The following is a 72,089-nucleotide window of genomic DNA, read 5'->3' as shown; positions in this document are numbered from 1 at the left end:
GGCTCCGGTGGTGTCCACCTCCAGGGAGCAACTCGCTCGGTGGTGACCACGCTCCCGGCACGGCAGGGTCCACTGCTGGAGGAGAATTCCCCTCCCTCACCCCGTTCCGGGAGGGGAGGGCAGGGGGTCAGGGGTCGTATGAACTATAATCAATTTATTTATGTTTCCAAGTAAGGCCCACTGAACTATGAAGCTATTTTTTCAGATGATAGCTTCACGAAGTGGCTTAACATGAAAAGGTGTGTCCATTGTACAGTGTTGACAGATTCTGACCCATACATTAATTATGGTTAGGACTCCTTATCATTTGGAAATTCATAGCAGCCAAAACGGGAGGACCCAGAGAAAAATCCACGCAACCACGGGGAGAGAGACATGCAAACTCCAAATATACAGCAGGCGTCACGACTTCCTGTATACCAGGCGAGGTAGTTAACATCTCCCCACCGTGCTGAGATTTATAATGATCACGGTGGCATCGTAGCGTGATTTGCGTAGGCCCCGGTCTAAAGAATGAAATGAGTCCCCTCCTGTCCACTGCCTGCTGATGTCTTCCCTGCCTTCTTCATAGCCTGGCACCTGGGTTCATCCAGCACTATGCACCCAGGTGTTGTTGCACTGCACAACACACTCAATAGTTAAGTCGCCAACATAAAGTAACTTTGTGCGATATCTGTTATAGTGTAAATAATGATGCTGATCTGTTATGGCGATCCTTTGAACCCATTGTGGAAATTCCACATCCCTATGGTAAGTGTGAGTCTATTCAGAAGAAAACCACTGTTTACTTCCCACAAAGTGGTCGTGAGTTGTTGATGATGGTCTGAATGAACACACGACCTTCAAATTGCACATACGTCGAGAGCTCTGGCACAATATAATCTGGCAATATATGACGAGACGGATCACGAGGGCTGGAGTTATTTGTCAAAACCTGTATCTTGTGAATTATGATATTCGCACTTGCTGCTGCTGCTGGTGCGACCGTCGATTGAGGATGGCGAGGAGAGACAGGGCGCACACGCCAGCCAGGGCCACCGTACACCCAGCCAGCACCACGGCGCACGCGGCGACTCGGGGGCATTGCCAGCCAATGGGCTGCAGAAGGACACCGTCGGCGTCATCAGTACCAATGTCATTCCCGTTTTACCACGGTCACGGAGTCCAACATTTTACCCGCATGTTACTCAATTGGGATGATTACATAGCAATTCCCCCCTTGCCCTCTTACCAGCAGACAAACGCGCGTTGTATAACACTATGTTTTACTCTTCATTTGAAGCTTTCGTGACTGCAAGAATCCATACTCTTTGGTTCTTTCGGTAAAGTCACGTAGGTAGAAAATTAAATAAATGACGACGTGTCGGGCGCAACACAAGCAGGTGTTAAGATGTTAAAACACCAAACAGAATCCTTTTTCAAGGAATACTGTCTGCATTAACCACACGTACTTGTGGTGAACATGCAAACCAAAAACATGCTCTGATAATCCTGTATGCATTGTCTTTGAAACTGATTGGTCCACACTAGAGAGCACCCGGCCGCCCGTTGTGTTCCATTGTGCCAAGGAATAGCTGCCACTGGGGGTGCCCTTTCAAATATGTTTGGATGTGCTGTAAAGGCCTCTGGAACGCGTAGAGGAGAGTAATCGATGTGAAGAAAAAAACCGTCATTCATGCTGTCATCATCACCATAACGACTGCATCGTATTAGCATTGCCACCACTCCCACCATAATTGGAATAATTATAATTGTCATGAGCTTATTACTAAATTACCAAGAATGCGCCCAATCTCATCAGATCTTGGAAGCAGGTTTGAGCCTAGATAGTCGGTGGATAGAAAACTACCATGCACAAACAGGTTGGTAAAGGCTGCGGGACTGACTATATAGTAGGCAGCAGAGGGTAGTGCAGCAAGATGCATTGTTGTACTATACTACAATGATCCCCATGTCTAAGCTGCTCGCCTTCATCACCAAGCACTAACCCGATTGTTAAAGTATGGTCAACAAACTCCCAAGACCCACACTGTTTGGGTAGGCCCTTATCCACCAGTGAATTTACAAAAGGGCTGTAAATGTGTTTTATCATATGGGACCTCTCTTGCCAGTATTAAAATATAACAATAGGTTTTACCCTTTCTGGCAATAAAACAGATGTCAAGATGTTAAAACACCAAACAGAATCCTTATTCAAGGAATCCTGTCTACTTGTGGTGAGCATGCAAATAAAAAACATGCTCTGATAATATATTGGCATTGTCTTTGAAACTGGTTGGTTTGCATGTTGACCACAAGTACATGTGGCTAATGCAGACAGGATTCCTTGAATAAGGATTCTGTTTGGTGTTTTAACATCTTGACACGTGTTTTATTGATGTCAAGATATATGTTTTATCATCATCATCATTACATCTTCAATCAGTATTACCTATTTTTCCATTATCATTACTACAACTACTACCATTATCATACTAGGATTATAAAATAATGTATGCCTCGAGTGTCCTGGCTGCCTGCTGGCTTGGCTCCTCTCCACCCAAACAATAATTATATTGTGAGTGGCTGCTGCGGGCCGCTACGACTGAAACTAGCTGGGTAACTGGCTACACGGGTTATTCAGTGTAAGAAACGCACATCGAAATGGATTAAAAGGGTGGAAAAAATTCGAAAGACATACTCATCGATAGCAACACTGCAGATGTGGGACTAACGAATACAGAAGACTAACCACGGTTCATTTTCCAAATTGTGCTTCTGTTAATGCAACTATTCCTCCAGAATATTCACTAAAGCATTGACAACATATTCAAAAACCTCGCAATACTTAATATCTTGGCATTGTGTTATCACATACAAAAGCTAATTACATGTATTGCTCTGAGTACAGGAGATTGTGTGAAAAGCATGAGTATGGACAGCTTTCTCTTATTTCATTTCAGAGCAACGGGTTCTCTACGAGTAATTATTACAACAATTACCACTATTACCATTATTATTACTACAACTATCATAAAAAAACTTACTTCACCACGACCACAAATAGCACATCATCATCCCCCCCCCCACTACATTGATGATCATCACCACTGATTAAAATTGCCATCAGCACCACTAATATCCTCATCATCATCGTTGCGGGTTCCTTCACAAGACAAAGCCAAAGATGCCCCATATAATCCTTGCAGACTGTTGAGGACAGTGCTGTTAGCCAGCAACTTTTAAAGCCGACTACTACGGCAACCACAATCATCTTTTGGAAACACCTGGCACCCACCACGGGAATGTGGAATTTCCACCACTGGCTCAGGGGTGCCACATAGGATGAGCAATCGCACTCTGCGTTTGGCTTTGATTAAATTGTAGAGTAATGCATGGACACAGCATAATTGGTATATTCAAGCACGGAAATAATATAACGGTTCACTTGCCAATATATTTGCGGTCACGTGAACACCGAGTCACTGACCCGTCGACAAGTGAGGAGCAGCTCATGTTCTTCTCACAAGCACGTCGAATCCGCAACGCCGGATAACCGTGAAGTGAACCGCATGTTCTCGCGACGTGCGGGAACTCACGTGCGACGACGATGAATGTTCCCCGTCTCGGCCTGGCTGCATCTCCACTGACCCAGGTCCCAACTCATTCTTACTTCCCTCCATCGGCGATCCTGGTCCCCCTGTCCGGGACCCGTCCAGTTCCTGCATTCGGCCCACGGGGTCCCGTAGCGGTCCCGCACCAAATCCTGTAATACAGAGACTCTCCAAGACGGCGTTGACCGATCACGAGAAGATGGAAGCTACGTTAGACCACTCTGACCTGCAGGTGCAGCAGTGTGGTGACGCCGCTGTAAGGAGGTATTTGGACTTCTTGCGACACGGCAGCTCGCTCAAAATTTAATAATTTCTTCTCGCATTCTCGCAGTGCACGAGAGGGTTGAGGGGCACCGTCTCCCAAAGGGTCCGTCCGTGTCTCCTTACCTGCTGGCATGTTTGGCGCTGTGCCCGCGTGTTGGTGCCGCGCCATTTGCCACGTGTATTGGGTTTTAGAGGCCCCTTTGTGGCCATTTTCTGTGAATAATGACTCCTGGATATATAGATAGATTGTTCGAGTCAAAAGACAAAGGGCCTTCTCGAGCCAATGAGCGTTTTGGGCTGGATGCACATTTCCATCGGTGGGTCAGAGGCTGTGGTGGAGGTTCCACATTCCCCATAGCGGCGAGTTTCTCTCTCTCCGATAGACGACCGCATGGGATTAGAAGGAATAGCGGGAATGATAGGGATTTGTAGTCATGAGTCGCTTAGACGCTACGGAATCTTAAAAATAAACAAGTTACAAACACACGGGGAATAGGAAAACACATTGGCGTAATAGAGAAGAAAAAAGTCACTAATTATAACTGACTAACGATTAAATTTTGATTTAAAGCTTTCGTGACTGCAGGGATTCATATTCTTGGTTCTTTCGGTAAAGTCACGTATTTTATTGTTTTATATTTTTATTTTATTGTTTCCCTTCTACATGACTTTACCGAAAGAACCAAGAATATGACTAACGATTGTTCATTTTACCAGGTAAGGTCCACAGAGCTCTTTTGCTCTTCTTCAGAAGCGACCTGGCCACAAACGATAGACCAACGAAGTGGCTTATCATGTGGACATTTATAGCAGCCAAATATTCTAAACGCGTGTTTTTAAAATGTTGAGGGAAAAAAACGGAGGAGCCGGATAAAATGTCACGCGACCACGGCGAGAGAGACACGCAAACTCCATTCATACAGGCGTCAGGGTCGGGATCGGGATCGGGATCGAACTCACAACCCCCTACTGTGTATACACAGGCGAGGTGGTTAGCATCTCGTCACCGTGGAGTATGCGCACGGGGAAACCAGCTCAGGATCACCTTCAGCCACGAGGCCGCAGCAGCTGCGTTGCGAACAACGAAACATTGCCCCCCACACCCAATCACCTCTCGAGCTCCAACCCCTCTAATAAATACATACACAAGCCTGTCCGTCCGTGTTTACAAATATAAACCTCTTTTAACAATAGTTTTTTTTTTACAATTTCTGGTAATAAAATAGGTGTTAAGATTTTGATTTCAAGCTTTCGTGACTGCAGGGATTCATATTCTTGGTTCTTTCGGTAAAGTCACGTAGAAGGGAAACAATAAAATAATAAAAACAATAAAATAATAAAAAATATATTTTTATTATTTTATTGTTTCCCTTCTACGTGACTTTAGCGAAATATATATTTTTATTTATTTTTATTGTTTCCCTTCTACGTGACTTTACCAAAAGAACCAATAATATAGGTGTTAAGATGTTAAAATACCAAACAGAATCCTTATTCAAGGAATCCTGTCTGCATTAACCACACGTACGTGTGGTGAGCATGGAAACAACAAAACATACTCTGATCATATATGCATTGTCCTTGAAACTCATTGGTCCACACCATTATATATCCCCTTGTCCACGATGGAGGTGCCAGCCGAGCCAAGGGTGTGTGATGCATTCCAGGCGGCCCATCCACAAAACGTGCGTGGGACGCAGCCCAAGACATCGTCTTGGAGTCGAGCCAGGGTGACTTTAAGGCAGTTGCCCGGGTGTGGTTGTTGATAGACTTTGAGCATTTACATCACTTAATGACCACTCAGCGATTGATGAGAGGGGGAGCTTCCTGCTAATCCTCAAGGAGCTTAGTGCCGTTAGCGTGCACCTATAGAGGCCGGAACGGCACACATGCTGATCTGGCCAGCACCACGCCCGGCTGCCGTTGTTTCCCCAATACTGATGTTTACACTTCGGGGTGACACATGTCCTGCTTTAAAGAATCGTTGCCGGTATTGGCCGTTGAGTGGTCATTGCCAGTTTGCAGCTTAGTGTGCGAACCACGCCGCCACCATTCCCCCATTACACTCCTCTTCCCAGAGTGCGCTAACCACTACACTATCGCAACACACACACTTAATCAAAACACCAGTGTCTGCACTGCCGCCGCTGGCTCTGTAAGCTGCAATATTATATGCAAACACGGTTACGTTTTTTGCAATAGAAGTCACCGAGCCTCAATGGGGCCTGTTGTGACCACTGGGAGGCCCCATTACCAACACGTTGGATCGAGTTTCAGTGCGGTCCTTTGAGGGCCACAGCGACACACATATATCTCGGGCACACAAGAAAGGCCCTGTCAGCCCAACAGTGATGGGGTTACAAGTCAGTGGGTGGTAGAGGCACAATTCAATCTCCATTCATTGGTCCCAACGTTTCATTGCCATTTTAAAGATGTCTTGTGCATGGAAGTAAAAAAGAAAAAGTTACGGAGAGATAAGATGACTCTTTATTTTTTGGGGGGCAGATAATTTTGTGGAATTATTTGAGTGTGAATTGGGATAATTCCACAGTCTCTGATGTCTGCTTTTATAAGGCTTACGCTGGCATCAACGGGCAATGCAGCTAAATCCATTGTTGTCCTGTACTATGCTACAACATTCTATGCCTCCCCTGCCTTTGACTACCTGCACAGACAATCGTAGTGAAGTGTTGTCATTTAACCTGCACAGGTCCTCATCCAGCGATGGCTCGTGGGATTCTGGGATTCATCCAGCCTTGTATTATTTGACTGTTAATTTTACTCTTCATTGTTGTTGCCAAAAATAATAATTTTGCAATTTAACAAATTCTTCCGTGTGCTATTATATCCACAGTATACTTTTATGAGCTCCACATTACAAAGCCCTCACTGAAATGTCACGTGCAATGTTTAGCCCGTTTGTCAATCCACTGCAAGGGCGAAGGCTGCCTGCTTCGTGTCAATCGTAGGGTTTTATTTGACCATACTTCACCACGCTGGTCGTCAGTAGGTGGGGGTGACTTGCTGGAGGAACGTCGTGGAATTTAGTTGCACCGCCCTCTGCTGCCCACAAAGCCTTTAGCTTTTTTCTTGTCGCTTTGGTGGGTCGCCCGCCCGTTCAAGCACAGTCTGAGTTCAACTCGGCTTCAGCTTCCGAGGTCTAAAGCAGAGTGATATTGTGAACACGGGCATTAAAGTGTCACGCGAATGGCAATGTATCAGGGCTATTAACGTGACAACATCGCAGATGGTGATTGAAGTGTCTTTATTGCGCGTGAATGCTGCACGTACATTGAAAAAGACGGGACGACTGTCTCGTCTGCCATCTCGTGGCCCAGAGAGAGAATGTGGTCCATTCATAATAATAATAAAGGCGGTTTTAAAGGGGGGTAGGTCACGTAAATGTATCGTTAACCCATCACCACCCGTCACATCCAACTAGTAAGGTGTGTCACGTAAACAACACGTGCCAATTCAGAATCTAAATATTTATTCATACTGAAGGACTCACTTTTTACAGATCTCCAGCAGGGGCGGGTAAGAACGTTACAACAAACAATACTAAAACACGACAGGAGTGCAAAGTACAAGAAATGTAAACAAATCACATAAAATTTTGATTTAAAGCTTTCGTGACTCCAGGGATTCATATTCTTGGTTCTTTCGGTAAAGTCACGTAGAAGGGAAACAATACAATAATCTAAATCACACAAACACAAACAAATACAACACTAAACCATCCCCATGCTACCAGACAAAGCCCCCTGAGGTATTAACTTATTTTTCAGAAGCGACCTGGCCACAAATGCTAGCTCAACAACGTGTCTTATCATTTTGACATTTATTGCAGCAAAATAATTAAATGCATTCGTTACGACTTCAGCACACCGGTGTGTTGGAGAGTAAAATCCACATCATTTATAATTTGAGTACGGCGTTTTCCCGATTACAACCAGCTTCATCAATGGCAAATTACCTAAAGCACATTAATTATCACTTATTTCTAAGGCGCCTTCCACTAATTTCTCACGGCGCCTTGTAAGATATAAGGATAAGGAAAGGCCAAGAGAGACAAAGAAGTTAAATAGAATAAACTGACTTAAGAAGATGTTTTAATGCGAGACTTAAAAGTATTCACATTATCCACATTATGTTTGGGTTTTACTCTCCAACACACCGGTGTGCTGAAGTATAATAGATAATTGGCATATTTTGTTTACGTGACAAACCTTACTAATTGGCTGTGTCGGGTGGTGGTGGGTTAACGATACATTTATATTTACGCGATCTAACCTAAAAAAATAACACATTTTATTACGAATTATAGTGGTTTGCGAAAGCCTACGTGGAAAATGTGGTTCGTGAAGATCATTAAAAAAGACATGAGAACAATTTGCGTACAGTGCCCTGTGTCGTGACCTTGTGGGTGTGGGGAGGGGAGGAAAGAAAGCCAAGTTCATTACCCCGAAGGGCCAGAGGCACGTGATCCGAATTCTGTGCAATTCGTTTGAATGCCGCGTGCGAGTCATTCGATTTCATTGTGCAACCGATTTGACAACGTGTTCTCCATTCAAAATAGATGTTGTCCACTTGTGTTGAAACGGATTCAGTTTTAGTTTTTTTTTTTTTAAAAAGAGAAACGAAGGAATATGTCGCAGATACATTGTCGGCTTTTTAATTTAAATCAGAAAAATGATAATTTTGCTCAACCCCCCCCCCCCCCTCAATGTTATGCAGTGCAATTAATTAAAATGCTGGGTGACTAAAATCCAATATGTGGCGCGTGAATCTTTTGAAAACGGTGTGGTGGAGTGTACGGTGAAACAACCCCCCCCCCCCCGCATTACCGATACGACCTTTGAGGAGGCGTTCATCGTGCGGTGGGGGATGGACAAGTGGGGTGGACTTTACATGATAAGCGCCCGTTGAGATGAGTGGAGAGTTAGAATGCAATTCCTCAAGTGAACCTAATGGTGGTACCCCGGGGTTCCGTATTACCCCGGCTCTTGCATAATGTCCGTGATGCAGTCATTTTTAGTCTGTTGATGGTCGGCGATGCGGCAATCGACTCATCTCGACGAGCTGTACACGGTGCACTATTCAAAGTTGAAATTTTGCTAATGTTTGGCGTTTCGACATCGCGGAGTAGCACTGATATCGGATTGATTGGTACTCCAGTCGCGGAGTTTAAGTAACAATCCTGGAAAAAAAAAGTGTCCCAGAAATAAAATATTTAATTGCCTCGGGCATTTTGTATTATTTGGTACCCCGGGGTACCGCCATACGGATCACGTGATAATTTTCCCATTGTTCTCGCTTGATCCACATTGTAGACTTTGGGAAATGATCCCTTGAAATATGTATGGCCAGAGAAAGCTACAGCACGACCATCACGGTAAACCAAAAGCATGTTCAGCATAGGGTACTATATATATTTTTAACGCACAAGGTTTTAAAAAACTGTATTAAAGGACTCACCATTTGTTTGAAAAAATCCTTATTTGGTCCATATTTTAAAGCACACAGCACGATAATATAATCACTTCCCATAGGTCCGCGTAATGCACTACTGGATTAGCACAAAATATTGTTTTAGCCCTGCAAACAAAGCAAACGGTCGTTGGACTTTTGGTGGCTGTGTCCACACAACATCCGTGCTTTAATAGGGCATGAAAACAAACCAGAAACTCTGATATTTGAATCCAAAGTATAACTCTGAGTACAGTAGGTGAAATCTGAATCACACATCTATTTCCCACTATATTAGCATAAGGTATGTTTTTACACTAAATAGAATAAGATTGTATATATATGTATATACTGTATTAAACAACGATTGTGTAACAAATTCCCGAAATGTGCATTATCAAAGCAACATTTGCTCCTCAGTATACATCATAGTTCACAGTCCATATGCGTGTTTTGTGAAGTTTTTGGTACCGTATTTAAATACTTTCTTATTGCGTGATTAAAGTACTCAACCTTGGCAGTGTCACAGCCCAAGAAAACACGAGCGCCGTTATGGAGAACATAAGTAACACGTTCATTAAGCGGACCATTTGCCTCGTTAATGCACATATCTGTCCCTTCTCGTATCATAAAAAAACATATTTTTGTTACACACTTTTTGTTTTTTTCGGTAAAGTAACGTAGGTATAAAATAAAATAAATTAAATCACGTTTCAGGCGCAACACAAGCGTCCGTCATCAGGTGGGACAACCACAGCAATAAACAATTGCTGAAGTTTCTTGCTGTGGTTAATTTATTTTATTTTGATACCTACGTGACTTTACCGAAAGAACCAAAGAGTATGGATCCCTGCAGTCACGAAAACTTCAAATCTATATATTTTTGTTACACATCACATCAGCCACACTGCCTTCTGGGAGCGCATCATTTCAACACAAGCAACCCTCCCCCCCCCCCCCCCGGACCGATTTCGGCATTCAGTGTCTCATCGACAGTCAAGACAACGATGATTGCACCCCAAGGGATAACAACTGACAATGCAGTCCCGTTGGATACAAAAAGAAAACTCAGAGCCAGGAAAATATTCCACCCCACCCGTCTCCCCTTAATAATAATGGCACCCTGATCAAAGCAGTCCACCTCGATGGACATGCGCCTGTAAAGGGCCCAAGTAAACGTGGAATGTTGGGCCATTGTAGGGCCAACGTTGGTTCAAAGGGTCCCAACCACATGCCAATATTAGCTCAACGTTGGCAGATTTACTGGTAGGTTCGTGCTGTTAGTAGCCACGCTGTAATCAAAAATGAAAACCAGAGACAGGTATTACACAATCAACATTCCAACGTTGGCCCAACGTTGGCATGTGGTTGGAACCATAGGTCCATTGTGGTCCAAAGGTTTCATATTCACCCAATATAGAGAGTATATATCTCTTCTTTTAAGGCCACGGTTTTAATGACATGGAATGTATTGTGGAGGGGTTTTTGTTGCTCCACAAAATAATTTGTGTTTGTACACCACTGCCAACGAAGCAGCAGCAGCAGCAGCGGCAACATCAAGGCTCTCAATGGGTTAGCCCCGTAATAAATTTTGATTTAAAGCTTTCGTGACTGCAGTAATTCATATTCTTAGCTCTTTCGGTAAAGTCACGTTGAAGGGAAACAATAAAATTAAAATATATATTAAAAAAAATTCTCACGACGTTTCGACCATAACACAAACGGTCGTCATCAGGTGTGTCGGTTTGCATAAATTTATTTATTAGTAAACGGTGTATTTATTTATTTATAAAAAACGTCAGCGCCACGCGCAGCGATTTGACAGTTTATTTAGAAGGACTAGTCCATCTATGTTCTGAAAAGAGGAGGGGGGAGACGAAAAATTAATGTATGCTGTCTGAAAGCCACCATAAGCGTGAACAATCAATTAAGACCTGAAATGGTTTATCAAATCTTTCCAATGATTGCTAAGCCAGAATCCATCTTCTCGGTTGAAATTGTCTCTGTGCTTGTATATGTGGATAGCCTCATGAACGAATCTCTCATGGTAGCCAGATGGCTTACAAAGAACCTCTGTCTTGGAAAAGTCAATGTCATGTGAGCCTACTGAATTATAACAGTGATCTGCCACGGCCGAGGTGTTGGTCCTACCGTGTTTAATGTCTGCTTTGTGTTCACGAATGCGGTCCGAGACATGGCGTTTGGTTTCTCCAATGTAACTACTACCACAGAGGCAACTTAGTTTGTAGACACCAGGGTACTGTATGTCCGGAATCACATCTTTTACAGACGGAACCAGATCACGGATTTTATGTAATGTGTTGAAACGGACCTGGAACTGATCCATCCTTAATCTCCAACGTGGTCCCTGAGATCTCCAGATCACCCTCTTCTAAGTACTCCGAGGAGTACGTCTAAGCACTACTTGGGTGATCGGGATTTGCCACTTAGCAGCTCCCAAGCTTTAGAACGCTGTGCCTTTACTAATAAGACAATCATAATCGTTAGAGAGATATTCAAGTCTGTCTTGTGGATGAGTCGGTGAGTGATCAGATTTTTCCCAGTGCTGCTCCCAAGCTTTGTAACGCTTTGCTAATAAGACAATCAGTGATTAGTTATATGTAAGTCTGTCTTGAAAACTCACATTTTTAAACTGGCCTTTGTCCCCCACCTAGTTCTGGCTGTTTACTCAGCTGGTTCTGAGCGAGGGGGAGAGTGAGCGGGGTGAGTGAATTGGTGAGTGGATGAGTGAGCGAGCGAGTGGGTGAGAGAGTGGGTGGTTAAATTGGTGAGTGGGTGAGTAAGTGAGCGAGTGAGTGCGTGAGTGGGTGGGTAAATTGGTGAGTGAGCAAGTGAGTGGGTGATTGAGCGAACGAGTGGGTGAGTGAGCGAGTGGGTGAGCGAGTGCGTGGGTAAATTGTTGAGTAAGCGAGTGCGTGAGTGAGTGAGCGAGTGAGTGGGTCGGTAAATTGGTGAGTGGGTGAGCGAGTGGGTGGGTGGGTGGGTGAGCGAGTGAGTGAGCGAGTGGGTGAGTGGGTGAGTAAATTGGTGAGTGGGTGAGCGAGTGAGTGGGTGATTGAGTGAGTGGGTGATTGAGTTAGTGGGTGATTGAGTGAGTGCGTGGGTAAATTGGTGAGTGAGTGAGTGGGTGAGTGAGAGTGGGTGAGTGAGTGGGTGGGTAAATTGGTGAGTGGGTGAGTGAGTGAGTGAGCGAGCGAGTCGGTGAGTGGGTGAGTGAGTGGGTGATTGAGTGAGTGGGTGAGTGAGCGCGTGGGTAAATTGGTGAGTGGGTGAGTGGGTGAGTGGGTGGGTAAATTGGTGAGTGAGCGAGCACGTGAGTGGGTGGGTAAATTGGTGAGTGGGTGAGCGAGTGAGTGGGTGATTGAGTGAGTGGGTGAGTGAGTGCGTGGGTAAATTGGTGAGTGGGTGAGCGAGTGAGTGGGTGATTGAGTGAGTGGGCGAGTGAGTGCGTGGGTAAATTGGTGAGTGGGTGAGCGAGTGAGTGAGTGGGTGAGCGAGTGGGTGAGTGGGTGAGTGAGTGGGTGGGTAAATTGGTGAGTGGGTGAGTGAGTGAGTGAGCGAGCGAGTCGGTGAGTAGGTGAGTGAGTGGGTGATTGAGTGAGTGGGTGAGTGAGCGCGTGGGTAAATTGGTGAGTGGGTGAGTGGGTGAGTGGGTGGGTAAATTGGTGAGTGAGCGAGCACGTGAGTGGGTGGGTAAATTGGTGAGTGGGTGAGCGAGTGAGTGGGTGATTGAGTGAGTGGGTGAGTGAGTGCGTGGGTAAATTGGTGAGTGGGTGAGCGAGTGAGTGGGTGATTGAGTGAGTGGGCGAGTGAGTGCGTGGGTAAATTGGTGAGTGGGTGAGCGAGTGAGTGAGTGGGTGAATGAGTGCGTGGGTAAATTGGTGAGTGAGTGAGTGGGTGAGTGAGTGGCGGTACTCCGGGGTACCAAATAATACAAAATGGACGAGGCAATTAAATATTTTATTTCTGGGACACTATTTTTTCCAGGGGTGTCCTTAATCTTGATTTGTATTTAACTCCGCGACTGGGGTACCAATCAATCCGAAATCAGTGCTACGCCACGATGTCGAAACGTCAAACATTAGCATATTGGTTTTATTAACAACAAAAAAACGATTTTGTCTAAAAAACAAACAAACATGGTTTTAATCCGGCAAATCGAGTTGTCGTCAAACGGCACCAGATTAATCGGATTCGCTGTCCTCTTCGATCATCTCAACCGCGCCGTCGAAGAAGGTGTGTGAATGTTGCTCTCGATGAAGGCGACGACGACCTTCTCCACCGACTTCACGCTTGGGCTGCTCCTCCTCAACTCGGAGTGAACGAAGGCCGTGGTGGTGGAGAAGAAGTTCCTCTCCGATGCGGCTCTCACTGCCATGGGACAGCCAAACACTCCACCGGCGTATTGCGACCTTTGACCATCATCCTGTAGCGGAACGTGTTGTGTTTGTCTTCTCTTTGGTGGGGGCTATCATTTTCGGGATTAACGGGACAATAAATCCGAATAAAACCGGATATTTGGCCATCTGAGATGATCGTTTTTTTTTTATTAAAACCATGAAAAAACCCCGATGGAAAAAAACCCCGATGCTTCCAGCCTCGTTATGATAATTATCATCGCAGTAACCAACAGCGTCGAGAGGTTTGTTAAAAAAAACGCCACTTTTTTCAAAATTTTCTTGCTGTGGTTTTCACACCTGATGATGACTGCTTGTGTTGCAGTCGAAACGTCGTGGGAATTTAATTGTTTTATTATTTTATTGTTTCCCTCCTACGTGACTTTACCGAAAGAAACAATAATATATAGGTTTATAATTCAGTAGGCTCACATGACATTGACTTCTCCAAGACAGAGGTTCTTTGTAAGCCAACTGGCTACCATGAGAGATTCGTTCATGAGGCTATCCACATATACAAACACAGAGACAATTTCAACCGAGAAGATGGATTCTGGCTTAGCAATCATTGGAAGGATTTGATAAACAATTTTTGGTCTTAATTGATTGTTCACGCTTACGGTGGCTTGCAGACCGCATACATTATTTTCGTCTCCCCCCTCCTCTTTTCCGAACATAGATGGACTCGTCCATCTGAACTGTCAAATCGCTGTTCGTGGTGCTAACGTTAAAAATAACCTGCCACTTTTTTTCTAATTATCTTGCTGTGGTTTTCACACCTGATGATGATTGCTTGTGTTGCAGTCGAAACGTCGTGAGAATTTGTATTGTTTTATATTTTTATTATTTTACTCTTTCCCTTCGACGTGACTTTACCGAAAGAACCAAGAATATGAATATAGGTTTTATATATATTATTTTTATTGTTTTCCTTTCAACGTGACTTTACCGAAAGAACCAAGAATATGAATAGGTTTTATATATATTATTATTTTATTGTTTTCCCTTCAACGTGACTTTACCGAAAGAACCAAGAATATGAATAGGTTATATATTATATTCTTAGTTTTTTCGGTAAAGTCACGTTGAAGAGAAACAACAAAATATATATAAAACAATAAAAAATTCTCACGACGTTTCGACCATAACTCAAACGGTCATCATCAGGTGTGTCGGTTTGCATAAATTTATTTTGAAAACGGCATATTTATTTATATATATAAAAATAACGTTTGCGTCACGCGCAACGATGGCAGTTTGCCAGGACTAGTCCATCTATTTTTTGAAAAGAGGAGGGGGGAGACGAAATTTGTTTTTATGTATGCTGTCTGAAAGGCACTGTAAGCGTGAACAATCAATCAAGAACTGAAATGATTTATCAAATCTTTCCAATGATTGCTAAGATAGAATCCATCTTCTCGGTTGAAATTGTCTCTGTGTTTGTATATGTGGATAGCCTCATGAACGAATCTCTCATGGAAGCCAGATGGCTTACAAAGAACCTCCGTCTTGGAAAAGTCAATGGCATGTGAGCCTACTGAATTAGAACAATGATCTGCTACGGCCGAGGTGTTGGTCCTACCGTGTTTAAGGTCTGCTTTATGTTCACGAATGCGGTCCGAGATATGGCGTTTGGTTTCTCCAATGTAACTACTACCACAGAGGCAACTTAGTTTGTAGACACCAGGGTATTGTATGTCCGGAATCACATCTTTTACAGACGGAACCAGATCACGGATTTTATGTAATGTGTTGAAACGGACCTGGATCTTGTGTTTATTCAAGATTTTGGAGATCTTTTTTGTGATCCCAGCAATGTAGGGTAAAGTGATGGTTTTGAAAGGCTCCTCAAGAGGGTTCTTCTTCATGGTTTGAGTGATAGCTTTGCGGATTGTATAGTCGGAGTAACCATTAGCCCTAAGAGTTTGGTGTACGTGCTTGAGTTCACTGCTTATGTGTTCCTGGTCGGATATGCATTGGGCTCTATGATACAGAGTCTTGATGAGAGAATTCTTCTGTGATGGATGGTGGTGGGAATCCGGTTTCAGATAAGCATCCGTATGGGTAGCTTTCCTGTAGACAGAGTGGCTCATTGAACCATCAGGTCTCTTTTTAATTAGGACATCCAAAAAAGGTATCTTGCCATCTATTTCGACTTCCATGGTAAATCTGATGGCTGGGTGTATGGAATTGATGTGGTCGAAGAATTTGTCTAGAGCAGGCCGGCCATGTGGCCAGATGACAAAAGTGTCATCCACGTACCTCTTCCATAAGGTTGGGCGCAGAGTGGCAGTCTGGATGGCGTCAGTCTCAAATTTCTCCATGAAAATGTTAGCTATAACTGGAGAAAGGGGGGAGCCCATTGGGGTGCCCTCAGTTTGTTTGTAGAAAGTTCCATTCCAAGTGAAATATGTATTGGTTAAACAGTGTCTCACCAGGGGGGGTACCTCAGTGTTTAGTCCTTGATGAACCAAGTCTTCAATGATTGCAATGGTGTCAGGTACAGGAACCTTGGTGAATAAGGAAACTACATCAAAACTGACAAGCAGGTCGTCTGGGGACAGGGAAATACCCTTGATTGTTGATACCAGGTGAGTAGAATTTTGTACCGCAGAGGTGGTCTTTCCAGTGAAAGGACGCAGGATTTCAGACAAAAAACGAGCTAGTTTGTAGGTGGGGGAGCTGATAGTAGAGACTATGGGACGAAGAGGTGTATCAACTTTATGTATTTTTGGTAAGCCGTATAATCTTGGTGGCCTGGCAGCAGAAGGTTTCAACGAAAACTGTTTAGATTGATCAATTAATGCGGTTGAATCAGAAATTATTTTGTTGGTTTGTGTGACGAGGCTGTTGGTGGGATCTCTTTTTATTTTTGTATAACTACCATCGTCGAGTAATTCTTTAATTTTGTTGTTGTATTCTATTTTATCCATGATAACAGTAGCATTGCCTTTGTCAGCTGAGAGAACTACAATATCATTCCTCTTTTTTAATTTATATAATTCAAAACGCTCATCTTTGCTGAGGTTGCTAGCTGGCATCTTAGCGTTTTTGAGGGTTGCAGCGATTTCAGATCTTGCTACGTCTGCAGCGATGTGACCCAGGCCCCTGAGAGCAACGTCTACTTGGGCAATTATATCATTAACTGGTATGTGTTTAGGTGTGACTGCAAAGTTTAGACCTTTAGCTAAAACGGATTTCAGACCATCGGAAATAGAACTGTTACTGCGATTAATTACGACTTTATTAACGTCTAACTTTTTGGTGTGTGGGTCCGGTCTTTTGTTTAAGAGGAGGTTAAATTTGGAAATCAGGTTTTCCTTACATTTGGTCGACATAGTAGCAGCTGAAGAGGCAGTCATATTGTCTACATGTTCCCAATCCGATGTGGACATTATTGCCGTCAATGATAAGTGTGATTTGTAGAGTGTCTTGTCTAACTGATCTAGTTCTGTGCGTATAAGTCTGATTTTTTCTGAGATAAGAGCTAAGCTAGTTTTGAAAAGAATTCGTTTCGCATTAGAAGAAGTTACAGTAGCAGAGGTGAGTGTAAATGCGATTGGTATTACCCCAGAGTCGCGGCATCTCTTCAGGAAGGTGAGAGACTCGATCAGCTGAGCTTTCTTATCCCGGAGTTTGTTGAAAGATCTTAAAGTTATGTGAAAACCCTCCCCGTAGAGGCGATTAAATTTTGATTTAAAGCTTTCGTGACTGCAGTAATTCATATTCTTAGTTTTTTCGGTAAAGTCACGTTGAAGAGAAACAACAAAATATATATAAAACAATAAAAAATTCTCACGACGTTTCGACCATAACTCAAACGGTCATCATCAGGTGTGTCGGTTTGCATAAATTTATTTTGAAAACGGCATATTTATTTATATATATAAAAATAACGTTTGCGTCACGCGCAACGATGGCAGTTTGCCAGGACTAGTCCATCTATTTTTTGAAAAGAGGAGGGGGGAGACGAAATTTGTTTTTATGTATGCTGTCTGAAAGGCACTGTAAGCGTGAACAATCAATCAAGAACTGAAATGATTTATCAAATCTTTCCAATGATTGCTAAGATAGAATCCATCTTCTCGGTTGAAATTGTCTCTGTGTTTGTATATGTGGATAGCCTCATGAACGAATCTCTCATGGAAGCCAGATGGCTTACAAAGAACCTCCGTCTTGGAAAAGTCAATGGCATGTGAGCCTACTGAATTAGAACAATGATCTGCTACGGCCGAGGTGTTGGTCCTACCGTGTTTAAGGTCTGCTTTATGTTCACGAATGCGGTCCGAGATATGGCGTTTGGTTTCTCCAATGTAACTACTACCACAGAGGCAACTTAGTTTGTAGACACCAGGGTATTGTATGTCCGGAATCACATCTTTTACAGACGGAACCAGATCACGGATTTTATGTAATGTGTTGAAACGGACCTGGATCTTGTGTTTATTCAAGATTTTGGAGATCTTTTTTGTGATCCCAGCAATGTAGGGTAAAGTGATGGTTTTGAAAGGCTCCTCAAGAGGGTTCTTCTTCATGGTTTGAGTGATAGCTTTGCGGATTGTATAGTCGGAGTAACCATTAGCCCTAAGAGCTTGGTGTACGTGCTTGAGTTCACTGCTTATGTGTTCCTGGTCGGATATGCATTGGGCTCTATGATACAGAGTCTTGATGAGAGAATTCTTCTGTGATGGATGGTGGTGGGAATCCGGTTTCAGATAAGCATCCGTATGGGTAGCTTTCCTGTAGACAGAGTGGCTCATTGAACCATCAGGTCTCTTTTTAATTAGGACATCCAAAAAAGGTATCTTGCCATCTATTTCGACTTCCATGGTAAATCTGATGGCTGGGTGTATGGAATTGATGTGGTCGAAGAATTTGTCTAGAGCAGGCCGGCCATGTGGCCAGATGACAAAAGTGTCATCCACGTACCTCTTCCATAAGGTTGGGCGCAGAGTGGCAGTCTGGATGGCGTCAGTCTCAAATTTCTCCATGAAAATGTTAGCTATAACTGGAGAAAGGGGGGAGCCCATTGGGGTGCCCTCAGTTTGTTTGTAGAAAGTTCCATTCCAAGTGAAATATGTATTGGTTAAACAGTGTCTCACCAGGGGGGGTACCTCAGTGTTTAGTCCTTGATGAACCAAGTCTTCAATGATTGCAATGGTGTCAGGTACAGGAACCTTGGTGAATAAGGAAACTACATCAAAACTGACAAGCAGGTCGTCTGGGGACAGGGAAATACCCTTGATTGTTGATACCAGGTGAGTAGAATTTTGTACCGCAGAGGTGGTCTTTCCAGTGAAAGGACGCAGGATTTCAGACAAAAAACGAGCTAGTTTGTAGGTGGGGGAGCTGATAGTAGAGACTATGGGACGAAGAGGTGTATCAACTTTATGTATTTTTGGTAAGCCGTATAATCTTGGTGGCCTGGCAGCAGAAGGTTTCAACGAAAACTGTTTAGATTGATCAATTAATGCGGTTGAATCAGAAATTATTTTGTTGGTTTGTGTGACGAGGCTGTTGGTGGGATCTCTTTTTATTTTTGTATAACTACCATCGTCGAGTAATTCTTTAATTTTGTTGTTGTATTCTATTTTATCCATGATAACAGTAGCATTGCCTTTGTCAGCTGAGAGAACTACAATATCATTCCTCTTTTTTAATTTATATAATTCAAAACGCTCATCTTTGCTGAGGTTGCTAGCTGGCATCTTAGCGTTTTTGAGGGTTGCAGCGATTTCAGATCTTGCTACGTCTGCAGCGATGTGACCCAGGCCCCTGAGAGCAACGTCTACTTGGGCAATTATATCATTAACTGGTATGTGTTTAGGTGTGACTGCAAAGTTTAGACCTTTAGCTAAAACGGATTTCAGACCATCGGAAATAGAACTGTTACTGCGATTAATTACGACTTTATTAACGTCTAACTTTTTGGTGTGTGGGTCCGGTCTTTTGTTTAAGAGGAGGTTAAATTTGGAAATCAGGTTTTCCTTACATTTGGTCGACATAGTAGCAGCTGAAGAGGCAGTCATATTGTCTACATGTTCCCAATCCGATGTGGACATTATTGCCGTCAATGATAAGTGTGATTTGTAGAGTGTCTTGTCTAACTGATCTAGTTCTGTGCGTATAAGTCTGATTTTTTCTGAGATAAGAGCTAAGCTAGTTTTGAAAAGAATTCGTTTCGCATTAGAAGAAGTTACAGTAGCAGAGGTGAGTGTAAATGCGATTGGTATTACCCCAGAGTCGCGGCATCTCTTCAGGAAGGTGAGAGACTCGATCAGCTGAGCTTTCTTATCCCGGAGTTTGTTGAAAGATCTTAAAGTTATGTGAAAACCCTCCCCGTAGAGGCGATTAAATTTTGATTTAAAGCTTTCGTGACTGCAGTAATTCATATTCTTAGTTTTTTCGGTAAAGTCACGTTGAAGAGAAACAACAAAATATATATAAAACAATAAAAAATTCTCACGACGTTTCGACCATAACTCAAACGGTCATCATCAGGTGTGTCGGTTTGCATAAATTTATTTTGAAAACGGCATATTTATTTATATATATAAAAATAACGTTTGCGTCACGCGCAACGATGGCAGTTTGCCAGGACTAGTCCATCTATTTTTTGAAAAGAGGAGGGGGGAGACGAAATTTGTTTTTATGTATGCTGTCTGAAAGGCACTGTAAGCGTGAACAATCAATCAAGAACTGAAATGATTTATCAAATCTTTCCAATGATTGCTAAGATAGAATCCATCTTCTCGGTTGAAATTGTCTCTGTGTTTGTATATGTGGATAGCCTCATGAACGAATCTCTCATGGAAGCCAGATGGCTTACAAAGAACCTCCGTCTTGGAAAAGTCAATGGCATGTGAGCCTACTGAATTAGAACAATGATCTGCTACGGCCGAGGTGTTGGTCCTACCGTGTTTAAGGTCTGCTTTATGTTCACGAATGCGGTCCGAGATATGGCGTTTGGTTTCTCCAATGTAACTACTACCACAGAGGCAACTTAGTTTGTAGACACCAGGGTATTGTATGTCCGGAATCACATCTTTTACAGACGGAACCAGATCACGGATTTTATGTAATGTGTTGAAACGGACCTGGATCTTGTGTTTATTCAAGATTTTGGAGATCTTTTTTTTTTTTTTTTTGTGATCCCAGCAATGTAGGGTAAAGTGATGGTTTTGAAAGGCTCCTCAAGAGGGTTCTTCTTCATGGTTTGAGTGATAGCTTTGCGGATTGTATAGTCGGAGTAACCATTAGCCCTAAGAGCTTGGTGTACGTGCTTGAGTTCACTGCTTATGTGTTCCTGGTCGGATATGCATTGGGCTCTATGATACAGAGTCTTGATGAGAGAATTCTTCTGTGATGGATGGTGGTGGGAATCCGGTTTCAGATAAGCATCCGTATGGGTAGCTTTCCTGTAGACAGAGTGGCTCATTGAACCATCAGGTCTCTTTTTAATTAGGACATCCAAAAAAGGTATCTTGCCATCTATTTCGACTTCCATGGTAAATCTGATGGCTGGGTGTATGGAATTGATGTGGTCGAAGAATTTGTCTAGAGCAGGCCGGCCATGTGGCCAGATGACAAAAGTGTCATCCACGTACCTCTTCCATAAGGTTGGGCGCAGAGTGGCAGTCTGGATGGCGTCAGTCTCAAATTTCTCCATGAAAATGTTAGCTATAACTGGAGAAAGGGGGGAGCCCATTGGGGTGCCCTCAGTTTGTTTGTAGAAAGTTCCATTCCAAGTGAAATATGTATTGGTTAAACAGTGTCTCACCAGGGGGGGTACCTCAGTGTTTAGTCCTTGATGAACCAAGTCTTCAATGATTGCAATGGTGTCAGGTACAGGAACCTTGGTGAATAAGGAAACTACATCAAAACTGACAAGCAGGTCGTCTGGGGACAGGGAAATACCCTTGATTGTTGATACCAGGTGAGTAGAATTTTGTACCGCAGAGGTGGTCTTTCCAGTGAAAGGACGCAGGATTTCAGACAAAAAACGAGCTAGTTTGTAGGTGGGGGAGCTGATAGTAGAGACTATGGGACGAAGAGGTGTATCAACTTTATGTATTTTTGGTAAGCCGTATAATCTTGGTGGCCTGGCAGCAGAAGGTTTCAACGAAAACTGTTTAGATTGATCAATTAATGCGGTTGAATCAGAAATTATTTTGTTGGTTTGTGTGACGAGGCTGTTGGTGGGATCTCTTTTTATTTTTGTATAACTACCATCGTCGAGTAATTCTTTAATTTTGTTGTTGTATTCTATTTTATCCATGATAACAGTAGCATTGCCTTTGTCAGCTGAGAGAACTACAATATCATTCCTCTTTTTTAATTTATATAATTCAAAACGCTCATCTTTGCTGAGGTTGCTAGCTGGCATCTTAGCGTTTTTGAGGGTTGCAGCGATTTCAGATCTTGCTACGTCTGCAGCGATGTGACCCAGGCCCCTGAGAGCAACGTCTACTTGGGCAATTATATCATTAAAAAACGCTAAGATGCCAGCTAGCAACCTCAGCAAAGATGAGCGTTTTGAATTATATAAATTAAAAAAGAGGAATGATATTGTAGTTCTCTCAGCTGACAAAGGCAATGCTACTGTTATCATGGATAAAATAGAATACAACAACAAAATTAAAGAATTACTCGACGATGGTAGTTATACAAAAATAAAAAGAGATCCCACCAACAGCCTCGTCACACAAACCAACAAAATAATTTCTGATTCAACCGCATTAATTGATCAATCTAAACAGTTTTCGTTGAAACCTTCTGCTGCCAGGCCACCAAGATTATACGGCTTACCAAAAATACATAAAGTTGATACACCTCTTCGTCCCATAGTCTCTACTATCAGCTCCCCCACCTACAAACTAGCTCGTTTTTTGTCTGAAATCATGCGTCCTTTCACTGGAAAGACCACCTCTGCGGTACAAAATTCTACTCACCTGGTATCAACAATCAAGGGTATTTCCCTGTCCCCAGACGACCTGCTTGTCAGTTTTGATGTAGTTTCCTTATTCACCAAGGTTCCTGTACCTGACACCATTGCAATCATTGAAGACTTGGTTCATCAAGGACTAAACACTGAGGTACCCCCCCTGGTGAGACACTGTTTAACCAATACATATTTCACTTGGAATGGAACTTTCTACAAACAAACTGAGGGCACCCCAATGGGCTCCCCCCTTTCTCCAGTTATAGCTAACATTTTCATGGAGAAATTTGAGACTGACGCCATCCAGACTGCCACTCTGCGCCCAACCTTATGGAAGAGGTACGTGGATGACACTTTTGTCATCTGGCCACATGGCCGGCCTGCTCTAGACAAATTCTTCGACCACATCAATTCCATACACCCAGCCATCAGATTTACCATGGAAGTCGAAATAGATGGCAAGATACCTTTTTTGGATGTCCTAATTAAAAAGAGACCTGATGGTTCAATGAGCCACTCTGTCTACAGGAAAGCTACCCATACGGATGCTTATCTGAAACCGGATTCCCACCACCATCCATCACAGAAGAATTCTCTCATCAAGACTCTGTATCATAGAGCCCAATGCATATCCGACCAGGAACACATAAGCAGTGAACTCAAGCACGTACACCAAGCTCTTAGGGCTAATGGTTACTCCGACTATACAATCCGCAAAGCTATCACTCAAACCATGAAGAAGAACCCTCTTGAGGAGCCTTTCAAAACCATCACTTTACCCTACATTGCTGGGATCACAAAAAAGATCTCCAAAATCTTGAATAAACACAAGATCCAGGTCCGTTTCAACACATTACATAAAATCCGTGATCTGGTTCCGTCTGTAAAAGATGTGATTCCGGACATACAATACCCTGGTGTCTACAAACTAAGTTGCCTCTGTGGTAGTAGTTACATTGGAGAAACCAAACGCCATATCTCGGACCGCATTCGTGAACATAAAGCAGACCTTAAACACGGTAGGACCAACACCTCGGCCGTAGCAGATCATTGTTCTAATTCAGTAGGCTCACATGCCATTGACTTTTCCAAGACGGAGGTTCTTTGTAAGCCATCTGGCTTCCATGAGAGATTCGTTCATGAGGCTATCCACATATACAAACACAGAGACAATTTCAACCGAGAAGATGGATTCTATCTTAGCAATCATTGGAAAGATTTGATAAATCATTTCAGTTCTTGATTGATTGTTCACGCTTACAGTGCCTTTCAGACAGCATACATAAAAACAAATTTCGTCTCCCCCCTCCTCTTTTCAAAAAATAGATGGACTAGTCCTGGCAAACTGCCATCGTTGCGCGTGACGCAAACGTTATTTTTATATATATAAATAAATATGCCGTTTTCAAAATAAATTTATGCAAACCGACACACCTGATGATGACCGTTTGAGTTATGGTCGAAACGTCGTGAGAATTTTTTATTGTTTTATATATATTTTGTTGTTTCTCTTCAACGTGACTTTACCGAAAAAACTAAGAATATGAATTACTGCAGTCACGAAAGCTTTAAATCAAAATTTAATCGCCTCTACGGGGAGGGTTTTCACATAACTTTAAGATCTTTCAACAAACTCCGGGATAAGAAAGCTCAGCTGATCGAGTCTCTCACCTTCCTGAAGAGATGCCGCGACTCTGGGGTAATACCAATCGCATTTACACTCACCTCTGCTACTGTAACTTCTTCTAATGCGAAACGAATTCTTTTCAAAACTAGCTTAGCTCTTATCTCAGAAAAAATCAGACTTATACGCACAGAACTAGATCAGTTAGACAAGACACTCTACAAATCACACTTATCATTGACGGCAATAATGTCCACATCGGATTGGGAACATGTAGACAATATGACTGCCTCTTCAGCTGCTACTATGTCGACCAAATGTAAGGAAAACCTGATTTCCAAATTTAACCTCCTCTTAAACAAAAGACCGGACCCACACACCAAAAAGTTAGACGTTAATAAAGTCGTAATTAATCGCAGTAACAGTTCTATTTCCGATGGTCTGAAATCCGTTTTAGCTAAAGGTCTAAACTTTGCAGTCACACCTAAACACATACCAGTTAATGATATAATTGCCCAAGTAGACGTTGCTCTCAGGGGCCTGGGTCACATCGCTGCAGACGTAGCAAGATCTGAAATCGCTGCAACCCTCAAAAACGCTAAGATGCCAGCTAGCAACCTCAGCAAAGATGAGCGTTTTGAATTATATAAATTAAAAAAGAGGAATGATATTGTAGTTCTCTCAGCTGACAAAGGCAATGCTACTGTTATCATGGATAAAATAGAATACAACAACAAAATTAAAGAATTACTCGACGATGGTAGTTATACAAAAATAAAAAGAGATCCCACCAACAGCCTCGTCACACAAACCAACAAAATAATTTCTGATTCAACCGCATTAATTGATCAATCTAAACAGTTTTCGTTGAAACCTTCTGCTGCCAGGCCACCAAGATTATACGGCTTACCAAAAATACATAAAGTTGATACACCTCTTCGTCCCATAGTCTCTACTATCAGCTCCCCCACCTACAAACTAGCTCGTTTTTTGTCTGAAATCCTGCGTCCTTTCACTGGAAAGACCACCTCTGCGGTACAAAATTCTACTCACCTGGTATCAACAATCAAGGGTATTTCCCTGTCCCCAGACGACCTGCTTGTCAGTTTTGATGTAGTTTCCTTATTCACCAAGGTTCCTGTACCTGACACCATTGCAATCATTGAAGACTTGGTTCATCAAGGACTAAACACTGAGGTACCCCCCCTGGTGAGACACTGTTTAACCAATACATATTTCACTTGGAATGGAACTTTCTACAAACAAACTGAGGGCACCCCAATGGGCTCCCCCCTTTCTCCAGTTATAGCTAACATTTTCATGGAGAAATTTGAGACTGACGCCATCCAGACTGCCACTCTGCGCCCAACCTTATGGAAGAGGTACGTGGATGACACTTTTGTCATCTGGCCACATGGCCGGCCTGCTCTAGACAAATTCTTCGACCACATCAATTCCATACACCCAGCCATCAGATTTACCATGGAAGTCGAAATAGATGGCAAGATACCTTTTTTTTGGATGTCCTAATTAAAAAGAGACCTGATGGTTCAATGAGCCACTCTGTCTACAGGAAAGCTACCCATACGGATGCTTATCTGAAACCGGATTCCCACCACCATCCATCACAGAAGAATTCTCTCATCAAGACTCTGTATCATAGAGCCCAATGCATATCCGACCAGGAACACATAAGCAGTGAACTCAAGCACGTACACCAAGCTCTTAGGGCTAATGGTTACTCCGACTATACAATCCGCAAAGCTATCACTCAAACCATGAAGAAGAACCCTCTTGAGGAGCCTTTCAAAACCATCACTTTACCCTACATTGCTGGGATCACAAAAAAGATCTCCAAAATCTTGAATAAACACAAGATCCAGGTCCGTTTCAACACATTACATAAAATCCGTGATCTGGTTCCGTCTGTAAAAGATGTGATTCCGGACATACAATACCCTGGTGTCTACAAACTAAGTTGCCTCTGTGGTAGTAGTTACATTGGAGAAACCAAACGCCATATCTCGGACCGCATTCGTGAACATAAAGCAGACCTTAAACACGGTAGGACCAACACCTCGGCCGTAGCAGATCATTGTTCTAATTCAGTAGGCTCACATGCCATTGACTTTTCCAAGACGGAGGTTCTTTGTAAGCCATCTGGCTTCCATGAGAGATTCGTTCATGAGGCTATCCACATATACAAACACAGAGACAATTTCAACCGAGAAGATGGATTCTATCTTAGCAATCATTGGAAAGATTTGATAAATCATTTCAGTTCTTGATTGATTGTTCACGCTTACAGTGCCTTTCAGACAGCATACATAAAAACAAATTTCGTCTCCCCCCTCCTCTTTTCAAAAAATAGATGGACTAGTCCTGGCAAACTGCCATCGTTGCGCGTGACGCAAACGTTATTTTTATATATATAAATAAATATGCCGTTTTCAAAATAAATTTATGCAAACCGACACACCTGATGATGACCGTTTGAGTTATGGTCGAAACGTCGTGAGAATTTTTTATTGTTTTATATATATTTTGTTGTTTCTCTTCAACGTGACTTTACCGAAAAAACTAAGAATATGAATTACTGCAGTCACGAAAGCTTTAAATCAAAATTTAATCGCCTCTACGGGGAGGGTTTTCACATAACTTTAAGATCTTTCAACAAACTCCGGGATAAGAAAGCTCAGCTGATCGAGTCTCTCACCTTCCTGAAGAGATGCCGCGACTCTGGGGTAATACCAATCGCATTTACACTCACCTCTGCTACTGTAACTTCTTCTAATGCGAAACGAATTCTTTTCAAAACTAGCTTAGCTCTTATCTCAGAAAAAATCAGACTTATACGCACAGAACTAGATCAGTTAGACAAGACACTCTACAAATCACACTTATCATTGACGGCAATAATGTCCACATCGGATTGGGAACATGTAGACAATATGACTGCCTCTTCAGCTGCTACTATGTCGACCAAATGTAAGGAAAACCTGATTTCCAAATTTAACCTCCTCTTAAACAAAAGACCGGACCCACACACCAAAAAGTTAGACGTTAATAAAGTCGTAATTAATCGCAGTAACAGTTCTATTTCCGATGGTCTGAAATCCGTTTTAGCTAAAGGTCTAAACTTTGCAGTCACACCTAAACACATACCAGTTAATGATATAATTGCCCAAGTAGACGTTGCTCTCAGGGGCCTGGGTCACATCGCTGCAGACGTAGCAAGATCTGAAATCGCTGCAACCCTCAAAAACGCTAAGATGCCAGCTAGCAACCTCAGCAAAGATGAGCGTTTTGAATTATATAAATTAAAAAAGAGGAATGATATTGTAGTTCTCTCAGCTGACAAAGGCAATGCTACTGTTATCATGGATAAAATAGAATACAACAACAAAATTAAAGAATTACTCGACGATGGTAGTTATACAAAAATAAAAAGAGATCCCACCAACAGCCTCGTCACACAAACCAACAAAATAATTTCTGATTCAACCGCATTAATTGATCAATCTAAACAGTTTTCGTTGAAACCTTCTGCTGCCAGGCCACCAAGATTATACGGCTTACCAAAAATACATAAAGTTGATACACCTCTTCGTCCCATAGTCTCTACTATCAGCTCCCCCACCTACAAACTAGCTCGTTTTTTGTCTGAAATCCTGCGTCCTTTCACTGGAAAGACCACCTCTGCGGTACAAAATTCTACTCACCTGGTATCAACAATCAAGGGTATTTCCCTGTCCCCAGACGACCTGCTTGTCAGTTTTGATGTAGTTTCCTTATTCACCAAGGTTCCTGTACCTGACACCATTGCAATCATTGAAGACTTGGTTCATCAAGGACTAAACACTGAGGTACCCCCCCTGGTGAGACACTGTTTAACCAATACATATTTCACTTGGAATGGAACTTTCTACAAACAAACTGAGGGCACCCCAATGGGCTCCCCCCTTTCTCCAGTTATAGCTAACATTTTCATGGAGAAATTTGAGACTGACGCCATCCAGACTGCCACTCTGCGCCCAACCTTATGGAAGAGGTACGTGGATGACACTTTTGTCATCTGGCCACATGGCCGGCCTGCTCTAGACAAATTCTTCGACCACATCAATTCCATACACCCAGCCATCAGATTTACCATGGAAGTCGAAATAGATGGCAAGATACCTTTTTTGGATGTCCTAATTAAAAAGAGACCTGATGGTTCAATGAGCCACTCTGTCTACAGGAAAGCTACCCATACGGATGCTTATCTGAAACCGGATTCCCACCACCATCCATCACAGAAGAATTCTCTCATCAAGACTCTGTATCATAGAGCCCAATGCATATCCGACCAGGAACACATAAGCAGTGAACTCAAGCACGTACACCAAGCTCTTAGGGCTAATGGTTACTCCGACTATACAATCCGCAAAGCTATCACTCAAACCATGAAGAAGAACCCTCTTGAGGAGCCTTTCAAAACCATCACTTTACCCTACATTGCTGGGATCACAAAAAAGATCTCCAAAATCTTGAATAAACACAAGATCCAGGTCCGTTTCAACACATTACATAAAATCCGTGATCTGGTTCCGTCTGTAAAAGATGTGATTCCGGACATACAATACCCTGGTGTCTACAAACTAAGTTGCCTCTGTGGTAGTAGTTACATTGGAGAAACCAAACGCCATATCTCGGACCGCATTCGTGAACATAAAGCAGACCTTAAACACGGTAGGACCAACACCTCGGCCGTAGCAGATCATTGTTCTAATTCAGTAGGCTCACATGCCATTGACTTTTCCAAGACGGAGGTTCTTTGTAAGCCATCTGGCTTCCATGAGAGATTCGTTCATGAGGCTATCCACATATACAAACACAGAGACAATTTCAACCGAGAAGATGGATTCTATCTTAGCAATCATTGGAAAGATTTGATAAATCATTTCAGTTCTTGATTGATTGTTCACGCTTACAGTGCCTTTCAGACAGCATACATAAAAACAAATTTCGTCTCCCCCCTCCTCTTTTCAAAAAATAGATGGACTAGTCCTGGCAAACTGCCATCGTTGCGCGTGACGCAAACGTTATTTTTATATATATAAATAAATATGCCGTTTTCAAAATAAATTTATGCAAACCGACACACCTGATGATGACCGTTTGAGTTATGGTCGAAACGTCGTGAGAATTTTTTATTGTTTTATATATATTTTGTTGTTTCTCTTCAACGTGACTTTACCGAAAAAACTAAGAATATGAATTACTGCAGTCACGAAAGCTTTAAATCAAAATTTAATCGCCTCTACGGGGAGGGTTTTCACATAACTTTAAGATCTTTCAACAAACTCCGGGATAAGAAAGCTCAGCTGATCGAGTCTCTCACCTTCCTGAAGAGATGCCGCGACTCTGGGGTAATACCAATCGCATTTACACTCACCTCTGCTACTGTAACTTCTTCTAATGCGAAACGAATTCTTTTCAAAACTAGCTTAGCTCTTATCTCAGAAAAAATCAGACTTATACGCACAGAACTAGATCAGTTAGACAAGACACTCTACAAATCACACTTATCATTGACGGCAATAATGTCCACATCGGATTGGGAACATGTAGACAATATGACTGCCTCTTCAGCTGCTACTATGTCGACCAAATGTAAGGAAAACCTGATTTCCAAATTTAACCTCCTCTTAAACAAAAGACCGGACCCACACACCAAAAAGTTAGACGTTAATAAAGTCGTAATTAATCGCAGTAACAGTTCTATTTCCGATGGTCTGAAATCCGTTTTAGCTAAAGGTCTAAACTTTGCAGTCACACCTAAACACATACCAGTTAATGATATAATTGCCCAAGTAGACGTTGCTCTCAGGGGCCTGGGTCACATCGCTGCAGACGTAGCAAGATCTGAAATCGCTGCAACCCTCAAAAACGCTAAGATGCCAGCTAGCAACCTCAGCAAAGATGAGCGTTTTGAATTATATAAATTAAAAAAGAGGAATGATATTGTAGTTCTCTCAGCTGACAAAGGCAATGCTACTGTTATCATGGATAAAATAGAATACAACAACAAAATTAAAGAATTACTCGACGATGGTAGTTATACAAAAATAAAAAGAGATCCCACCAACAGCCTCGTCACACAAACCAACAAAATAATTTCTGATTCAACCGCATTAATTGATCAATCTAAACAGTTTTCGTTGAAACCTTCTGCTGCCAGGCCACCAAGATTATACGGCTTACCAAAAATACATAAAGTTGATACACCTCTTCGTCCCATAGTCTCTACTATCAGCTCCCCCACCTACAAACTAGCTCGTTTTTTTGTCTGAAATCCTGCGTCCTTTCACTGGAAAGACCACCTCTGCGGTACAAAATTCTACTCACCTGGTATCAACAATCAAGGGTATTTCCCTGTCCCCAGACGACCTGCTTGTCAGTTTTGATGTAGTTTCCTTATTCACCAAGGTTCCTGTACCTGACACCATTGCAATCATTGAAGACTTGGTTCATCAAGGACTAAACACTGAGGTACCCCCCCTGGTGAGACACTGTTTAACCAATACATATTTCACTTGGAATGGAACTTTCTACAAACAAACTGAGGGCACCCCAATGGGCTCCCCCCTTTCTCCAGTTATAGCTAACATTTTCATGGAGAAATTTGAGACTGACGCCATCCAGACTGCCACTCTGCGCCCAACCTTATGGAAGAGGTACGTGGATGACACTTTTGTCATCTGGCCACATGGCCGGCCTGCTCTAGACAAATTCTTCGACCACATCAATTCCATACACCCAGCCATCAGATTTACCATGGAAGTCGAAATAGATGGCAAGATACCTTTTTTGGATGTCCTAATTAAAAAGAGACCTGATGGTTCAATGAGCCACTCTGTCTACAGGAAAGCTACCCATACGGATGCTTATCTGAAACCGGATTCCCACCACCATCCATCACAGAAGAATTCTCTCATCAAGACTCTGTATCATAGAGCCCAATGCATATCCGACCAGGAACACATAAGCAGTGAACTCAAGCACGTACACCAAGCTCTTAGGGCTAATGGTTACTCCGACTATACAATCCGCAAAGCTATCACTCAAACCATGAAGAAGAACCCTCTTGAGGAGCCTTTCAAAACCATCACTTTACCCTACATTGCTGGGATCACAAAAAAGATCTCCAAAATCTTGAATAAACACAAGATCCAGGTCCGTTTCAACACATTACATAAAATCCGTGATCTGGTTCCGTCTGTAAAAGATGTGATTCCGGACATACAATACCCTGGTGTCTACAAACTAAGTTGCCTCTGTGGTAGTAGTTACATTGGAGAAACCAAACGCCATATCTCGGACCGCATTCGTGAACATAAAGCAGACCTTAAACACGGTAGGACCAACACCTCGGCCGTAGCAGATCATTGTTCTAATTCAGTAGGCTCACATGCCATTGACTTTTCCAAGACGGAGGTTCTTTGTAAGCCATCTGGCTTCCATGAGAGATTCGTTCATGAGGCTATCCACATATACAAACACAGAGACAATTTCAACCGAGAAGATGGATTCTATCTTAGCAATCATTGGAAAGATTTGATAAATCATTTCAGTTCTTGATTGATTGTTCACGCTTACAGTGCCTTTCAGACAGCATACATAAAAACAAATTTCGTCTCCCCCCTCCTCTTTTCAAAAAATAGATGGACTAGTCCTGGCAAACTGCCATCGTTGCGCGTGACGCAAACGTTATTTTTATATATATAAATAAATATGCCGTTTTCAAAATAAATTTATGCAAACCGACACACCTGATGATGACCGTTTGAGTTATGGTCGAAACGTCGTGAGAATTTTTTATTGTTTTATATATATTTTGTTGTTTCTCTTCAACGTGACTTTACCGAAAAAACTAAGAATATGAATTACTGCAGTCACGAAAGCTTTAAATCAAAATTTAATCGCCTCTACGGGGAGGGTTTTCACATAACTTTAAGATCTTTCAACAAACTCCGGGATAAGAAAGCTCAGCTGATCGAGTCTCTCACCTTCCTGAAGAGATGCCGCGACTCTGGGGTAATACCAATCGCATTTACACTCACCTCTGCTACTGTAACTTCTTCTAATGCGAAACGAATTCTTTTCAAAACTAGCTTAGCTCTTATCTCAGAAAAAATCAGACTTATACGCACAGAACTAGATCAGTTAGACAAGACACTCTACAAATCACACTTATCATTGACGGCAATAATGTCCACATCGGATTGGGAACATGTAGACAATATGACTGCCTCTTCAGCTGCTACTATGTCGACCAAATGTAAGGAAAACCTGATTTCCAAATTTAACCTCCTCTTAAACAAAAGACCGGACCCACACACCAAAAAGTTAGACGTTAATAAAGTCGTAATTAATCGCAGTAACAGTTCTATTTCCGATGGTCTGAAATCCGTTTTAGCTAAAGGTCTAAACTTTGCAGTCACACCTAAACACATACCAGTTAATGATATAATTGCCCAAGTAGACGTTGCTCTCAGGGGCCTGGGTCACATCGCTGCAGACGTAGCAAGATCTGAAATCGCTGCAACCCTCAAAAACGCTAAGATGCCAGCTAGCAACCTCAGCAAAGATGAGCGTTTTGAATTATATAAATTAAAAAAGAGGAATGATATTGTAGTTCTCTCAGCTGACAAAGGCAATGCTACTGTTATCATGGATAAAATAGAATACAACAACAAAATTAAAGAATTACTCGACGATGGTAGTTATACAAAAATAAAAAGAGATCCCACCAACAGCCTCGTCACACAAACCAACAAAATAATTTCTGATTCAACCGCATTAATTGATCAATCTAAACAGTTTTCGTTGAAACCTTCTGCTGCCAGGCCACCAAGATTATACGGCTTACCAAAAATACATAAAGTTGATACACCTCTTCGTCCCATAGTCTCTACTATCAGCTCCCCCACCTACAAACTAGCTCGTTTTTTGTCTGAAATCCTGCGTCCTTTCACTGGAAAGACCACCTCTGCGGTACAAAATTCTACTCACCTGGTATCAACAATCAAGGGTATTTCCCTGTCCCCAGACGACCTGCTTGTCAGTTTTGATGTAGTTTCCTTATTCACCAAGGTTCCTGTACCTGACACCATTGCAATCATTGAAGACTTGGTTCATCAAGGACTAAACACTGAGGTACCCCCCCTGGTGAGACACTGTTTAACCAATACATATTTCACTTGGAATGGAACTTTCTACAAACAAACTGAGGGCACCCCAATGGGCTCCCCCCTTTCTCCAGTTATAGCTAACATTTTCATGGAGAAATTTGAGACTGACGCCATCCAGACTGCCACTCTGCGCCCAACCTTATGGAAGAGGTACGTGGATGACACTTTTGTCATCTGGCCACATGGCCGGCCTGCTCTAGACAAATTCTTCGACCACATCAATTCCATACACCCAGCCATCAGATTTACCATGGAAGTCGAAATAGATGGCAAGATACCTTTTTTGGATGTCCTAATTAAAAAGAGACCTGATGGTTCAATGAGCCACTCTGTCTACAGGAAAGCTACCCATACGGATGCTTATCTGAAACCGGATTCCCACCACCATCCATCACAGAAGAATTCTCTCATCAAGACTCTGTATCATAGAGCCCAATGCATATCCGACCAGGAACACATAAGCAGTGAACTCAAGCACGTACACCAAGCTCTTAGGGCTAATGGTTACTCCGACTATACAATCCGCAAAGCTATCACTCAAACCATGAAGAAGAACCCTCTTGAGGAGCCTTTCAAAACCATCACTTTACCCTACATTGCTGGGATCACAAAAAAGATCTCCAAAATCTTGAATAAACACAAGATCCAGGTCCGTTTCAACACATTACATAAAATCCGTGATCTGGTTCCGTCTGTAAAAGATGTGATTCCGGACATACAATACCCTGGTGTCTACAAACTAAGTTGCCTCTGTGGTAGTAGTTACATTGGAGAAACCAAACGCCATATCTCGGACCGCATTCGTGAACATAAAGCAGACCTTAAACACGGTAGGACCAACACCTCGGCCGTAGCAGATCATTGTTCTAATTCAGTAGGCTCACATGCCATTGACTTTTCCAAGACGGAGGTTCTTTGTAAGCCATCTGGCTTCCATGAGAGATTCGTTCATGAGGCTATCCACATATACAAACACAGAGACAATTTCAACCGAGAAGATGGATTCTATCTTAGCAATCATTGGAAAGATTTGATAAATCATTTCAGTTCTTGATTGATTGTTCACGCTTACAGTGCCTTTCAGACAGCATACATAAAAACAAATTTCGTCTCCCCCCTCCTCTTTTCAAAAAATAGATGGACTAGTCCTGGCAAACTGCCATCGTTGCGCGTGACGCAAACGTTATTTTTATATATATAAATAAATATGCCGTTTTCAAAATAAATTTATGCAAACCGACACACCTGATGATGACCGTTTGAGTTATGGTCGAAACGTCGTGAGAATTTTTTATTGTTTTATATATATTTTGTTGTTTCTCTTCAACGTGACTTTACCGAAAAAACTAAGAATATGAATTACTGCAGTCACGAAAGCTTTAAATCAAAATTTAGGTTATATATTATTATTTTATTGTTTTCCCTTCAACGTGACTTTAGCGAAAGAACCAAGAATATGAATATAGGTTTTATATATATTATTATTTTATTGTTTTCCCTTCAACGTGACTTTACCGAAAGAACCAAGAATATGAATATAGGTTTTATATATATTATTATTTTATTGTTTTCCCTTCTACGTGACTTTACCGAAAGAACCAAGAATATGAATAGGTTGTATATATATTTTATTATTTTATTGTTTTCCCTTCAACGTGACTTTACCGAAAGAACCAAGAATAAGAAGCAAGAATAAGAACCAAGAATAAGAACCAAGAATAAGAATATAGAATATGAATAAAGGTTTGTAACCGTTAAGGGCCGGCGCGGTTGCCATGGTCGCCGCCGCGTCGTCGCCATGACAACGACGCGGCGGCCCCGTCACGCTGCGCAATGGCGGAGGAGGAGGTGGAGGTGGCGCGTGAGGGCGAGCCCCGAGCGGCGACTTTGTTGACGGTTCTTCAAGAGCGACTGAGACCATTGAACCAGGTCCGTGAAGGTCAACTCGAACTGTACAGGATACACACACACACATACACCCGGTCGATCGGATCGCACGAACACACCACGCACACGCGCGCGCGTACGCCCCCTGCTCGCCCTTGTCCGCCACCGCACACGCAAACTTCGCCCTTGCTACGCATCGACGACGCGAGTCGCCGTTCTCTCTTCTCTTTCTCGTCGCGGCCCCGGGTAGTTCCAGTGCCGGATGATCCGAGTAGCACAAGTAGCTACTACATGTAGTAGTAGCCACTATATATCCTAATTTCGATCGGATCATTGGGGTTTATTAGTAATACATCGGCATTTTGCGACCCCCCCCCACTGCCAATGTGTAGCATATTATTACGTGCCAGGGACTCTATGAGATGGTAGGACAATTGTCTGAGTCCATAATTGGCAATAAGTAACGGCAAAGCAGTTATAAGTGACTCAGAATTGTGCGCCATCGCCACAAACGCGTCAAATAAAAAGCAAGGGACAAGTCCTTACTTTCTAACAACTCCTCTATCATATTCTTAGTTTTTTTCGGTAAAGTCACGTTGAAGAGAAACAACAAAATAACAAAATATATATAATGCAAACCGACACACCTGATGATGACCGTTTGAGTTATGGTCGAAACGTCGTGAGAATGTTTTATTGTTTTATATATATTTTGTTATTTTGTTGTTTCTCTTCAACGTGACTTTACCGAAAAAACTAAGAATATGAATTACTGCAGTCACGAAAGCTTTAAATCAAAACTCCTCTATCATTTTTAGTATTCACCATCACAGTGCATTTCGGCCTCTAGAAATACTGAGTGTTTTTTTACCGAATTCGCATACCTGTAAACCTCCTTATCAGTGCCCTTACCTTATTACAGACCAATTCAGACCTTATTGGTCACCCCGTGCCCCTTGTGAATCTTGACGTTCATCCTACAAAGTCTCATCACAAGGGAGAGAAACACAAACACAGTTTTTTGCCCGTATTAAAACGGCTGTACGTCGTAAGGACCTCAAAACTTAATTTCCCTGTACAACAATACGGGTAAACCGTATAGGTTGACATTTTTGGTGTCAACCCCTGACCTAGGCTTATTGAGAAATGTCCCGGTTTGATATGTGGGAAAAGTGGCAACCCCAGCACTCTCTCACCCACTCATCCACTTCATGCATCCACTGATTCACTCACCTTCTCAATCATCCACCACGAACGGTTGCCACTCGTCCGGGATTGACCCGGATAGCTGGTCATTGATCTTATCTGTGGACGGTATTTGAAACTCAGGTCACCGCGTCCATTATTCTTTTTTTACTCTGCTCGTTTAAACAGGAAAGCCTCACTGAGTCTCATTGCTCTCTTTCTGGTGAGTCATTCAGGTATTAGCAGGAGGGGACAACGATTATTGCTCTATAATCCCAATTCAGTAACCTGCGGCTATTTTTTTTACTTAGCAAATTTGAACCATGACTCCGACATACAAAGGCCCCTACTCTTGCGAACGGCGCCATTATGATAATTAATTTTCGATTTAAAGCTTTCGTGACTGCAAGGATTCATCTTCTTTGGTTCTTTCGGTAAAGTCACGTAGAATGAGAATAAAATAATAAATTAATAAAATAACACAATTAAATTCTCACGACGTTTCGGCCACAACGCTGGAGCGCTGTCCTCCAGACAGTCTCGTCCCTTCACCTGATGAAGGCCACTTGTGTTGTGGCCGAAACGTCGTGAGAATTATATTGTGTTATTTTATTAATTTATTATTTTATTCTCATTCTACGTGACTTTACCGAAAGAACCAAAGAAGATGATCATTAATGTCCACTGTGAAACAGACGGCTCCTATACTGCACCAGATATATATTCTCTGGTCACCTAATAAAGCCGCAGTATTAATCAGGGCGGCCGCTGGAATAAAAACTGTGAGCCTCTGTGAACCAGCGGCCAACGCGCTACCTCTGTTCTATGTGACCACCCACATCTGCGGTGCGCTAACCACGGCGCCACCGCTCTACCCCTCAACGCTGTTCTGCATTTGGAGAAAATGGACCAAAATTGCCTTTCTCTAAACATGGCCGGTGATGATTATCAAGCCCTATTAATCCACCGGGCTATCTTGAATCGCCATTGAACAACGTGTTTACTCTGGGGAGGTAAACACACATCAGCGGGAGGGAAAGAAAACGAAGAGTAGGAAAAACAAACTATGCACGTGAGTCACGTACTCCACGTGCATAATGACCGTGCCGTTCTCTCCGATGTGCGTGACCGACGTTTCGCTCGTCTTCCGAGGTCTGCTACGAGATAGGGGGCACGTTCAGGGTGATGGGAGGGGGGGTGCTTCCCACCCAACACGTGCAGCAAAACGTCGGACATCACGCCGAACACAACTTTGGTACAAGCCAAAATAACACATGGATGGGTTAGTTGCATGGACTGCAAAAACAGCCAACACATACGCAGTGATAATGCCCTTACCCAGGAATCGGGATCAGAATATGTATTTATACTGGAGGAATCGATGAGCTATAAAAGCTCTCTTTCACAGACGTCCAGTATTTCACAGATGTCCAGGAAAGCCTCATGGAGTCCTGCGACTTTTCCCCAGATGGCTCCTGCTGCTGCTACCCCTGTAAACGTGGAACGTTGGGTCAACGTCGGGCCCAACGTTCCAACCACATGCCAAGGTCGGGCCCAACGTTGCACGTTTCGTGGCACATTTGCATGTTTTCCCAATTACGTGAATTGTAGTTTGGTTTCACGTGGCAGGAAACGGGAGCGCTTGGGAGAAAACCCACCGCACACAACACGCACTGAAAGTTCCGCACAGATCTATTCAATAATTTTCTCTATTAACATCTGCCCATATTACAGTCCAAGCCAACAATACCTGTTCTAATCAGGCGAGATCTCCCTTGGAAGTAATTAAGCAGGCTCAACTTTTGCTTGTGTTCCAAAGTATGGCAAGGCATAGAGCGCATTCAGGATTATCTGGGCGCAGGCCAAATATAATAATTGAGCGGTTAGTTAATAAAGGCTAAAGAAGGGAGGCGATGGGACTATTAGTACTGGTTTATACGCATGCCAGACCATCTGTGACAGCAAATATCCACACAAAGACAAAGTTTCCCCCTATAGCCTTAACATACTGTTGGGGTAATTGCTGTGAGCGAGCACCTATGAACGCCGGAATGGCACACAAGAGGATGGTGTAGCCAGCACTACATATGACCACCTTTTTCTCCACAGTGGTGATGTTTAGATTTCGCACCAGATACTCATTTGAGGCTTAGTCGATCTAGGGGGAGGCCCAGGACCGGTTCAGATAATCGCCACTGATGTTGGGCGTAAGCATGAATCGAATTCGGGTCCCCTGGTTTTGTAGCGCATTGCACTAACCGCTGCACATACACACTACATATAGTTGGTTTAACACGTAGGCATAAGATGTTTTTGAATTAGATCGCGTACATATAAATGTGTCGTTAAACCTGCCACCACCGTACACATCTAATTAAAGTTTGTCACGTAAACAAAGGGTGCTAATTAGTTACTACTTCAGCACACCGGTGTCACGTTTTGTTTACGTGACAAACCTTACTAATTGACTGTGTCGGGTGGTGGCGGGTTTAACGATACATTTATATTCAGGCGATCTAACCCAAAAAAACCTCTTTGGGACACTACAAATATACACAACACACCTGCACAATCAAGAGCACACCAGCAGGCACTCGAGGTAGTACGCTCTTCTGTGTGATCGTTGTGCCGCATGAAAGCGCAGCTCAACCCACACAAATCCCTGCCAAGCGGTCACTATGTACAACAGACACACACACAGGTGGTGGCGGCGGCCTTTGTTTGCACGGTTAACAAAACAAAAAAAAACGGGGGCTGCCTGGTCCCCAACTCAGTCAGGTCTCATTACACGAAAGTCGGCGACTTGGAATTGGCACGCACGGCAGTCTTAAGTTGAAGTTACACGATCCAACGTTCCCTCCAATTCCCTACCGCATCCCGACTAGGCGATAGGGTTTTTTGTCGTTGTTTTAATCCGCATTGCTCCATTCATCTTAAGGGTGCAACACCCGTGCGAATAAAGTTGCGCGTGGGTCGGGCAACTCGAAGCAACTTCGTTGGGAGTCAACAAACCCTCATTGAAGAGTTGGTGGTCGGCTGTACAGTTGGAAGCGACTTCAGTTCTGCAGACACGCACGCTTACAAGAAGGACTTTACAAAAACGAGCCTTCCTCCTGCTGATCATCATCATCATCCTGCTCCTCCACTGTCACCGTCCGTCACACGCCGGCCACCCCCATGGCTCACAAGCCGACGAAGCCGCCGCCGCGGGACCACCACGCCGCCCCTGTGGCCCCAGCGGCGCTCAGGGGTAACCTGTTCGAGCGACTACTGGAACGGCGTGCCCTCCGGGCTCAAGGCAACGAGGCGGTGTGCGAGCAGCCCGCCCCAACAACACCACCACCACCACCGCTGCCGCCGCCACTACCACCGCCCGCTTTGTAAAACTTCTCTATAGTTCAGCTTTAGTTCTCTGCTCATTGGCAGAGAACGAAAGATCTTTGGCTCGGTTTACCTCCTTGTCACTCTTCTAAGGCTACCGCCACGTCTACTCTGCGTTTATTCACCCGTTTTGAGGAAGTGGGTCTGCCAGACTTGCTCTCTGTCACCTCGATCGAAGTCGACCACCGCACTGCCCTTCTCTTCCTGCCTCTTCCTCTCGTGCTGCTCGACATTGGAGTTCCCTTCCCATCGTCTCTTTTTCGCCAGTTCTTATAGCAACCTCGCTCGATTCAAGGAACGTATCAACACTTGTCTCTTGCAACTTCAAGAGTGCCGTTTGTTGTTGCCCACGTGGCATTTTAGGGAACTGTGCTCAGCAACTGTGATATAAGACATATAAAAAAACTCCTTCGATCCTGTCCGATCTTGAGCCTCCTCCTTCATTTCACTGTACATCCCCCTTCCTTCAAGTCGTTAAACGGCCTCAAACTTTCTCTGCCTATGGCCTCCTTCTCAACCGCCTCCCTTACAGACTGTCCTTCGTTGAGCTTCCTCCTCAGACAATTGCGTCCAGTCCACATATTCAGCCTTTTTTTCATTCTAAATTAAGCATCTCTCCTCCCCAACCTGCTCTCCATCTCTAACACCGCGACGGGTTTCAATTTTTCGCTAAGCGTTCGCCGTGGAACGTCGTGACGTGTAGCCACAATCGTAAGGAGAGGTATGTGTGTGTGTGGTGTGATGTCTTGGGTGTGTAATTATTTTCCCAAGTCGTTAACCCAGCTGAAATGATGCCCTGGTACCACAATACGAGTACTGAGAGTCGCGCGTGTCTTTTCGGCTGAGTGTTGTCAGTAGCACTTAGATTTCAAAATCACCTTTGGAATGCGCCCAATCTCGACGGATCTTGGAAGCAAGTAGGGTTTAAGCCTAGTTATCACTCGGCTGTGAGATGTTCCTGGGAATGCTAGGTGTTGTAAGTTTAGGGTGGTCATGTGCAACAATGTGATTTTGAATCTGTGGAAAGCTTATAAAAGTGCTACCTTCTCATATGTGCGTGCGTGTGTGCGTTGCGCTGTGAACCCGGCGATCCGAGTTCCATTTCCACTCACGACCAACACCAGTGACGATTACCTGAACCGGTTCTAGACCTCCCCTAGGTCGACTGACTTCAAATAGCACCTGGTTCGGTATGTGTAAACATCACCACTGGGGAGAGAAAGACAGTCAGGCATGGTGCTGGCCACCCCTCCCCCCCCCCGTGTGCCATTCCAACTTTAATAGGTGCTCGCTAACTGCACTTGCCCCAACAGTCTGTTTAACGCTATACGGGTGATCTTTATCTACGTAATTGTCTCGGGGTACTCCTCCCACACAACGTCAAACACTCATTGGTGGGATTGGACAAACTTTACGATGTGGCTGGACCCTCCTGAAAAAAGACTTGGGAGTCCTTAAGGATTTCCTGCACACATATACTGGAATACATTCAATGTATTGTACAGCTATAGTACATTATCGTCTTATGATTCGGAAATAATAGTTAAACACTTTCACTCGTGATGGATTCATCTGGCTTTGTTCACATAAAGAAGACCATTTATTTACACGTTATACTGCCACGCTTTTTCTTAAAAGCCATAATCTACGGCCGACAATTCCCGATAAGCGTAACAAGTGGCGCCACAGTGGCAAGATGTTCACTACCTCACTTGGTATGCAGGAGGTCGTGGGTTCGATCCGAACCATGACGCCTGCACATTTAGAAACATACGTTTAGAGTGTTTGGCTGTTATACGTTTCCACGTGATAAGCCGCTTCGTTGAGCTATTATTTGTGGCCAAGTCACTACTGAAAAATAGCTATATAGCTCATTGGGCCTTACCTGGTAAAATAAAAATAGTTTTCAGTTTTAAGTGGCTTTTGGAATCAAATTTTTAATACTTTAATGGCCATTATTTGAAACAGATGTGCAATTCAAATGCCAGTGTAATTGCAGGGCCCACACACATTTTTTCACAAAGCTTCGTCTGCGTGTCCGTGTTTTAATCGTAGGTCATCATCGTGATTTTTCTTTTTGTATCTTCACCCTGTTTGCTTTGGCAGAAGTCGCTGCTGCACCGCTTGATATATGTGGGGCAGCTCCACCCAGACCTGGCGGACAAGCGCGAGCTTGCAGGTACACGCAGCGCCCTGCTCACGGTGGGCAGGCAGCAAGTGGCCGATGAATCCGGCGGTTCTCAACTCCGGGGGGGAGGGGGTGGGGAGGAAAGCCGGGGGGCGCGCAGGCTACGGTATGGATATCGTGCAGGAGATATGTATGTATGTTGAACTTCTTTCGCACGGTACGTAGCTAACCGTGCTATTTGTAGGTGCGCGGGGGGGGGTTAACGTCCGTTATGATGACAAAACTAGTACACATTGTGACGCGAATGCCTCGCGAACACCACATGCAAATACACAACATGACACAAATTCCGACCACAAAACACTGACACATGACATTGCCCACATGCTTTACTAACACCACATAGATCTGAGGAGTGGAAGTGTGGTCTCTCTCTGTATTGTGACCTTAGTAACCGCTGGAGGGGGCGGAGGGGGGGGGGGAAAGGGGGACCAGTGGCCTTGATTGAGAGGCCGCAATACTAAATATGTTGAGAACCACTGGATTACGTAAGTGCGTATATATGTTGAACTTCTTTCGCACCGTACGTAGCCAACCGTCCGAATCAGAGGTGCGGGATTAAACAAAGGTCAAGAGGTCATGATGGCCAGGTGCCACTGATGTTACCTTTGAGATTGCTTCTTTGTGCGGCATCCCGCAGCTGTTGCACAACCCTGCAGCAAATGAAGATGCCACCCGACAGGCAAAGTAGCCCTCGTAGGCACGTGCCTGGGCTGGGTGTCACGAGGTGTGCGGTACGAGTTTGATTCGGAAGTGAAAAGCCACGCGGGAGTGTGCGTGGCACAGTTTGGCGCCAGCTATCACAGAGTGCGGCGGTCGTGTCGCCACGGTTCTCTGCGGTGAGCACGGCGTCTTTACAAACAGCGGTGCTACGCCTCTCGAAATGAAATTAACGACGAGCCGCTTGCGCATTCCGAGATTCAGGGGAAAGGTTAATGTTTTTCTCAGTCTGGCCTGCATAGAGTCGTCGGGACAGTACTACTGGATCATGTACTACTTCCTCCGATTAACACGGTTGGCTACGTATAGTATCAAAGAAGTTCAACATACATCCATCAATTATTAGAGTCAGCCCGAACTTTTTGCTTAAGAAACTGGGAGAATAGAGTCGGTGTACTTTAAACTTGACATGGGCTTAGCCTAAATTTTGATTAAAAGCTTTCGTGACTGCAGTGATTCATATTCTTGGTTCTTTCGGTAAAGTCACGTTGAAGGGATGATGACTGCTTGCAACACAAGCAGTCATCATCAGGTGTGAAAACCAACGTCGTGAGAATTTTATTGTTTTATATGTATTTTATTATTTTCTTGGTTCCCTTCAACGTGACTTTACCGAAAGAACCAAGAATATGGGCTTAGCCTATTTGAACTTAATCTTAAATTAATGCCCGGTCTTATAACACCGGGAATATGGTGACCGTTCAAGTTTCAACACACAGAAAAAAACAACCGCTTGCGAAATTGAACAAAACTTTGGAGACTTAAATTTGCAGTGTTTGTAAAAGAAACACAATTCTCAAAAAGTGCTGCACTTTATGGTCGTCGTTAAACCGCCGTAAACACGCTCCGCCTGGGAGGTGACCTGAAAGAGGGCATAGGCTCACAACTAGTTTCAAGGCATTTTTTTACTAATACGGTAATAGTGATGGCAGTAAATCACTCTCAAATGTTGGATCTTCTATGGAAAATATTTGGCAGCGCTTAAGCAAACACCCAGATGTCCTGTAAAAAAATACATTATGTTCATAAAACTAGATATTGTAAAATTGGAATGAAGACAATTGTGCGCACAAAACATTGTATTAATCCATTGGAAATATGAAATATTAAGAAACAATGCCTTTAGAAATTGTCAGTAAAGGATGTTATGGTTAAACTGCAACTTACAAACCCAATACAACATGAAACCTGAATTCCCTATGGTATCATTACCATGCATTGACCTTAACAGTGAGTGTGCTGTGTGCCTGCCTACGATGCAGACTGTTATTAATATTAATAGGTTGCTTATGTTGGAGTTCGCTAAGGCGGTATTCACTCATGCGGTGGTGTTAATTACAATGTCTGGGACCAGTTTCCAGACATTCATGGCAAGTTTGCGTGCTAATTATTTTGACAGTACATTGCGAAAGCCATGCTTGTACAGTGAGGGAAAAAAGTATTTGATCCCCTGCTGATTTTGTACGTTTGCCCACTGACAAAGAAATGATCAGTCTATAATTTTAATGGTAGGTTTATTTGAACAGTGAGAGACAGAATAACAACAACAAAAATCCAGAAAAACGCATGTCAAAAATTTTATAAATTGATTTGCATTTTAATGAGGGAAATAAGTATTTGACCCCCTCTCAATCATAACGATTTCTGGCTCCCAGGTGTCTTTTATACAGGTAACGAGCTGAGATTAGGAGCACACTCTTAAAGGGAGTGCTCCTAATCTCAGCTTGTTACGTGTATAAAAGACACCTGTCCACAGAAGCAATCAATCAGATTCCAAACTCTCCACCATGGCCAAGACCAAAGAGCTCTTCAAGGATGTCAGGGACAAGATTGTAGACCTACACAAGGCTGGAATGGGCTACAAGACCATTGCCAAGCAGCTTGGTGAGAAGGTGACAACAGTTGGTGCGATTATTCGCAAATGGAAGAAACACAAAAGAACTGTCAATCTCCCTCGGCCTGGGGCTCCATGCAAGATCTCACCTAGTGGAGTTGCAATGATCATGAGAACGGTGAGGAATCAGCCCAGAACTACACGGGAGGATCTTGTCAATGATCTCAAGGCAGCTTGGACCATAGTCACCAAGAAAACAATTGGTAACACACTACGCCGTGAAGGACTGAAATCCTGCAGCGCCCGCAAGGTTCCCCTGCTCAAGAAAGCACATATACATGCCCGTCTGAAGTTTGCCAATGAACATCCGAATGATTCAGAGGACAACTGGGTGAAAATGTTGTGGTCGGATGAGACCAAAATGGAGCTCTTTGGCATCAACTCAACTCGCCGTGTTTGGAGGAGGAGGAATGCTGCCTATGACCCCAAGATCACCATCCCCACCGTCAAACATGGAGGTGGAAACATTATGCTTTGGGGGTGTTTTTCTGCTAAGGGGACAGAACAACTTCACCGCATCAAAGGGACGATGGACGGGGCCATGTACCGTCAAATCTTGTGTGAGAACCTCTTTCCCTCAGCCAGGGCATTGAAAATGGGTCATGGATGGGTATTCCTGCATGACAATGACCCAAAACACACGGCCAAGGCAACAAAGGAGTGGCTCAAGAAGAAGCACATTAAGGTCCTGGAGTGGCCTAGCCAGTCTCCAGACCTTAATCCCATAGAAAATCTGTGGAGGGAGTTGAAGGTTCGAGTTGCCAAACGTCAGCCTCGAAACCTTAATTACTTGGAGAAGATCTGCAAGGAGGAGTGGGACAAAATCCCTCCTGAGATGTGTGCAAACCTGGTGGCCAACTACAAGCAGCGTCTGACCTCTGTGATTGACAACAAGGGTTTTGCCACCAAGTACTAAGTCATGTTTTGCAGAGGGGTCAAATACTTATTTCCCTTATTAAAATGCAAATCAATTTCTAACATTTTTGACATGCGTTTTTCTGAATTTTGTTGTTGTTATTCTGTCTCTCACTATTCAAATAAACCTACCATTAAAATTATAGTCTGATCATTTCTTTGTCATTGGGCAAACGTACAAAATCAGCAGGGGATTAAATACTTTTTTCCCTCACTGTACTTATGAAACATAACATAATAATTCACAGCCCTTTGTCAATCTGCTTTTGGATGAAGCCTCCCTTACACCATTTCAGTCATGGGGATGGTTTGACCATACGACACCACGCTGGTCATCGTGTGTTCGTGAAGGGGGGGCTGCAGGACTTGTTCAGATGTAACTCTCCTCTGGTGTGCGTCGTGGCCTTGAAATCGAACGCCAACGCCGGGTTCACAGTGCAGTGCGCGAACCACTGCACCCACCGCTCCCCCATGCTTAGAATGATCTGTCCTACCAGTTGGAGCTCAGAGTAAAACTTATCTTTGCGCAAAAGAACAACGGAGCGACACCCTCTGTTGACGGCTCTGAGACGGTGGTGGAAATTCCATCGGTAGGCACGTTATCCATAGGGCAGCCACTGCTTATACAATTTTGGGAGGAAATCGCCGACACACCAATGTGAGCGGCCAACACTCTATCCCACACAGAAGGGACGGATAATATTGATCCCAACTTTGCTGCACGGCCTTCTCCCGGTGAGCCAGGGTACATACTGCACGTCCCCGACGTCCACAGGGAGTTCCACAATATTTGTTACTGTTATCTACCAACCCACACTGCTGCTTCCACCGTGCTGGATTGCAGGGCACGTGCAGCAGCACAGCCAACACCGCCCCCCGGGATGATCATAAGGCAGGTTTTTTTTTTTGTGGCATAACCATCTCCGCCCGATTTCAGTCTTTTGGACCACTCGAGGAGCCTCTGGCTGGTATCAAGTTTCAAAGTGGTGAGGATGCAAAATTGATGTCCTTAAATGGTGGCGTAAAACGTTCTCAAGAATTATGTGCTTCAGGCATTCAGTTGTTGCAACAGAACCCATGAGACAAATAAATTAAGAATATAAAACAAGATAAATACCTTGAAAAATAGGATTCGCGTGACATCATACAGTTTGTATGTATCTTATTTCGCACCGTATGTAGCCAACCCTGCGAATCGGAGTTGCGGGCGAAGGACAACAAACTAAACACATATCAGTTCTAAAGAAGTTATTTTTCATCTAAATGATTTAAAAGGAAGCTAGAGCGTTCCAGACGGCCGCAAAAACGCATCTGAAAGCGTGCGATGCAGTGGCCGTCTTTATTCGAGTCTGCGAATGCAGTCTGGGTCGTGCATCGATGCATTCCTCTCCCTGGCTGTTTAACATCCTGTCGACTACGACTGTGCACATGTTTGTTTACATTTTATTACTATTATGATTTGTAAATACATTGTACATGTGCACACCGTGATCGCAGCGTGCTAAATTGTGATAACCCAATACGTCTCCGTGATCTTAAGCCGAACTCTGCACCGAGAGCCTTCGAGAAAGGTAGAATACCTAAACGCAAATGCGCGTTTTGGCCAGATTGAAGCATTTAACTTGCACCGAAGACAAAGAGCCCCCGTATAGCCTGGACAGACTGTCGGAACAAGTGCTGCTAGTGAGCCGGAACAGCACACGATGGGATGGGAGTGGGTTTCCAGCATCACGTCCAGCCGCCTTTGTCTCTGGAGTGGTGATATTTACAGACCACACCAGGTATTAATTTAAGGCTGAGTCAACCTAAGGGAGGCCCAAGAACCGGTTCAGATAATCGGGAATCAAACTTGGGTCGCCCGGTTCGTAGCGCAGCGTGCTAACCGCTACACTTTTTTTACCACCACCACCCACGCCCTCCCCCCCCCCACCACCACTCTGCAAGGTTAACACACCGTGGAACTCGATGACAATTACAATATGCCGAGAGTGATCTCTTTCTATTTTTCTGCGTGTACCGCAATGGCCTCCCTCCCTCCCGTGTGTCTCTCCTGCTCTGGGGCCAGAGTATTACGAGCGGCTGTTTGCTCGACTGCACAAGCACCACCAGGGCGAGGCGGCCTATGGCCTGCTTCTCATCTACCCGACGGCCGTCATCCACACCGTCGAGGTCAGAGCCCCTTGTGGCACCGTGAGAAAAATATTTGTCCTGGGCCGCTCGCGAGGCCGAGAAAATTGTGAGTGGGGGGGGGGGGAGTAGTGAGAGTGCGAGGATGGGGGGCCTCTAGCAAGTGGGTGATGATTCAGCACTACGCTGACTGCCCCGGTGCGGCTCTTTCCTGCAATATTAGAGGAAAACGCAACTCCCCTCCGACCAATGCTCCCCTCTCGCTCCCTCTCGCCCAGGGCATTCCAGCGTTGTCCGTCGCAAAATTGAGCGCCGCGTAAAATGCTTTAAAGTCAGAATTGGCCACGCGGATCGAGCGCTACAGCAATGGCACGGCAATGTTACTACCGTGCGTTTTAAACGCACCGGCCCGATTATGAGAGCACTGCGATGGGGTAACTGATTGTGAATTGAGAGTCGGTTCATTTCCCTTGTTAACAAAGGTTACGTTTGCACAGCCCGGGACACATGGCCTTCGGTGTGCACCTAGAAGATGCGGGCGATGTATTTTGCTGGGTTGCGCCTTCCTTTTAAGGCATAAAACTAGAGGCGTGTAAGCCCCCGGTAGGCTACCGCATCGTTAAGGGAAAAAAAAATTGCTCACCGATGTCTTGTCGTGCCACGGGTTCTTCGGCGCAAGGTCCGACGTTTTGCTCCAAGTGCTGGGAGCTACTTTAAGAAACCGAATGGAGCAGCTCGATTTCACACCGACGGTACGAGCGCTGCTTGCTTGCTTGCTGCTGTTGGTGTTGGCTTTGCCGGTTCAGCAGCAGGTAATAGGCTCGAACGCGGGCTGCTCATTGCTATCGCTGAAGAAGCTCACTGCGCGCGGAGTAAAACGTCGGACGTCTTGCCGAACAACGCACCGTACGACCCAAAGACGCATCGGCGAGCTGTACAGGGCAACCACAATAAAAAAAAAAACTGCTTACGCAATAAGTAAGGTTAACGATTGCTTCTTAAAGCAGGACCCTAAATCGTAACGATTTAATCGACTCGCCGTTGGGCTTAATCGTTCCGCTCTGACACAGCATACAGCTTGCTGCCCCCCCCCCCCCCGCTATTTTATAAGTTGACAGTGATTGACGGCAGCTTCCTGCACTGTCCTCAATGGTCCCATACCAATTTAGGGGGGAATTGTTGGGAGTAGAACATTCGGCGAACAAAACACAGGAAAATGCTGGAGGCGTGTGTGACCGGCCGTGGCCGTGGGCATCCCGGCCCTCTGCTGACCTTGCTGCTCGTTTTTTTGCGTGTTTTGATTTGGTTTTCAAATCGTCCTCTGTCTGTCGAGCGGTGCAGTGTGGGAGCGAGTCCATCTACGCCATCCTCAGGGACCTCAGGGACATGGAGCAGAGAGAGGAGAGGTAGGGGACGGGGCAGCGACGGAGAGAGAGAGTGCACGGCGCGCGGGCATCGACGCGGCGGCGGTGGTGGCAGTGGAGCCGACTTCACGGTCTCACGGCCTCAGCGTCCGCAGAATTAAATGCACGCCGGGTTTGCACTCCGAGCGGATGAAGTTGCCTTCCCCCCCCCCCCCCAAACTTTGACTAACCGTGTCACTTCGCTGTTGTGAAACATGAATGAATAAGGTGGGTTACAATGTTAAGTGAAGAAAAATATATAAATATTTTGAATGCCTCCGCGCTCAAGTGAGAATTGGGCAGCGCTCTTCTCTGTTGGTGGTCCCGAAGAGGTGGCAGAGCCTCAGCATTCCGCGCACGGGGAGCAGCAGTCTGTCCGTTCGATGACTGTTTTTTTTACAGAGCGGTACTCGCAGCTACCCACCTCGGACGGATGATATGGCCGAGTATTCTCCTGGCCAGGATTTGAACATGCTGAGTTTTTTTTTTCTACGATTGTGTAACCAAATGCGCCGACTGCAATCACTGGCGTCGAAAAGTAAAGTGTTGAAGCAGATGGCAGGGGCAATGGCGTCATGAAATTTGGTTCCCGACCATGGCTAGCCTTGGTGACTTCTGAAACTGGCTATATAGCCCCCCCCCACTTATCGGCAACCTGTGCCAGCCACCGCAGGTCGTTAAGTACTGTACGCTCAAACAACACAGCTTGGGGGAGGCTTTCATCCAGCAGTGGATTGACAATGGAGCTGTACATATATCCGTAAATGACCATAGTGATTTACTCCTCTCTTTTAGTAACGTGTCGATTCATGCGTCGCTTTTCGATGGAGGGTAACACTGCCAAATTCTCGTTTGGGAGCGCATGGGCACTTCGGCTCCGCCGGTTCTGCCGCTGACTTTGACCGTCTGGCTTCGTGTCACGTCCGTCAGGAACGTTGCAATTAATTACTGTTGCGCAACCCCCCTTCACTTCTCGTCAAGGGCATTGCTGCAAGGAGTCAAGATTGTGGTGGTGTCACATGACCTCCCCAACAGGCTTTTTCAGCAGTGGTTCTGGCAGGTATGGGCGTTACATACGGTGCGAAAGAAGTTCAAAATACATACATACATACGCTTGTGTGATCAAGGAGAAATTGGCTTGAATGTCTAAAAGTTCTATAGCCCCCCCCCTCCCCCCCAATCAAGACCACTGGTCCTAGCGCCCCCCTGTCCCCACCTCTGCTATCCCCCCAAGGTTAGTAATGCAAGAATACACATATCACATGTCCATGCCTCTTGTCGACACTGTTTTACCTGCTGTGCCATGAGATCGAAACGGCAACCTTTGAATTGCAAGTGCGCTGTGCTAAACATTAACAGCACTGTGGTAGCATACCTGAAAATTGGAACCGATTGAATTCATGGATTCTCAAGCGTGTCAAAATTAACATCAATACAACTTATTTATCCAGAGAAGCCTCACTTGAAATTAAAGACTTCTTTTCAGGAGGATTTTACATTTGGATATTTGGCCAATTCCAATTAAAAGAGAGCATTTGCTTTTGAGAGGAAACTGGAATGCCCAGAGATATCTCACACGTTCGAGGAAATAGCGCACAAAGATCCGCACAGATGAGTTCGTAAATCCACCTGATGTGCTGCCGTCTGTTGGCCACCGTGTCGCCCAGTGGCTTTAGCGAGTTTCTCATATCCCTGTGATCCGCTTACCCTCCTCGCCTCCGCACCGCTGGTTCACAGGCGAGCGCTAACATTCCTGGCTTATTAATGAATTAACGAATTAATAAAAGGACATTCAGTGTACGGAGAGATTGATGTAGCAGTGATGTAGGAAAATACGAGCTTACTCGTGATATTGGTGAGGTTGACTGCTGGGTTCCACCGTCCGCTTTATATATTTATAGAGAGCACGTACGGAAAGAAAAACACATCTGCAGTGAACTTATACATACGTACATACAATTTTTTTAAAGTCATTGAATGGAAAAGAAAATGTTTCCAGTAGGAGACCTGCTGTCAGAATACGGCTTTCACAATGCAGCTCAGAAGTCCCTTGGGCTACCTGCACGAGCCCATGACCGAATCACCCGGAATGCGCCCGATTGAATTGCCTCTCGGCAGCGAAGCAACGCTCCAGCCTGGATAGGCCTTGGACGGGCGACAACCACGCATAAAATATCTGTTACAGGCTGCGGGCCTACGTGATGGGCAGCAGAGGGCGATGTGGCGAAAACCCATAGTTGTACCGTGCTCTCGCATCTATGCGCCCTGTCTTCACCAACCCGCTGGCTCCAAACTGTTCCACACGCCCTCCCGCTAGGCCTTGTGGAAACCTCAGTGCGTCTTCCCAACCTGAATACGGACCGATAAAGTTATTTTCGTTCTTCTTCCGATTCCCTTCCGGTGACGTAAGTGTACGTCCGTTGCGATGATGTAAGTGTACGTCATCGAAACGGAATCGGAAGGATTAAAACTGACGACGTAGACGTACGTCCTCGGAATGGGAAAGGGTTAATAGGTCCTCACCGACAGTGCTTGTGCCCCTGACAGCCTGGGACACTAAACGGGGAGGTGGTGTCCCTGTGCTCGCGTGAAGGTGCTGAATCTGCCCGCCACGCGACTGGAGGGAGACGGGGAAGCCACTGAGTCCACCGTGAATTTGGCGTCGGAGGCCATCACTCACGTGCTCAAGCTGGGACTGCACTTGCTCCATTCCCCTAAGGTTTGTGTTGGTTTCTAAGGCTGGGGGGGGGGGGTGTAGGGGTGGGGGGGGGGTAAGAAAAGCGAACTTCAAAGCTAAAATACACAACACCAAAATAATACCTTGGGGACACAAAGAGAGAGGGGGGGGGGGGGAGCGACAGGGAGCAATAAGACGAACGTATTCAAACGTAGGAGAAGTTGGAGAAGGTTCAAGGGTAAAGTTTGTAGGGGAGATTAGAGACTTGAGGCAGCTGCTTGGGAAACTGGACATGATGGAGGGGAAGTCTTTCAAACGATGCTGTGAAAAACGGTGACGGCTCGTTCAGCGCCTCGGTTCCCACGGACTTGCACGTTCCCGTTTTGCGTCGAAATTGACAGTGACGTGCGGACCATCGTGTACTTTATGTCATTTGCGGAAAGAATGTTCACGACGGTGCTTGCAGCTTCTGAGGGCTTTTTTGGCACGAGTTTAATTTTCCCCCTCAACAACTGTGACTTAGAGCGCAATACATATGTGTGTGTGTGTATAGTGCAGCGGTTCGCGCCATGTTCTACAAACTCAGGACGCCGATTTCCGCTCACGGCCAACACCAGTGACGATTATCTGAACGGGTTCTGGGCCTCCCCTAGGTCGACTAAGCTTCAAACGGTGCGGTCTGTAAACATCACCACTCGGGAGACAAAGGCGGCCGGGCGGTGGTGCTGGCCACACACCCAGTCGTGTGCCATGCCGGCCTTCATAGGTGCTGCTCGCTAACAGCACAGCCTGTTAAAGGCTGTACGGGGGATCTCTGTCTTTTATATGTGTCGTGTATTTATATTTCGCGCAGCTGTATGTGCACAGCCGTTATTGCCAGGCCGTAAGCAAGCGCTGTTGATGGAGGGCAGGTTTTCCAAAGTCGATAACAAAAACACACGTGGCATCGAGAAAACAAATCGTATTTTCACAATCACGCGTTGACATTTCGGGCGGACAGATCGCTTCCCTGTGCGTTTGCCTCGTCATGTCGTCGGCTGTTTTTTTATTTTGTTTGTGGCTTTCGGTGGAGCTTCATGATGCGAGGAATGAGCAGGAGCCACAGCCAAGGGCGTATAAGTCGGTACAGTTTGGCGTGACTTCGACAGGAAGCGGTGGCCCGGGTCTTCCAAAAATATGTTAAACTTTGCCAAAAAAATGTCAGCGACAAAAAAATTCGTCCATAAAAAAAAGATAAAATCGGTTTCCTCTGCATTATTGAGACAGTGTGACTTCTAAAACAACTCTAAAAAAGAGCATAAAACACCTTAGCTTAGTTGTCATTTTTTCCGACGACTAAAACAAAACTCCCGAGTAATAAAACAAGACTCAGTTCATCACCATCATCGGCTGTGATCTTTCCACTGCTGGATGAAGAAGGCCTTTTTCCATGACTGTTGCAGTCGCCAACCCCTCAGAGTGGCACGACGGCTGCCTCCTGCTCACGAGCCTTATCTAAAATAAATATACTATAACTCGGTTTGCGCACCACATTCTTTCCTCTTTCCCGCGAAAATAACTGACGTCGTCCATTGACCACTGCGACGCTGAAACAGCCAATGGCAAGTGCTCATACCCACTTGTGAAAAACACTTCGAGCCCATCGGGAATGACCTCTCTCCTGCTCCTGGCACGTGGAGGTGAACCAATCACCTTTGTTTTGCGTGCGCCAAATGTTACGTGGAAATCTTGGCACTCGCGCGTGTGTAACGCCGGTGGCGAAAAGACCGCTGGCTTTTCGACTTGCGCGTTCGTTTTTCGCCGTGAGGCAATTTTGGGCGACTCATTACCATCTTCTCATGAAAGTCATCGCCGGCCCGTCACATTGGCAGCCGCTACGTCTTCACCCGTCCGTAGCTAATTCTTCTGCGCGCAGTTCTGGCCCGCAGACTTTTGCTGTGCAGTGTAATTGGTGCACACTTTCCCGGTGCACAGCGGAGATTCCCCCACCATTCATCTCTCGTCTCCCGCCGTGATAGACCGTTTCGTGTTATGGCAGTCGGCCAAATTGTGTCCAAATAGTCAACGAATATCGGTTGGGAGCTTCGACATCACGTCGCGGTCAAATCGCACGAACGCCTTACTCGTGTATGTACGCATGTTGAACTTCTTTCGCACCGTACGTAACCAACCGTCCTAATCGGACGTGCGGGAAGCATGGACGTGATCTGTGTATCCTTGCATTACTAACCTTGGGGGGGGGGGAGGGGAGAGTTAGCACAGAGGTGGGGAAAGGGGAGCACCAGGAGGAGCAGTAGGAGGAGGGAGGGCTGCTATAACAGAAATGTCGAGCCAATTTTTCCCTGCTCACACAAGCATATATATGTTTAACTTTTTTCGCACCGTACGTAGCCAACCACGCTAAGCACAGGTGCTGGGTGGTGCTGTAGTGCACAATACCCCCAATTTAAAGTGCTAACGCTATCACTAACCCCAATCATATCTGGCCACAATTCCAGAGTTATGAATACGCTGATCTCCACGTTAATTACCGCCCTGTAAACTCCAACGCCAATTCTGATAGTCCACAGCAGTGTTTGTACTCATCAGCATTAACAGCCACAAGCCAGTGATGGAAATTCCACATTTTTACAATGGGCGGGAAGGACCAGGATATTCATAACGCGTCCACTTATGGTTTGCTACATGAATAGTTCCAATTTCACCAACCTCATGGGGATGATGGGCGGAGTTGACCCCTGACAGATATTTTAAACTCGTGACCTTCCACTGGTGGGTTGAGGGCTCTGCCACTGCGCCGGTGATTTTGGCCGAGCGTTGTCAAGATTGGCACGGGCATCCCAACTCCCCCCTCCGCAGACACGTCACATTCTGTCGAGAGGGTCGTAATTCTGCCGTGCGTATCAGACAGCGTGCCTCGGCTTATGACGCTTCACCACCACAACCACCATTACAACAACAACAGAGCAGATCGTATCCCAGACGCTCAGAGTTGATTTAAAAAGTAAGGCAACTGCAAAGTATTGTGCAGATTTGACAAACGAGCGTGGAGAGCACCGATGAAAGAATGTGAATTCTAAACTTGGTGCCGCTAACGAGAGCACTAAAGTCGTTTTTATTTAGATTTTGATATATATATTTTACTGTACAAATGTTTGAAACTTAAACTAAATTAGAGCAGGATGGATCCAAAGTTAAAATCCAAGTTTGAGTGGGGAGGGGTAAACTCAGCCCATCATCATAATCAACACCATCATCATCCGTCCCAGACCGATAAAATTGATCACTGCTTTTTTTTGGAAGCCCCGTATCCACAGTGATTGTCTCCTGCCCCCCAGAAGTAGAAATTCTGACATTTTCACCACGGGCAAAGGGTCCCCCAATGGGGGAGAAGCAGCAGCGCTTTCCTCTCGACGGGGCGAGCAAGGGCAGGGGTAAGAGACGGCGCTTCAACTCCGAAGGCCGCACGCGTCCCCCCGGCCCACGCGGCCGCTCGCGAGAAACTTCCTTCTCGGGAAAGGCAGGGTGGGGGGGGTGTGATGAATTGGCCGCCGAAATTAAACCTGCCGCGCTTGTGCATGTGGACGTGGCGCGAGAGCCTCTCGCTCTCACGGGATGGACTCACTCGGCCACATCTGTTGGCCGTAACGAAACGAGCGGGGCGGCGCGACATCGAACCGCGGGGTTCCGCTGGTGCTGCACATCCGGTCGGTCGGTCGGTCGCACGGACGAACGGACGGCCGCTCATTAAGCTCGAGCGCCGCATGTGGCAGCGATTACTATTTGCGCCGATCGTTAATATTCGTACAGACGAATGGGGGACGGGGCCATTGCCCGAAACGTTGCACAGGGTATAAAGGGTTTACATTAGAAAATGTTTTTATATATTTTTGAGGCAATGCTCAATAGTGTTGTTGTTAATGGCATAGAGTTTTTTTTCTTGTGTTAGTCGTACTTACGAGCCGCTACCAACGCGGCAGCGGCGTCAACAAAGACATTATTAATACGAATATCGTCGTTTCCCCGTGACGCTCGCTCTAAGGTTTCTCTTCGTGAGCCAGGATCCTTTATTTAACTCGGAGATAGAAGAAAAATACACCGGTTGAGATGCCGCGTAAAACGATGCCTCCTTAGCAAAGGCGACCGGGTTACATGCCGCGCCGTTTTAGGTGCACAACATACTTTGAAAACATTCCTAAATTCAAGATCTAACTTAGGGGACGTTACTGAGTAGAGGCTGGTGAAATCCACAATTCTCAAGTGAGCATAAACTAGCAAACAAGTGATTGCATGCTCGAAATTATATATATAAAAATAAAGACTTTAGTAACCCTTGGCTGGAGCCCAGCATGTGGTGGTGGCGGTGGTGGGGTCCGTGACAAAATAAGGAACGTATATTATGTTGCTCTCGCAAATTAAAATCATTAATACGAGCCAAACGAGATTACGCCACTTCAGACTGAATTTGTGAAATAAGCACATTTAAGTTATATATACACGCACCATAAAACGTGTCTAATATGCACGTTTTGTGTGAAATGCGTCATAGAGGAGAACGGCCCCGAGACGCACATGGGACCCAGCGTGCTCATTTGGGGCATCGTCTGCCGTCTGCCCCGCGTGCACGTGCGTTCGCGTGTGCGTGCGAGCGCGTGTGCGTGCGAGCGTGTGTGAATGCGTTCGCGTATGCGTGCGAGCGCGCGGTGCGGTCGGGTGGAGGGGTGCGGTTACGGAGACCGCGTTGGCATTGTTGGCAAACACGGGCACCATAGCCCCGATGACGGCGCTGCTTCACCCGGTGCCTCGCACCGCGGGTTCATAGTCGCCCTGCGATCGGAGCGATTGACACGGCGTCAAGAACGTTCGTCCCATGGCGTAGCTGTCGGGCGTCCCAGCGGTCCAACTGCACCGGGGGAGGGGAGGGGGCTGAGTGCCGGGCTACGAAGAGTTGGGTGATTGGACAGGGAGCCATGCCAACCGCGACCATGCTGAAGGGAAAATGTACCTTCCGTACCAACAGCCAGATCGGTGGCGTTCAAGTAACTGCTTTTAAATTTCTAACAGAATCATAATAATATTATTTTTTTCCTGGAGGAATCTGATGAGCTATAAAGCTCTTTTTCACAGATGTCCAGTTAGTGCTCATGGCTTTTTGAATTCAATTATAATAGCTTGGTTGCACACTGGAACAGTGTCCCGGAGAGTATGAGCACCATTGATGAGATTTTAAGTAAAAAAAAAGTTATTTGAATTATTATTTTTATAGTGTATATGTTGTTTGTCTCTTCAGTGTGATTTTTAAATATGTGAGTGTTAGTTTTAATGTTATGTCAGAAACACTTAAGTTTGTGCTCTCCAGTTGCCTGGGTGAAAAGTGGACTATTCCTGGCCAGCTGGATCAAAAACGTGATAAACAAACACACGCCGCTGAATTTGCACGGTATTCTTGATGGGTCCCTGCCATGGAAACGTGGAATTGCTTGCATCAGCATTCCGACCAAAATCGCGTTTGAGCAAGAAGAAGACACCCTGATGTCACGTTGAATTCTTTCGAAGTAGTACCAATTTTATCCATCCCCGAAGGGAAGATGGGCTAAGTCGAGCTTCCAAGCGGGAGTTGAGCACTCTGCCTGCCACAGCATCGTGTGACAAAATTGCTCGTGTTTCGTGTCCTTCGTATTTTATTTCGGATTATTATAAAACTTGATAGGCTGGAGCGGTTGGTTCGAGAGTGCGCGACTTTGCGATCGAAAGGTTCGGAAATTAACTCCCATTCAGGGGGTCAATTCAGCTCCTCTTCCCTCGGGGTTGATAAAAATGATTACCGCGTTGTGGGAAGCCAATCGTAATTATCCTGCAGAGAGACTGGCCCCTTACCCTCAAGAATGTGGTCCCCGGGGCGACTAACGGAATTGGAGCACCGCTCCAATTCTCATTCAAGCAGCCGGCGCTGACTTTGAATTTAACAGTTCTCCTGCAGTTTAAGAGCAGAATGCTGCAAGCGGAATGTTTTCCCCTGCTCCCCCCCGCCCCATTATAATGGCGCAATGTGAATGTAGCAACAAGAATACTGACTCTGACATTGATATTACTCTCGTCCAATCTGAGCTATTCCACGAATTGCGTTGGCCCCCGGTGTGTTTTCACCGACACGCTCACCGCACGCTCAGCCACATCTGCACACACTCACCCGTGTTCTAACCGATGCACTCACCCACAAAATTGCATGTACGCTCACCTCCGCAAACTTACACGGAGCCCATGACCTAACCTATGTACTCGACGATTACAACAACAAAATCCATTCATTCGCCACTGAGTGACGGTGACATCACCGCAGTGCATGTGCCAGGCTAGGTGCAGTCTATTCTGGCACAGGTACGTGAAGTGTCGAAGGCCCGCTGGCAGATGATGGGACAAGCGCAGGTAATATGGGTTGATTGACAGAGATGACTGGCAGATGCGCCACCTGTGCTCCCCACTGTGCTAACTCGCTGTGTTTCAGTCACCCGGTGCCCCACTCGTTGTTGTGGGCGTCACTCCTCCGCCCTCCGTTGTGGCTGGAGGGTGATCGACATTTCAACTACACACTCACTCCAAGTGCACACTCAAACATGCGCTCAGTCACTCATCATTGTTCATTTTATACGGCGAGAGTGCACTCACTCTTTGGCTGACCAGGGACTCTATCGGCAACTATGTGCTGATGTGCATTGTGTACGTGCCAGTGGGGGGTAGTGGTAGTGCAGGAGTTAAGCGCAACCGCACTACGAACCCGGCGACCCGAGTTCGATTCCCGCTCACGATCAATAACAGCGGCGAACATTTGAACCAGACCTGGGCCTCCTCTAGGTCGAGTCACCCACCGTCCTGGTGTGCCGTGCCGGCCTTCATAAGTGCTCGCTAACGGCAGTTTGGGGGGGGGGGGCGGTACTTTGTCTTTTGCCTCTGTGCACGTGCCAGGTGAGCATGCGTCAGGCACTGGAGAGCGTGCGGGAGAGACACCCGGAACTTCTGCTGCCGCAGGACACGCTGGCGCACCTACTCCACTGTCACGGGCTGCTCACCCCAGCGGAATTCCTCACCGCCTACGATCGCCCCTTCAATCTCACCCTGGACTCTGGTAAGAGTCCACTCCACGCTCTCTCCAACTCTCCGCTGTCTCCGTCTCCATCTCTCTCTGTCTGCACCAACAGGGAATTATTGGACGAGATTTACCAAAGATGAGAAGTTACCCACAGTTTACTCAATCGGGATTGTTGGTAGCAATCATCGCGCACCCCGCTACTGCGAAGAACGGGGCAGGACTCTCCGGAAAAAGAGTCATAAGACTCAGTGAGGCTTTCCTGGACAAACAAGCGAAGTACGTAATAATAATAATCATGACAGTTCAGCAATTGGCTGATTTACAGGAATAAAGAAATGCAGATGGTATGTATGTAAGTTAAACGTCTTCGCAACGTACGTAGCCAACCGTGATAATCGGAGGCACAGATGTCCAGTTGTTGTCGCTGTAAACGCGCTGGTGGTCAATTGACGACACATCTCTCTTGATTCATTGCCCTGCCCTTGGCCCACTCAGTAGCTCAGTCTCATTCCCCACCACACTCACTCCTCAATTGCCCCCGTCGTGTACCAGAAGGTGACGACCAGGCATGTAACAATTAGTAAATTAATCAACACAAAATGGGATTGTTGTGCTGTATCAGACTGTGAGTGGCGTGGTAACTGGGCAGTGGTGGATCTGCACGTGGCCTGTAAACCATCGCACAAAAGCTGTGAAACTCCCATCCCATGGGCGTCGAGGAGGAGCCGTACCCTGGCTCACCAGGCAAAGGCGGGACAGCAAGTGGACTAATCGCCATCTGTTTACATCTGTACAGGGATCGAGTGTTGCGCCCTTGCATGTGTGGGTTTTCATTGGGGGGGGGGGGGGCTCTGATTTCCTCCCACTTGGATAAACACTCATCGTTAATTGGCTGAAAACGTCTTAAAAGTGTAAAAGACCCAATGCGAAGATCCGCATGAAAAAAATTCCTACGACCTGGTGGAGACTCTCCCGGACAGTCAGTGAATGAGTACGAAACAATTTCGTTCATATTTTTCAACGTTTACATTGTGAAAATCAAATGCGTCCTTGTCCAGCAGGCGAACCGTCTGAATGAATGAGACCAACCGAGAGGGTTACAAACAAGGCAGACGGTGCAACTTGGAACGGACACCATAGAGTGGACACGCGATACACACAGCACGGGGCCAGGCGGTGCAGAATGAATCGGTGGACAGAACAGAAACGCGGATAGTACGAATTAGACGGAACAAACGAGGCAAATTTATGATAAAATTTAATTTAAAATCCGATTGGGACAGTTCATGAAGCCGCATAAGGAATCACTTATTGTGCGCCTTTCAGCGAGCGGGGAGTGGCTCATGTGCCAAGCGGAGAGCCCCTTTCCCGTTTACTCGCTACTGGGGTACGGCGTGACGGTGGGGACGGCCTGGCGGTGGGGCCGGGGTGGCGGTGGGGCCGGGGTGGCAGTGGGGGCGACCTCTCTTATGCAAACACAAGCGGGGCCGTTGTTAAACTGTGAAATGCTTCACGAAGTTTCGGGCTCATTTCTTTTTAATGTAAAAAAAAAACATTTTTTACACATATATATGCGAACTATTATATATATTTTTTTTACGGAAAAAGCCAAAACAATTTTTTTTTAAGTATAAAAAAAATAGTTGATATGATTGGCTGGGCTAAGAGCAGTGACGGGTGCAGTCGTCCGTGCACTGTGCTGTGAACCCGTTGACTTGAGTTTAATTCTTGGCCATGGCTAACATCAGCGACGCACGATATCCGACACACTTCTTGGCGCCCTTTCTCTTCTGGCGGCATGGTCCACATTCACCGAGTAAAGGAAAAATAATTGACCGCAAGTTACTCGATTGGAATACACGTATAAATTACCGTCCACGACTGCAAAAACATGATGAATCCTCCTGATAAAGAGTCAGTGAATTATGATGCGGCGGTGGCATCACCACCACAACAATGTCACTGGAGTGCCACGGCCGCGCGCTTGACAGTGATTTTGAAGTTCTTCTTCTGCTTCATCTTCTCCTTCGTCTCCTCCGACGTCTTCTCCTTCATCCTTCATCTTCTTCGTTTTGCTCCTTCATCCCCTCCTTCATCCCCTCCTTCATCCCCTCCTTCGTCTGCTTCAGCAGCCCAGGGCACGTAGCCTGGTGCGCATGTCTACGAGAAAAGGGCTGCTTGACTTTTTTTTTCAGGATCACGTTTATAGAGGTGGCGTAACGGGGTGCAGCGCACTCACCTGCTGACCCCGCCCCTCACTGGAGGTCTGTGAAAAAGAGCTTCATAGCTCATCGGATTCCTCCTGCAGTCTGAATAAAGATTCTGATCCTGGACTTAAATCTCTCTGCGTGCCAGTTGAAACGATGGGGGGCAGGCGTCTTAAACCCCCCCCCCCACACACTCCCCACCCCCCTCCATCCCCCATCCACCGCCCCTCCCACAGAGTTGGTGTGGCCGGCGCCACAGAGCATGACATCGACGATGGAAATCGACGAGGGCCAGAAAGGAGAAACTTTAAGCAGCTGAGCGAGCCGTGCGGTGGTTTGCACCTGCCCCCAACCAACCCCGCCGGTGTGAAACATGCGCACACACGCGCACACGCACCCAACCCACGCATTACACAAAAAGATCCCCCATGTAGCCTTAACAGACTGTTGGGGCAAGTGCTGTTAGCGGGCACCTATGAAGGACGGCATGGCACACGAGGGGGTGGATGGCCAGCACCGCACCCGGCCACTTTTGTCTCCCCAGTGGCGATGTTTACACACCGCACCAGGTACTCATTTGAGGCTGAATCGACCGAGTGGAGACCCAGAACCGGTTCAGATAATTGTCACCGGTGTCGGCCGTGAGCGGGAATCGAACTCGAGTTGTCGGGTTCGTAGCGCAGCGTCCTAACCGTTACACTGCCGCTTCCCACGCGCATGCACACTTACACACGTGCGCACGCACCCAACCCACGCATAACGCACACAGACACACACACACATTTGGCCTACTATTTCCAGGCTTCAGACTGAGCAAGTGAGGTTCCAAAAAAAAAACTTTATTTCCGTCGCTGGGAATGCACGCAAAAGGAATTTTCGATGTCAATGTTTGTGCGCCTCTTCGAATCTTTTTGCTTGTTTTCCCCGCCAACGTGCGAGGCAAATAAAAAGCGGCCCGCATTCCTTCTTCGGGCTTCATTAAAAGCAGCCCAACGTGAATTGATGGCTTCACAGTGTCAAATTGCGCTATCTCACTTCGCATCGAGTCGCCGGGGCAGATTAATTGGTGTGTTTTAATTTAAATTTTAAGCGGGAGGGGTGGCTCATGAGCCAGGGGGGGGGGGGAGTCGTGCGGGGGAATGGTGGGAGGGGGGTGGCCGCTGGACCGCTGCGTCGCTTTCTCAGAGCGAACGTCAATGGGCCTGAGCAGGAGCGGCGGCACTCTGGGAGACCGGCTTAGCCGCCGCGTTGGCGGACAATTCGGGCGTGATGCAGGATCGTCGTGAACAGGCTGTGGATGGGAGGAGAGATGTTGAGGTGGGGGGAGGGGTGGTTGCAGTGTAGCTTTGTGACATCAGCCAGGATGCGAGTGTCGGGAGGGCTGAAGCAAGGCGAGTGCGGGGAGGGGAGAATCAATGAAGCGTATAGAAGTATAGAAACATAGAAACGTTGCCATCCGCAACAGAGAAACGTCGACACAGAGAAGCATATCTCTATAGGTAGACGCGTACAGAGAAACGGTGAGAAGGACGCAAAGGAACATAGATGGAAAGATACGCGCAGAGACACGGAGCGGTAAGAATGACAGAGAAACATAGACGGAGCCAGGCGCAGCGAAACATACGTAGGACACAGAAAGACACGCGCGGAGAATGCGCCGGCAGACACAGACAGAGCCGTGGTTGAACGTCCAGCGGACGTCGGGGCCTGGCCCAACTGGGCTGGCGGCGTAGACGAACCGAGCAGCGCCGTTGCCGCGGACGATCTCCAAACGAGGCCCGAGCGCGGGGCATCACCACGATGTCACGTTTGCTGTGTGCTTGTTATGTATTGTCGTCTCATCTGTTGCGTGTATCGTAGGGTGGATGGCTCCAGCACCCGGGCCACCACCAGCAGTACCGGAGGTCTCTGCAGCTGGGATTTCCCTCTTCAGTCACCGGCCAGCCAAACCCTGCCCTCAGCCTGCCCTCAGCCTGCCCTCAGCCTGCCCACAGCCTGCCCTCAGCCTGCCCACAGCCTACCCTCAGCCTGACCACAGCCTACCCTCAGCCTGCCCACAGCCTACCCTCAGCCTAACCAAATCTTGCCCTCAGCCTGCCGATGGATCTTGCATGGTGCATAGAGGCTGGGTGCTCTTTACACGTGTCCATGTTGTTGGAAACTAACGATTTTTCCGGCCTGCGGTCTTATTCCATTACAGGGGGGGTTGGGGAGTCCTCTCATCATTTGACGACTGCCCTCAGCCTGCCCCCCACGTGATAGCGTGACATCACAGACCCCGCCAGCCTGGAAATAGGCGCCCACTCTCCCAGAGGAGTGACCACCCAGAGGCGGCTGTCTGCTCCACGTGTGGGGGGTTTGGTTTTCCAGAGATGGGCAGTGTCTCTGAATTACGTGTGATTCAAACAATGCCACTTTAATTATACTTGTAATTTTTCAATCGCTTTCGAAATTACATCAAAGTAATTAGTATTCTGCATCTAAACTAATTGGTAATTTGTATTACGTGAATATTTCATGACATTTCCTCCGGTAATGTGTAATTTGAATGTATTCTGCCCATCTAAGGGTTATGTAAACACGGCTATAGGGACAGAATCCAACCGTGCCCCCTCCCTTCCTGCTGGAGATGCCGAGAGTCCATGGGCCGGAGCAGAAATTGGTACCACCTAAAGTAGCAGAACACACGTAGTCGCGATGCGATTGGACAGCGAGGAGTTGGAACCTGCGAAAGCTACGCCACATTGGGTGGTCGCCACATGGAACATGATCAGGGCTGTGGCTCATGGACGAGAAGGGGCACACAAACTAGAGTCTTTGTTTTTCAACAGGTAAAGCCCACTGAGCTGTATAGCTCTTTTTCAGATGCGACCTGGCCACAAATGATAGTTCAACGGAGTGGAAATGTATAGCTGCCAAATGCTCTAAACCCGTATGTCTAAATGTGGAGGGGAAAACCAGAGGACTCGAAGAGAAAAACATCCAGGCGACCACGGGGAGAGAGAAATGCAAACTCCAAAAGTGTCGGGGTCGGGATCAAACCCACGACCTCCTGTATACCGGGTGAAGTAGTTAACATCTCGCCACCACGGCACCCCAAACACTTGCACTGTGCACCGTGTACGTGCATGCTGGTACCACTGCACACACGCACACACGCGTTGTAGTAAAGAGTTATAATTGAATAACAGGGCTATAACTTAGAAGGGGGCGGTAGCTGGCCAACAAAAACAATCTGGGGGTGGTTGGGGGGGGTCCAGGAAGGGCAGAGGGGGGCCCTATTGTGGGTTCAAATATTTTATGCTCCGTCGCCTTTGCTCCTTAATGACTTTAAAAACAAAAGTACGTAAATTTACAAAAGTATAATAGTCCTCTGTTTACAAACGAAAGCCTCGCTGAGTCCCAAGACTGTTTTTTGGAGAGTTCTTGAATTTTCTGCACGACCAAATTCATATTGTTTTATATATTTTATTATTTTATTGTTTCCCTTCAACGTGACTTTACCGAAAGAGCTAAGAATATGAATTACTGCAGTCACGAAAGCTTTAAATCAAAATTTAGACCAAATTCATGTTAATACTGAACATACATGATGCACACATTGCTTTTCTAACCCCTATACGCATGCGTACGTGCAAACTATAAATATGTATGAATACCCACCACATTTATATAAACGGGAAATGTTATCGTTTTCATAAGAGACACAGACCACTGACAGTCCGTTTTTTTTACAATTCTAAAAGCACTTTACATCATATTGGTTATCAATGAACATCAGGCACTCATCTATTTTCGGGTCAAAAACATTTTGTGGAAAGCTAACAGTGGCCGTCCTACGGATAGACTGGTTCCCGTCATGGGCACGTGGCGTTTCCACCGCATGGCTCAGCAACCACCATTTGGCGGTAAGTAACAACCCTGTGCCCACGTGCTTGCTTTTTCTTAAATTACTAATCGACGGCCATGTACCGACGGACACTATGAGTGGGCCGAATGCCAGCGGGAAAATCACGCCGAGCCCTTGAACCCTCCCCTCATCCACCAACCCTCGCCTGGTACGCAGGCGCACGTGGGTTCGATCCCCAACCCTGACGCCTCTCTCGCCCCGTTGTTTGCGTGGATTTTTATCCGGGGTCCTCCGGTTTTCCCTCCACACATTAGAATCAACGTGCGTTTAGAATATTTGCTATAAATGTGCACGTAATCAGCCACTTCGTTGAGCTATCATTTGCGGCCAGGTCGCTTCTGAAAAACAGCTGTATAACTCAGTGGGCCTCACTTGGTAAAATAAAAACATAGTTTGTTTATCGGATGTGTCGAGGCGCGGTTTGATGAGACGTCACGTGTCTCGGAACCTCGGGTACAAATTAAAATCAACGCACGCGAACGACGCTCGACCACGGATCGCCGATCTCGCCAAGAAGCACAGACCACCGGGCAAACTCCGGTCATCCTCGCAGGCATCGGCTTTTGGGTGACCATCTGAACAAAGACTGTCACTGCATCGCGCGCTTTCAGGTGCCCTGCGGAACATCTGGAACGCTCCTCCCATATTAGGAAGCCACTGGAGCTAGGCACCTTTTAATATAAATTGAAAACCAATTTCATTAGGGGCTGCGTTATTTTTTTGGTTTATTGTCCTACCTCCAATGAGCACGGTTGGCTGCGTACGGTGTGAAAAAGTTCACACCGTACGTACGTGGTCTTTAACCGCGCACGGCAATCTCCGTATGCCCCCGTATCTATCCTCGACCAGAGCTCCCGAAGGCGCCGTTCGAACACACGAATGCATCGCGAGCCCTCGTAGCGGGGGGGGGGGGGGGGCACCTGCAAAAAAACCGTCGGCCTCGCTGTTACGGAGCCCTCACGTGGAGCTTTGCCTACGACGGCGAGGGTGGGCGTCGGCCGCGCTGGAAGAGGACGCGTAATCAGTTTAGACGCGTATGTATCCATAATAGAGGGTTTTTTTGGGTTACATCGCGTAAATATATAAATGTTGTGTCGTTAAAACCCGCTACCACCCGACATAGCCACCTAGTACGGGTTGTCACGTAAACATAACGTGGCCAATTCGTCACTAGTACGTGAGCGCGCCTGTGTGTTGGAGAGCCAAGCCACGACATTTACAATCTGATTGATATATTTACGCGATCTAACCCAAAAAAATCTCTACTATGGATATTGGTCGCGAAAGCCTGCTGCGTGTTAAACTGACGTGTTCGTTTCGTAACTGCAGGGATTCATCTTCTTGGTTATTTCGGTAAAGTCACGTAGAATGGAAATAAAATAATAAAAATAAAACATAATAATAAAAAAATTAAAAATATGTTTTTTATTGTTTTATGTTTATTATTTTATTTCCATTCTACGTGACTTTACCGAAATAGCCAAGAAGATGACGTGTTCGTGTTTCAAACAAACAAAAAACACACCAACCAACCCCACGTATTATCCGTGATGCGCCATCTCGAGCCGTTCGCTCTCTCGTCTTCTGGGCGCAAGCGTTCCGCAATCAAACGCCGTTTCCACCGGTCCCCCCTTTTACAAAAACAAATCGGCGGAGCGTGCGACGCGATTTGTGTCCGCCACGAGGGCTTGGTGTCGTCCCCCGGCACGTGGCGAGCCGTCGGGTGAGCTCCCTTTCATGTTGGTCTACAAGCCTCCGGCGAAGCGGCGCAGAGACCGCGTGGCCGTCCTTCCAACTTAGCAGGGCAACGTTAATTCACCACCACCACACCACCCGCCAATCCTCACAGCGAAGGATAAAGGAGCGGCCCTGCAATGGCGCATCCCGCGCCACTTGTTGGCGGAAGATGGGGCCTCCACTCGGCGGCAGCCTTCTTGAGAGAGCACATTTCTAGCAGGAAACTTGGCCTACTCTGACCTCGCTGGCCACGTGCAATAGCCGGGCGGTGGTGGCTATTGCACGTGGCCTGTAATCCAGCACGGGTGGAGGTGAGGTTTGGTGGATCGGACAGATGGTTGTGAAACTCTCTTCCCGTGGGCTGGAGGGGGTGACGGGGCCCTCATCCACGTGGGGGTTTCTGCGCGCTGCTTCGGTTTTCCTCCCACGTGAATAATAAGCGCGCGTTCAACAACTGCTGAGAAAGAGTCACGCGACTCAGCGTGGCGTTTCTCGGTGGGGGTGGATTTAAGAAACCCGCAACCCCAATGTGTCGACTGTCACGCCGGGAGTTCGAATTGAAGCGGTCGACCTCTGGATCGGAAGCCACAGTCGCTGCTGCTGCTGCTGCTGCTCGCCGTCACTCCGCTGCGATGTGGCAGCGTCCGCTCCCGACAGGGAGAGCGGCTGGCGCGTGGGTGGAGTGCGTTGCCCTGCGCGTGGCCGTGCCCGCCGCTCGGACACCCGTCATTCTATGGGATTACGATTCACACGCAGACACACCGAGAGAAACAAATACACATAGAAAGAAACATACGTTGGGAGAAAAACCGAAGAGTGCGGAGAGATGCACGCCCGGGATTACGCTGAGAGACGGAGAGAGTAACACCGGTTAGAGAAGTCAAACGCTCGGGCTGCCGGGTTCATAGCGCAGCGCGCTAACCGCTACACTACCGCTCCCCTTGGTCAAACACACACACACACTTACCCTGTCATACATACACTCACTTGAAACTCTTGAGAAACGTGAGTGGGCTTGGGCAGGACGAGTCGCTGGAAACGACGATGGCCAAGGAATGGAATGTGTCCAAGAGGGCATCTACCGAGGAGATGGAGCGATGAAATCAGCTCTTGTGCAGGTGCCGAGTGGCTTGTTAGATCGCAGGGCCCTGAGATATGATGATGACTTAGAGGGGCCTTCATCCAGCAGTGAGTTGACCATGGCTGACGACGACAAGGACAGTGTATCCTTGCTCAAACGAGCATTGAGTGGCGCTCATTGTCATTTGTGACCCTCAGCCGTTGGCGAGATTCCACATTCCTGTGGCAGAGGCCAGGCCCTCCATAGAACAACCACTGATGAGGGTCCCGCAAAGTGGTACCCTATTTTATGGTCTCTGGAGAGATGATGGATTGATTCAACCCCCAACCAAGAGTAGAACTTGGAACGTTCTGACAGGTAGATTGAAAACGAATTTCTTTACAATGCTTTTTGTGTTCAGTTTGTTGGCATTCCCCCCGCACCGCTGATTAGCGCGGTATGGCAACGTACGGTGCGAAAGAAGTCCAACGTACGTACATAGTCAATTGCTCAGCCACTGTGCATATACAGCTGGGGGTACTTTTGGTATTATTGTGCAGCCCTTAGTCAATCCACGGTAATAGCAGCGCAGAGCCAGACCAACGCAACATTGAACACGGACATCATTTAGACTTTTATAGTCTCCAAGCATTCCAGCATGACAATGAAACCCAGTTCATTGCCGTGTTTCATATACAGTGAGGGAAAAAAGTATTTGATCCCCTGCTGATTTTGTACGTTTGCCCACTGACAAATGATTAGTCTATAATGTTAATGGTAGGTTTATTTGAACAGTGAGAGACAGAATAACAACAAACAAAATCCAGAAAAACGCATGTCAAAAATGGTATAAATTGATTTGCATTTTAATGAGGGAAATACGTATTTGACCCCCTCTCAATCAGAAAGATTTCTGGCTCCCAGGTGTCTTTTATACAGGTAACGAGCTGAGATTAGGAGCACACTCTTAAAGGGAGTGCTCCTAATCTCAGCTTGTTACCTGTATAAAAGACACCTGTCCACAGAAGCAATCAATCAATCAATCAGATTCCAAACTCTCCACCATGGCCAAGACCAAAGAGCTCTCCAAGGATGTCAGGGACAAGATTGTAGACCTACACAAGGCTGGAATGGGCTACAAGACCATTGCCAAGCAGCTTGGTGAGAAGGTGACAACAGTTGGTGCGATTATTCGCAAATGGAAGAAACACAAAAGAACTGTCAATCTCCCTCGGCCTGGGGCTCCATGCAAGATCTCACCTCGTGGAGTTGCAATGATCATGAGAACGGTGAGGAATCAGCCCAGAACTACACGGGAGGATCTTATCAATGATCTCAAGGCAGCTGGGACCATAGTCACCAAGAAAACAATTGGTAACACACTACGCCGTGAAGGACTGCAATCCTGCAGCGCCCGCAAGGTCCCCCTGCTCAAGAAAGCACATATACATGCCCGTCTGAAGTTTGCCAATGAACATCTGAATGATTCAGAGGACAGCTGGGTGAAAATGTTGTGGTCAGATGAGACCAAAGTGGAGCTCTTTGGCATCAACTCAACTCGCCGTGTTTGGAGGAGTAGGAATGCTGCCTATGACCCCAAGAACACTATCCCCACCGTCAAACATGGAGGTGGAAACATTATGCTTTGGGGGTGTTTTTCTGCTAAGGGGACAGGACAATTTCACCGCATCAAAGGGACGATGGACGGGGCCATGTACCGTCAAATCTTGGGTGAGAACCTCCCTCCCTCAGTCAGGGCATTGAAAATGGGTCATGGATGAGTATTCCAGAATGACAATGACCCAAAACACACGGCCAAGGCAACAAAGGAGTGGCTCAAGAAGAAGCACATTAAGGTCCTGGAGTGGCCTAGCCAGTCTCCAGACCTTAATCCACAGAAGCAATCAATCAATCAATCAGATTCCAAACTCTCCACCATGGCCAAGACCAAAGAGCTCTCCAAGGATGTCAGGGACAAGATTGTAGACCTACACAAGGCTGGAATGGGCTACAAGACCATTGCCAAGCAGCTTGGTGAGAAGGTGACAACAGTTGGTGCGATTATTCGCAAATGGAAGAAACACAAAAGAACTGTCAATCTCCCTCGGCCTGGGGCTCCATGCAAGATCTCACCTCGTGGAGTTGCAATGATCATGAGAACGGTGAGGAATCAGCCCAGAACTACACGGGAGGATCTTATCAATGATCTCAAGGCAGCTGGGACCATAGTCACCAAGAAAACAATTGGTAACACACTACGCCGTGAAGGACTGCAATCCTGCAGCGCCCGCAAGGTCCCCCTGCTCAAGAAAGCACATATACATGCCCGTCTGAAGTTTGCCAATGAACATCTGAATGATTCAGAGGACAGCTGGGTGAAAATGTTGTGGTCAGATGAGACCAAAGTGGAGCTCTTTGGCATCAACTCAACTCGCCGTGTTTGGAGGAGTAGGAATGCTGCCTATGACCCCAAGAACACTATCCCCACCGTCAAACATGGAGGTGGAAACATGCTTTGGGGGTGTTTTTCTGCTAAGGGGACAGGACAATTTCACCGCATCAAAGGGACGATGGACGGGGCCATGTACCGTCAAATCTTGGGTGAGAACCTCCCTCCCTCAGTCAGGGCATTGAAAATGGGTCATGGATGAGTATTCCAGAATGACAATGACCCAAAACACACGGCCAAGGCAACAAAGGAGTGGCTCAAGAAGAAGCACATTAAGGTCCTGGAGTGGCCTAGCCAGTCTCCAGACCTTAATCCACAGAAGCAATCAATCAATCAATCAGATTCCAAACTCTCCACCATGGCCAAGACCAAAGAGCTCTCCAAGGATGTCAGGGACAAGATTGTAGACCTACACAAGGCTGGAATGGGCTACAAGACCATTGCCAAGCAGCTTGGTGAGAAGGTGACAACAGTTGGTGCGATTATTCGCAAATGGAAGAAACACAAAAGAACTGTCAATCTCCCTCGGCCTGGGGCTCCATGCAAGATCTCACCTCGTGGAGTTGCAATGATCATGAGAACGGTGAGGAATCAGCCCAGAACTACACGGGAGGATCTTATCAATGATCTCAAGGCAGCTGGGACCATAGTCACCAAGAAAACAATTGGTAACACACTACGCCGTGAAGGACTGCAATCCTGCAGCGCCCGCAAGGTCCCCCTGCTCAAGAAAGCACATATACATGCCCGTCTGAAGTTTGCCAATGAACATCTGAATGATTCAGAGGACAGCTGGGTGAAAATGTTGTGGTCAGATGAGACCAAAGTGGAGCTCTTTGGCATCAACTCAACTCGCCGTGTTTGGAGGAGTAGGAATGCTGCCTATGACCCCAAGAACACTATCCCCACCGTCAAACATGGAGGTGGAAACATTATGCTTTGGGGGTGTTTTTCTGCTAAGGGGACAGGACAATTTCACCGCATCAAAGGGACGATGGACGGGGCCATGTACCGTCAAATCTTGGGTGAGAACCTCCCTCCCTCAGTCAGGGCATTGAAAATGGGTCATGGATGAGTATTCCAGAATGACAATGACCCAAAACACACGGCCAAGGCAACAAAGGAGTGGCTCAAGAAGAAGCACATTAAGGTCCTGGAGTGGCCTAGCCAGTCTCCAGACCTTAATCCACAGAAGCAATCAATCAATCAATCAGATTCCAAACTCTCCACCATGGCCAAGACCAAAGAGCTCTCCAAGGATGTCAGGGACAAGATTGTAGACCTACACAAGGCTGGAATGGGCTACAAGACCATTGCCAAGCAGCTTGGTGAGAAGGTGACAACAGTTGGTGCGATTATTCGCAAATGGAAGAAACACAAAAGAACTGTCAATCTCCCTCGGCCTGGGGCTCCATGCAAGATCTCACCTCGTGGAGTTGCAATGATCATGAGAACGGTGAGGAATCAGCCCAGAACTACACGGGAGGATCTTATCAATGATCTCAAGGCAGCTGGGACCATAGTCACCAAGAAAACAATTGGTAACACACTACGCCGTGAAGGACTGCAATCCTGCAGCGCCCGCAAGGTCCCCCTGCTCAAGAAAGCACATATACATGCCCGTCTGAAGTTTGCCAATGAACATCTGAATGATTCAGAGGACAGCTGGGTGAAAATGTTGTGGTCAGATGAGACCAAAGTGGAGCTCTTTGGCATC

General features: G+C 45.9%; 1 protein-coding gene across 3 annotated transcripts; it reads left to right on the top strand.

Annotated features, from left to right (window-relative positions):
- The first annotated feature begins 35,326 nt into the window (after nt 1-35,326).
- Nucleotides 35,327-65,526, top strand: TEX47 (testis expressed 47). 3 transcript variants are annotated; one of them, XM_032967165.2, is made up of 9 exons: nt 35,327-35,474; nt 42,105-42,177; nt 47,781-47,884; nt 49,184-49,248; nt 50,227-50,305; nt 51,839-51,964; nt 58,886-59,045; nt 61,453-61,580; nt 63,077-65,526. In XM_032967165.2, exons 1-8 carry the CDS (start codon nt 35,379-35,381, stop codon nt 61,533-61,535), a joined length of 786 nt encoding a protein of 261 aa, XP_032823056.1. In that variant the 5' UTR covers nt 35,327-35,378; the 3' UTR covers nt 61,536-61,580; nt 63,077-65,526. The 3 variants fall into 3 exon arrangements, with proteins under 3 accessions (XP_032823056.1, XP_032823059.1, XP_032823057.1); XM_032967168.2 differs by lacking the exons at nt 61,453-61,580; nt 63,077-65,526 and adding an exon at nt 61,142-61,379; XM_032967166.2 differs by lacking the exons at nt 61,453-61,580; nt 63,077-65,526 and adding an exon at nt 61,139-61,379.
- The last annotated feature ends 6,563 nt before the right edge of the window (nt 65,527-72,089 follow it).

This window comes from Petromyzon marinus, chromosome 37 (assembly GCF_048934315.1).
Source record: "Petromyzon marinus isolate PM22_M1 ecotype Great Lakes invasive population chromosome 37, UKy_Petmar_22M1.pri1.0, whole genome shotgun sequence".
In the NCBI taxonomy this organism is placed as follows: Eukaryota; Metazoa; Chordata; class Hyperoartia; order Petromyzontiformes; family Petromyzontidae; genus Petromyzon; species Petromyzon marinus.
Note: the sequence above shows the minus strand (reverse complement) of the source record. Positions and strands in the feature narration are given on the sequence as shown.

What these genes read in the sequence shown, in the direction of transcription:
- TEX47 (XM_032967165.2), top strand. Translation starts at nt 35,379, where the DNA reads ATGGCGGAGGAGGAGGTGGAGGTGGCGCGTGAGGGCGAGCCCCGAGCG. An exon ending in CCGTCATCCACACCGTCGAG is followed by an intron (nt 47,885 to 49,183) that starts GTCAGAGCCCCT and finishes CGAGCGGTGCAG; the next exon opens with TGTGGGAGCGAGTCCATCTA. An exon ending in ACTTGCTCCATTCCCCTAAG is followed by an intron (nt 51,965 to 58,885) that starts GTTTGTGTTGGT and finishes TGCACGTGCCAG; the next exon opens with GTGAGCATGCGTCAGGCACT.